Source organism: Pelophylax lessonae, assembly GCF_965119305.1.
Source record: "Pelophylax lessonae genome assembly, chromosome: 7".
NCBI lineage: Eukaryota > Metazoa > Chordata > Amphibia > Anura > Ranidae > Pelophylax > Pelophylax lessonae.
Window position 1 is genome coordinate 73,869,835 of NC_138774.1, and position 72,089 is coordinate 73,941,923.

The 72,089-nt window shown below is 46.3% G+C and overlaps 1 protein-coding gene across 2 annotated transcripts; it reads left to right on the forward strand.

Moving 5' to 3' along the window:
- Nucleotides 1-10,942: 10,942 nt before the first annotated feature.
- On the forward strand, nt 10,943-56,477 carry LOC309560361 (distal membrane-arm assembly complex protein 2-like). 2 transcript variants are annotated; one of them, XM_082263989.1, is made up of 7 exons: nt 10,943-10,978; nt 20,694-20,875; nt 22,740-22,820; nt 25,396-25,532; nt 28,919-29,081; nt 39,612-39,781; nt 55,229-55,364. In XM_082263989.1, exons 1-6 carry the CDS (start codon nt 10,961-10,963, stop codon nt 39,772-39,774), a joined length of 744 nt encoding a protein of 247 aa, XP_082120115.1. In that variant the 5' UTR covers nt 10,943-10,960; the 3' UTR covers nt 39,775-39,781; nt 55,229-55,364. The 2 variants fall into 2 exon arrangements, with proteins under 2 accessions (XP_082120115.1, XP_082120114.1); XM_082263988.1 differs by lacking the exons at nt 10,943-10,978; nt 20,694-20,875; nt 22,740-22,820; nt 25,396-25,532; nt 28,919-29,081 and having other exon boundaries at nt 39,644-39,781; nt 55,229-56,477.
- The last annotated feature ends 15,612 nt before the right edge of the window (nt 56,478-72,089 follow it).

Sequence of the window (72,089 nt, forward strand, 5' to 3'; positions counted from 1 at the left end):
GTTGTCAAGACAGGGCTGTAGGCAAAAAAACTTGACTTGACTTCAGAGCCATGAAGTTCCTCTGGCTAAATTAGGGGTCAACTCCACTGAGCAATGGGGGATCCTCTGGTGCCCAGACAGGTGGAAGCAGGGAGGGGTAGAGTTTGATGGAGATATTATATACCATACGGCCATGTCCCCCCATTAATGGATGTTTTTCTACTGAATTTGGAGCTTGTGCAATAATGCTAGATTTTATCATGGTGTATTTTGTTTTATGTTATTCCAGATTTTCTGATGGGACAACCAAAGAAAATAATTTTTGAATTTGTAAATTTTCAACTGGCATTTCTGAGTTGTTAGTTACTCAAAACATTTTTAACTTGTCTGATGGGATGTCAAGGTGTGGAAGGATAACAGATCCTTGCTTAGCCAAAGACGTCAATAAGACCCATTCATTTCGCTATAATTTAATAACAAACTATAAAAAATAACAAGGTGTTACTTTCAGGCCCCGTTCACACTGGGGCGACGCTACTTCGCCGGGCGACCTCACAGGTCGCGGCACGCTGCTCGCACCGCGACCTCGGAGTGGCTGGCACGGACTTCATAACATTGAAGTCAATGCAGGTCGCCCCAAAGAAGCTCCGGACCCTTTTTCTAAGTTGGAGCGACTTGTGTCGCTCCTATTAGAACGGGTCCACAGCTTCTCTGTGGAAGGCGACCAGGTCGTCTGACAGGTCGCCCTAGTGTGAACGGGGGCTCATTGCTCTATAGATGTTATCTCGTTGGATGATTTTACACTTTTACTCAATAATTATCCCAAATTATGTCATAATTGTTTACACTTTAAATGTGACCGTTGTGCTTGCACAGTTTTTCTTATCTTCTTGACTCAGGTTTTATGATAAAAATGAAACGTTTATAAAAAAAAACTTGTCAATAAACATTTCTAACAAAGTGTCTATGCTGAATAGATTGGTGGTTAAACAGGTTCTGGATTGGGGAAAGGTAAGAGGAGTAGGGGCCTAAATTGACATGATTTTAAGGGGCCAGTAAACGTCCTTTTTTGAATGCCCCTATAGCCTACTATTGATCTTGTGCTGTCATGAGTAGGCACCAGGAAAGGAGACTTATGGTATGAATTGGTAAAGTTTTGCAGTAATTATATTTGTAACCTGTACAGAACTGTGCATAAACTTTGGGGGGAGATTTAGTAAAACTGGTGCACACAGAATCTGGTGCAGATGTGCATAGCAACCAATCAGCTTCTAACTTTAGCTTGTTCAGTAAAGCAATAAAAACATAGAAGCTGATTGGTTACTATGCACTGTTGCACCCAAATCTGTATGCACCTGTTTTAGTAAATCTCCCTCATTATGTAGTCATAGAGGGGGAAATTATTGTGGCCCAGAGTGTAGGGTTTACATCTGATCAGTAAAAATGGGATAACTTTTTAATATGAGAGATTTTATGGCCAGTATTTGTATACAGAAAAGGTAACCTACTTACCACATGGACACCTATTTGAAATCCAGTACTGATTATCATACATTGCCCTATTTGCTTAAAGTACAACATGCGGCTCCAGTATGCCAGTCTAAACAAGTATCAAATCCACTTACAAATGTGATGTACAAGACTCCTAAAGTAAATGTAGCACCCTACAGGTAGGTGCAAGGTAAAAGTATAGTGGGCCTTGGCTGCCTAACAGCTGGGCCATGATTTCAGCTGGGCTGTCATGTCTCCCAGGTGTGGTTACTGAGAGGGGAGTCTCCCCACTGGCTCTGTGAGAGGTTTCTCATTGGGCAGTGGATGAAATCCAATCAGTGGCCCATTCGGGCTTGTATCTACCCCAGGGAGGGGGTAGAAGTCTGAGGGGAGCACATGACGCAGCATCTTTGGCAGGAAGCAGAGTTCCAGGAGGGAGAGTACGGCTGTCTCTCCTCCTGTCAGAAGGATCGGGTGTCTTGGGGGGCTGCCTGAGTATCCAGAAGGGGGAGCTGAGCTGCAGAGAGGATCCGGTGTGACGAGGACCAGTGGAGAAAGAGGGGTTCAGTTCCAGGAAAACCTTCCAAGGTCGTGAGTACTGTGAACTGCCCCTGGGATCTGCCTAGTGTAGAGGGGACCACTCCAGTGAAGGTCCCAGGGATCCTGGAGCCTGCAAGTGTCAAGGGGGTTGCCTACTGAAAGGACCCTGGAAGTGTAGAGGGGGCGCCGGCGGTTGGGCCCTGAAGAGTTAAGTGTGCAGTGTTAAGAGTTGCAGCAGTACAAGCAGTCACAAGGAACTACCTCAGTCAGTGAAGGGCTGGAGGGAGCCATACACAGGACTTTTGAGCAAGACAGAGTGTCAAAAGTCAAGGATCATTACAGTCCTGGATCATCTGAGCTAACCAAGGGTGTTAAAATCGAAGTTCTAGCATAACAGTATTTTTAAGCGCCAGGAAGCGTTGGTCGGCATTCATATCCCACTCATTCCCTTCTCCCATCCCCATTATAAAATAAACAACACAAACCAAAGATGCCGGAATGGTCATTGTCTCAGTTCTCACACTTGGGTTTACAACTCAAATGTGTTGGAAGTGTTTCCGGTAACAATGGCAGACCCACATCAGGCCCAATGCCTGGAAATATTGCTACATAAACAAAAACTCTTCCTTTTACCCTCTATGCCTGAGTCAAAAAACCCTTCATTTGGGTCTCACCCCCCCCCCCCCCCCCCACTGCAGCCTCACAGTGGGAGGATTTTAGCAACAGAGGCAATGCTGTCAATCCAGAAAGCCATGGGCAGTACTAGGTGTGGCCAGGTGCTGATTGACGAGCTTGATAATATACAAAGCTCTCTGTGATTGGCTGAGCAATTGTTCCAGGAACATGATTTTGTTCTGTCCTGTTGGTGGAACACAGCACTGTATACTGTAGTGGATGCTACATACCGTTTTATACAGCCCTGAAAGCAAATGCATCGGTTAGTAAGCCTCAGTTCACACTAGATGCAGTGCGAATTCACTTTAGATTCCGCACTGCATCTAAATCGCAACCCATTCTTGCAAACTGATTGCAGAGTGTATGTTAAGGTAACAACGCCCTGAAATCTGTTTGCAAAACGCAGTGCGATTTGCATAATCGAATCACATCGGTGTGAGCACCTGTGCGATTGATTCTGGTGCGGGAAAAAAAAGGGTCCTGTATGAGTTTGGTGCGATTTGAGCCATACAAATCCATGTCTCAAATTGTCTCTAGAGACACTCATGTAATTCGCACAGGAATGTGCTGTGATTCCTGTGCGAAATATAAGCCGTGGCATCAATGTGAACTTAGGCTGAAGGAAATTGTTAATTTGGGCCGGCTTGGCCCAAACAAACTAAAAGTCACAGTAACCTGGAATTCCGCTTTATTTACAGTCTGTGTTACCACAGAGGAGAATTATTTTCCTGCTCTGACACCCGTCATCGGCACAGGAAGTGATGAGAAATCTCCCTTTTATAGACCGCAGTAAAGTCCTGATACAGATTCTAAACCTTCCTCCCTCTGTTAGGATAGCATAGGTATGCCTGTTCCTGGATGGGCAAGATTGGGGATGGGGTGAGTGCCAGTTGGTATGGTTGCAGCTGCATAGGTGACATTGAGGAAGGGTGGGGTGTAAAGGCATGGTCATTCCAAGTGGTGGGGGTCCGGAGGAGTGGTGAGTGGAATGGTGGCGGAGGCCCCAATAAACAGGCACGTAAGTGCTTTTTTTTTTTTTTTACAGAAGAGACATTCTATGTCTATTCTGCAGTACCGGTCCTGCCTGTTCATGATTTTGTACATTTAGCTCTGGTTTTTTAAATCATAAAATGTTTACATGGAAAAAGTCAGTTCATTGTGAAAATGGTAACAATGTAGTTGCCAAGTGGGTAGTGCGGTTTTCTGTAACACTGCAGTGCGTTTTGCACACTGGGGTAGCTTGTGTTCTGATGTCTGATTAGACCCTTTTTCAGGACAAGGTAGAGGGAGGGAAAAACCTGTAAACTGGGGAGCTGTCCAGAAAAAAAGAGGTTCAATTTGGAAACTATGCAACAAACACTTCCAAAGAGAAATCTTCAGAGCCAGCTGGTGACTGTACCATGTGTGAAGCATATCATCCAACAAGAAAGGGGGACATCTTTAGTATTTAGGAAGAAGACAGAGAACATGACCCCAGTTCTGCAAATTATGAAAGCACAACTCCAGCCAGGGTCCCTATTGGAGCACTTAAGGCCTTGTGTACATTAGGCTCTTCTGAACACCTCTCTCCTGACGAGAAAAGCACCATTAAATTTGCACCTAATGCCACATTATTCAAGTTTAGACGTGTTCGGGCACATCAAGCTTTTGGGCGTTCATTTCATTGCCCAGAATATTAATTTATTGTGACCATTGAAATGAATGAACGCTCAAGTGCAAAACGAGCCTAGTGTTTATACGCGTAACACACATTGGGCATTTTTGCCGAAACGCTCCTCTCCTGAATGTGGTTTTGGTGCGTTCAGATTTCTGCTCCTAAAAACCCCTGCCTCCAAACACCTACACTATATTGTCAAAAGTATTGGGACGCCTGCCTTTACATGTACATGAACTTTAATGGCATCCCAGTCTTAAGCCTAGTACACACGCAACGATTATCGTCCATCTTTTATCCAGAGTTGTGTTTTGTTGGTTGGAATGTGCCTAGACTGCACACGAATTTTCTTGCCCAACAAAATTCTTCACTTCAGAAGTGATGTCATGTGTTGGATTGCTTTCTTTGTGTTCTTTCTTCTCTGAGCATGCCCAGACTTGCTCATAAGATTTTTCCCTGTCGAAATCTGTACTGACTGCACGAAAATCGGATGTGTTTTGACGGCAGACAAAAATTTTATAGCCTGCACACCAGATTTTTTTCGGCCGAAAAGTCGGAGTCGGTTGTCGGAAGCATCATACTAACAAGCCGAAAAACAGCCGATCGGTCGTTGGACGAAAATTCCCTGCCGATTTTCGACGCGTGTGTACGAGGCTTTAGTCCGTAGGGTTCAATATTGAGTTGGCCCATCCTTTGCAGCTATAACAGCTTCAACTGTTCTGGGAAGGCTGTCCACAAGGTTTAGGAGTGTATCTATGGGAATGGTTGACCACTGCTTTATACTGCACCTCATAAAGATGAGAAAAGTGTGGGTGTGTGGGATCACATAAGTAAAATCCCCCCCCCCCCGGGGCATAAATCTCACTGCCAATGACCACCAATGGAGTGGGGGGATTAATTAGTGCAGTTACTGACCACCAAATGCAGGTAGGGGGGTTCACTGCAACTGAGTACCAGTGGAGGGGGTAACTGCACTGCCACTGACCACCAATGCTGGGGGGGGGTTAATGATAATTGCACTGACAACAATGCAGGAGAATACTATTAATATCACTGAGATCAATGCTGATTGGTTACAAATACTGCCACTTGCCACTGACCACCACTAGGGGGAGTTGAATAGCACTGTGCAACTGAGCTCCAGTGTTGAGGGTTATTATTGCAGTCTCTGACAGCAATGCTGGGCAGTATGTTTGCAGTCACTGACTCCAATGCCAGGATTATAATTGCAGTCTCTGACAGCAATGCTGGGCAGTATGTTTGCAGTCACTGACTCCAATGCCAGGATTATAATTACAGTCTCTGACATTGATGATGGGAGGCTATTAATGTGAATACTGACACCAATATTGGAGGTTATTAATATATTCACTGACACCTATGCCGGCGTTATTATTCTAGTCACCGAAACCAATGCTGGGGTTTAATCTTCCAGCCACTGACACCAATACTGAAGGTTATTGCCTCGGTTACTGACATCAACGTTGGGGGTCATTGTTACAGTCATGATGTACATTTGCGCAGCGGACTTCGCATAGCACTGCAAATGATCCGGACCGGCGTTCGCTAGCCACTCAGAGAGCCCGCCGGCTGATACGAGCAGGCGAGTGGTATGCAGTCTCCATTTAATGGAAGGTTTCCACAACTAATGGTCTTTCCTCAATGCCAGTTAAAGCCGTACATAGTGATTACCAGTAAACTGTCACTGGGAGACATAATGGCAATTTAAACACATCCAAAAAAAATGTCCACACTAATCCTAATAACATTTCCACAACAGGGTTTATTATTGCGGTTACTGACACCAATGCTGAAGGTTATTATTGCGGTTACTGATACCAATGATGGGGGTTATTGTTCCGGTCACTGACACCAATGCTGGGGGTTATTGTTCCGGTCACTAAGACCAATGTTGGGGGTTATTATTCTGTTCACTGACATTACCGTTGAGGGTTATTGTTCTGGTCACTGACACCAATGCTGGGGGTTATTGTGCCAGTCACTGACACGAATGCTGGGGGTTATGGTTCCAGTCACTGACACCAATGCTGGGGGTTATTATTCCAGTCACTGACACCAATGCTGGGGGTTATTATTCCAGTCACTGATACCAATGCTGGGGGTTATTAATCTCGGTCACTGATACCAATGCTGGGGGTTTTTATTCTGGTGACTGACACCAACACTGGGGGTTATTATTATGGTGACTGACACCAATGCTGGGGGTTAATACTCCGATCACTGACACCAATAATGGGGGTTGTTATTCTGGTCACTGACACCAATGCTGGGGGGTTATTACTCCGGTCACTGACACCAATAATGGGGGTTATTATTCTGGTCACTGACACCAATGCTGGGGGTTATTATTTTGGTGATTGACACCAATGCTGGGGGGTTATTATTCTGGTGCCTGACACCAATGCTGGGGGGTTATTATTCTGGTGACTGACACCAATGCTGGGGGTTATTACTCCGGTCACTGACACCAATGCTGGGAGTTATTATTTTGTTGATTGACACCAATGCTGGGGGGGGGGGGGTTTATTCTGGTGCCTGACACCAATGCTGGGGATTATTACTGTGGTCACTGACACCAATGCTGGGGGTTATTATTCTGGTCACTGACGCCAATAATGGGGGTTATTATTCTGGAGACTGACACCAATGCTGAGGGTTATTATTTTGGTGATTGATACCAATGCTGGGGGGGTTTTATTCTGGAGACTGACGCCAACGCTGGGGGTTATTACTCCAGTCACTGACACCAATGCTGGGGGTTATTATTCTGGTCACTGACCCCAATGCTGGGGGTTATTACTCTGGTCACTGACACCAATGCTTGGGGTTATTATTCTGGCCACTGACACCAATGCTGGGGGTTGTTATTTTGGTCACTGACACCAATGCTGGGGGTTATTATTCTGGAGACTGACACCAATGCTGAGGGTTATTACTCCAGTCACTGACACCAATGCTGGGGGTTATTATTCTGGTCACTGACACCAATGCTGGGGGGTTATTATTCTGGAGACTGACACCAATGCTGGGGGTTATTATTCTGGTCACTGACGCTAATGCTGGGGGTTATTATTATGGTCACTGACTCCAATAATGGGGGTTATTATTCTAGTCACTGACACCAATAATGGGGGTTATTATTCTGGCCACTGACACCAATGCTGGGGGTTATTATTCTGGTCACTGACACCAATGCTGGGGGGTTATTATTCTGGAGACTGTCTCCAGAATAATAACCCCCAGCATTGGTGTCAGTCTCCAGAATAATAACCCCCCAGCATTGGTGTCAGACACCAATGCTGGGGGTTATTACTCCGGTCACTGACACCAATGCTGGGGGTTATTACTCCGGTCACTGACACCAATGCTGGGGGTTATTATTCCGGTGACTGACACCAATGCTGGGGGTTATTACTCTGTTCACTGACACCAATGCTGGGGGTAATTATTCTGGTCACTGACACCAATGCTGGGGGGTTATTATTCTGGAGACTGACACCAATGCTGGGGGTTATTTTTCTGGAGACTGACACCAATGCTGGAGGTTATTATTCTGGAGACTGACACCAATGCTGGGGGTTATTACTCCGGTCACTGACACCAATGCTGGAGGTTATTATTCTGATCACTGACACCAATAATGGGGGTTATTATTCTAGTCACTGACACCAATAATGGGGGTTATTATTCTGACCACTGACACCAATGCTGGGGGTTATTATTCTGGTCACTGACACCAATGCTGGGGGTTATTATTCTGGAGACTGACACCAATGCTGGGGGTTATTTTTCTGGAGACTGACACCAATGCTGGGGGTTATTATTCTGGAGACTGACACCAATACTGGGGGTTATTACTCCGATCACTGACACCAATGCTGGGGGTTATTACTCTGTTCACTGACACCAATGCTGGGGGTAATTATTCTGGTCACTGACACCAATGCTGGGGGGTTATTATTCTGGAGACTGACACCAATGCTGGGGGTTATTTTTCTGGAGACTGACACCAATGCTGGAGGTTATTATTCTGGAGACTGACACCAATGCTGGGGGTTATTACTCCGGTCACTGACACCAATGCTGGAGGTTATTATTCTGATCACTGACACCAATAATGGGGGTTATTATTCTGGAGACTGACACCAATGCTGGGGGTTATTACTCCGGTCACTGACACCAATGCTGGGGGTTATTACTCCGGACACTGACACCAATGCTGGGGGTTATTATTCTGGAGACTGACACCAATGCTGGGGGTTATTATTCTGGTCACTGACACCAATGCTGGGGGGTTATTATTCTGGAGACTGACACCAATGCTGGGGGTTATTACTCCGGTCACTGACACCAATGCTGGGGGTTATTATTCTGGAGACTGACACCAATGCTGGGGGTAATTATTCTGGTCACTGACACCAATGCTGGGGGTTATTACTCCGGTCACTGACACCAATGCTGGGGGTTATTACTCCGGTCACTGACACCAATGCTGGGGGTTATTATTCTGGAGACTGACACCAATGCTGGGGGTTATTATTCTTGTCACTGACACCAATGCTGGGGGTTATTATTCTGGAGACTGACACCAATGCTGGGGGTTATTACTCCGGTCACTGACACCAATGCTGGGGGTTATTACTCCGGTCACTGACACCAATGCTGGGGGTTATTATTCTGGAGACTGACACCAATGCTGGGGGTTATTATTCTGGTCACTGACACCAATGCTGGGGGGTTATTATTCTGGAGACTGACACCAATGCTGGGGGTTATTACTCCGGTCACTGACACCAATGCTGGGGGTTATTATTCTGGAGACTGACACCAATGCTGGGGGTTATTACCCCGGTCACTGACACCAATGCTGGGGGTTATTATTCTGGTGACTGACACCAATGCTGGGGGTTATTATTCTGGTGACTGACACCAATGCTGGGGGTTATTACTCTGGTCACTGACACCAATGCTGGGGGTTATTATTCTGGTGACTGACACCAATGCTGGGGGTTATTATTCTGGTGACTGACACCAATGCTGGGGGTTATTACTCTGGTCACTGACACCAATGCTGGGGGTTATTACTCCGGTCACTGACACCAATGCTGGGGGTTATTATTCTGGTCACTGACGCCAATAATGGGGGGTATTATTCTGGTCACTGACACCAATAATGGGGGTTATTATTCTGGTCACTGACACCAATGCTGGGGGTAATTATTCTGGTCACTGACACCAATGATGGGGGTTATTATTCTGGTCACTGACACCAATGCTGGGGGGTTATTATTCTGGAGACTGACACCAATGCTGGGGGTTATTACTCCGGTCACTGACACCAATGCTGGGGGTTATTATTCTGGAGACTGACACCAATGCTGGGGGTTATTATTCTGGTCACTGACACCAATGCTGGGGGTTATTATTCTGGAGACTGACACCAATGCTGGGGGTTATTACTCCGGTCACTGACACCAATGCTGGGGGGTTATTATTCTGGAGACTGACACCAATGCTGGGGGTTATTATTCTGGTCACTGACACCAATGCTGGGGGTTATTATTCTGGAGACTGACACTAATGCTGGGGGTTATTACTCCGGTCACTGACACCAATGCTGGGGGGTTATTATTCTGGAGACTGACACCAATGCTGGGGGTTATTACTCCGGTCACTGACACCAATGCTGGGGGGTTATTATTCTGGAGACTGACACCAATGCTGGGGGTTATTATTCTGGAGACTGACACCAATGCTGGGGGTTATTACTCCGGTCACTGACACCCATGCTAGGGGTTATTACTCCGGTCACTGACACCAATGCTGGGGGTTATTATTCTGGAGACTGACACCAATGCTGGGGGTAATTATTCTGGTCACTGACACCAATGCTGGGGGGTTATTATTCTGGAGACTGACACCAATGCTGGGGGTTATTATTCTGGAGACTGACACCAATGCTGGGGGTTATTATTCTGGAGACTGACACCAATGCTGGGGGTTATTATTCTGGAGACTGACACCAATGCTGGGGGTTATTATTCTGGAGACTGACACCAATGCTGGGGGTTATTATTCTGGAGACTAACACCAATGCTGGGGGTTATTACTCCGGTCACTGACACCAATGCTGGGGGTTATTATTCTGATCACTGACGCTAATTTAGGATCGATTTTCCTACTCAGTGTGGGTGTAGAATGCAGCATTACCAAAACATTCGATTACTAAGCTGTGCCCTCCACTCCCCCCTCAATATTGAATGGCCTTTCTCCACACAGTGCACCCCAGGTAGGATAGCACGATGAAGGCATGACGTGTAATAAGCATGGAGAGAAGACCGGGTTGCTATGTTTGCCCCCCACCCCGGGCTCTGGGTGTCCTGGTCCCAGTACTGTTTACAGTGGCTGGCTATGGGGAATGACATATCTCTGTACACAGTCCCTGTAGCATGTGTTCAGAGTCAGACTCTGCTTAGGGAACTACCAAACCTCCTGTGTGTGCGTGTTCTTTTACATGCTTTACGGTACACCTTCTGCGAGCCTTGGACGAATCAGAGGTCGGTATAGAACACCACCACTAATCACGTGATCATAATCAACATGGCGGCGCCCAGGCTGGTAGGTGACTTATAGAGGTTTGTGTCTACCGTGTCGGGTAGAGTGGGTAAAGGTTTGTATGTGTCCCGGTATTCTCACACCTCTACGGATCATGCTAAAGATAATGTAAGACACGAGGCTCCGAGTCTCACTAATGTGCCGGATTTTCTGTGAGGGCCGTACCGGTTCTTTAGAATAGCGGCGCACAGCCATGTTCCAGTACAGTACGGTACTCCATGCTGAGCTGGTTCTAGAATGGGTCAGGGGTTGGAAGGTTCTAGAGTCACACACATTTTAGGGGGGGGGCTCCAGTCATGTGGGTGTAGAGAGTAGACCCCCCCCCCCCCCCCCACAGTCAGGGTTATTTGTTATTGTCAGGCTATTTGTATTCCTCTCACTTTCTGTCCTGTGAACACAACACAGTCCACCCAAACCGCTTCCATACTGCGCCAATTCTGGCGCTCCTACATGTAAAAACCATCATTTAGTTTTACTAGACAATTACTCAGAACCAGAGATGTATAGTAACGAAGTAGAACTACTTAAGTACTGTACTTAAGTACCGAAATGCGGTATCTGTACTTTCCTAGAGTAGAATTTTTTTCTCCTACTTCTACTTTTACTTCACTACATTTTTTCGATGATTTTGATACTTCTACTCAAGTATTTTTTTTTTGTGCTGCATAGTTACTCGTTACTTTTAAAAAAATTACCACTGCCAGAACAGTAGATGACAGGTTGCATAAAGCTCAAAAAAATGTGTATAATGTCATTTGTAAATCAGCACATACGAAAATAAAGGCTGTGTATAATAAAAGCTGCTATACCAAATCTTTCCAATAAAAAGAAAATATGAAACAAACAAATAAATGGTGCTACAGCGCTTAAAGTGCATCAAGAAACTACTAACAAACACAGGTTAATCATTTGAATAAATCATTTGAAATAATAAAAAACAATATGATGTTCAAACTTTTGACTTATTTCTTTAATAACTACATAACACAGTACTTGTACTTCTACTTTCAGTACTTGAGTAGAAATTTTTTTTCAAAACTACTGGTACTTTTTACTTTTAGTACTTAAGTAGCAAATTTTTTGAAAAAACTACTTGCAATACTTAAGTAAAAAAAATGTTGAATACTTTAGTACTTCTACTTAAGTAACTTTTTCTGCGAGCACTTCCACTTCTACTCAAGTAATTTTTTGATCGAGCACTTGTACTTTTACTCAAGTAGAAATTTTGAGTACTTTATACAAGTCTGCTCAGAACCCGCAATTATTATATGTTTTTCTAACAGAGACCCTAGAGAATAAAATGGTGGTGGTTGCAGCTTTTTATGTCACACGATATTTGCACAGCAATTGTCCAAACTTTATTTTTTTTTTTAGAAATAAAAACACTTTCATGAATGGAAAAAAAACACAATGTTTACCCCAATTGTTTTGTATCATGTGAAAGATGCCACGCCAAGTAAATAGATACCAAATTTGTCATGCTTTAAAATTGCGCACACCCGTGGAATGGCGTCAATCTTTGCTACTTATCCACTTCCCACCCGTACATCCTTGGGGTTCAGTGGTTATACTGGGACCTACTGGCACCTACAGGCATCATCCCTTTACCATTATTTTCAGCCGGCAATTCTGTAAAAGGCCCCTTTCACACGGGCGGTCCGATCAGATCCGCCTGTCAGTTTTTTAGGCGCATCTGATCGGATGCCCCATTCAGCCCTATGGAGCAGCGGATGTCAGCGGTGACATGTCCGCTGACACCCGCATCCGATCCTGTCCGTGAAATCCGGAGGGATGGAAACCCTATTTTCCATCTGTCCTGGGGATTGGATCGGATGAGAGCGGACAGGCGGTCCGCTCTCATCCGATTCCCCATAGAGAGCAGCGGGGGCTGTGACAAGCGGAGACGGAGCTGTCATCCGCCGGCTCAGCGGGGATCGCGGATCGATCCCCGCTGAGCAGCACGGATCCGCCTACGGAGGCGGACCGTGTGAAAGAGCCCTAAGGCCGAAGTGATCTGAGTAACTAATTAGCCACTCAATCACTTCTGCGGGTGGCGGAATGGGGTCCCACCCCCCCTTCCGCCGCCACCAATCCTAGCGATGCGGCCAGTGGCAATGGCTGCCTGGGACAGAGAGAGAGGAACTGACGTCATTCCCCTCTCTCTCTGTAACCCCGGAAACCGGGAGCAACGAGTATTCATCACTTCCAGTTCCGCCCCTTTGTTTACCTGGCCACCAGCGGCCAGAGAAGCAGCCGATTGGACCGATCTTAGTCTGATCAGCTGCATGGGGGGCCAGAGGAGAGATTTGGGGTCTAATAGACCCCAAATCTCTCCATATAGAAGACCTGTCATGGCCCATGTTATCACAAGCGATGTTGTTCATCCCTTGTGATGGCAATAAAGTTTGCACACACAAAAAAAAAATGTAGTATAAAATAAAAGAAAAATAAAGCTCCCCCTGTGCCACCATGCTCACACAAATGCGAACGCATATATTACTCCCGCGCGCTTATGTAAATGGTGATCGCACCACACATACAGGGAGTGCAGAATTATTAGGCAAATGAGTATTTTTGAGGATTAATTTTATTATTGAACAACAACCATGTTCTCAATGAACCCAAAAAACTCATTAATATCAAAGCTGACTATTTTTGGAAGTCGTTTTTAGTTTGTTTTTAGTTTTAGCTATTTTAGGGGGATATCTGTGTGTGCAGGTGACTATTACTGTGCATAATTATTAGGCAACTTAACAAAAATCAAATATACAGTATACCCATTTCAATTATTTATTTTTACCAGTGAAACCAATATAACATCTCAACATTCACAAATATACATTTCTGACATTCAAAAACAAATCAGTGACCAATATAGCCACCTTTCTTTGCAAGGACACTCAAAAGCCTGCCATCCATGGATTCTGTCAGTGTTTTGATCTGTTCACCATCAACATTGCGTGCAGCAGCAACCACAGCCTCCCAGACACTGTTCAGAGAGGTGTACTGTTTTCCCTCTTTGTAAATCTCACATTTGATGATGGACCACAGGTTCTCAATGGGGTGCAGATCAGGTGAACAAGGAGGCCATGTCATTAGCTTTTCTTCTTTTATACCCTTTCTTGCCAGCCACGCTGTGGAGTACTTGGACGCGTGTGTTGGAGCATTGTCCTGCATGAAAATCATGTTTTTCTTGAAGGATGCAGACTTCTTTCTTTACCACTGCTTGAAGAAGGTGTCTTCCAGAAACTGGCAGTAGGACTGGGAGTTGAGCTTGACTCCATCCTCAACCCGAAAAGGCCCCACAAGCTCATCTTTGATGATACCAGCCCAAACCAGTACTCCACCTCCACCTTGCTGGTGTCTGAGTCGGACTGGAGCTCTCTGCCCTTTACCAATCCAGCCACGGGCCCATCTATCTGGCCCATCAAGACTCACTCTCATTTCATCAGTCCATAAAACCTTTGAAAAATCAGTCTTGAGATATTTCTTGGCCCAGTCTTGACGTTTCAGCTTGTGTGTCTTGTTCAGTGGTGGTCGTCTTTCAGCCTTTCTTACCTTGGCCATGTCTCTGAGTATTGCACACCTTGTGCTTTTGGGCACTCCAGTGATGTTGCAGCTCTGAAATATGGCCAAACTGGTGGCAAGTGGCATCTTGGCAGCTGCACGCTTGACTTTTCTCAGTTCATGGGCTGTTATTTTGCGCCTTGGTTTTTCCACACGCTTCTTGCGACCCTGTTGACTATTTTGAATGAAATGCTTGATTGTTCGATGATCACGCTTCAGAAGCTTTGCAATTTTAAGAGTGCTGCATCCCTCTGCAAGATATCTCACTATTTTTGACTTTTCTGAGCCTGTCAAGTCCTTCTTTTGACCCATTTTGCCCAAGGAAAGGAAGTTGCCTAATAATTATGCACACCTGATATAGGGTGTTGATGTCATTAGACCACACCCCTTCTCATTACAGAGATGCACATCACCTAATATGCTTAATTGGTAGTAGGCTTTCAAGCCTATACAGCTTGGAGTAAGACAACATGCATAAAGAGGATGATGTGGTCAAAATACTCATTTGCCTAATAATTCTGCACTCCCTGTATGAGGTATTGTTGCAGAACGTCAGAGTAAGAGCAATAATTCTACCACCAGACCTCCTGTGCAACTCTAAACTGATAATCTGTAAAGGCATTTAAAGTGTCGCATATGGAGAATTTTACGCACCCTAGTTTGCCAGCATTCTATGGGGAGACGCAATTTTAAAGCATGACATGTTTGGTATCGCTTTACGCAGCATAACATCATCATTCACATTATACAAAAAAATTGGAATAACTTTACTGTTTTTTTTTTTCTATTCATGAATGTTTTTTTCCAAAATAATTGCATTCGAAAAACCGCTGGGCAAATACAGTGTGACATAAAAAATTGCAACACACACACATATTCTCTAGTGTCTCTGCTAAAAAAAAATATATATCTATAATATTTGGGGGTTCTAAGTAGTTTTCTAGCAAAAAAAAAAGTAGATTTTTACATGTAGGTGCGAAGTGTCAGAACAGACTTGGGAAGGAGGTGGTTAAAAATCTCCATAGGTGGCACTTTATAAATTTTTACAGGTTACCTCGTTAGATTTACAGGGGCAATCTTGTGCTAGAATTATTGCTCTCCAACGATCGCAGCGATACCTTGAACACCGTTTACATATGCAGGTGCGAGCACACGAGGATGGGGGTGCTTTATTATTTTTTTTACACTTTCCTTTTTAAATTTTTATTTTTTTTGGATCACTTTTATTCCAAATACAAGGAATGTAAACATCCCTTGTAATAGGAATAGGGCATGACAGGTCTCTTTTATGGAGAGATTAGGGGTCTATAAGACCTCACATCTCTCCTCTAGGCAGGAAAGACTAAGATCAAAAGAAAAAAAAATGAATACACAGCAGTGTTTACATCTGCCGGGGCTGGACGTGACGTCATAATGTTGCGCCCGGCCTCCGAGAGTCATATTGACGGCCAGGAACCATCTGGGCTTGGGTCAGCTCTATGGTAAACTTCTGCTGCCGGCGGATCCATTCTCTGGCTCACCAATTGCACGAGTGAGCCCGTGGAAGCACCATAGGGCGGCGGGGGGGGGGGGGGGGGGGTCAGACATCCCTTCCCACCACTTGTAAAAACAATCAAGCAGCTGAACAGCTGCTATGATTGTTTTTACTGTGCAGGGTATGGCCGGATGAAAAGAATATCTGAATGTTGCCTACAAGTGCATCCATCATCCAGATATCCCCACTCAAAGTCCAGGATGTCGTATGATGTTCTACAGGCAGGAAGTGGTTAAAGTCACTCTTTTATCACAGGGAGCCTTTTACTTCAAGTACGCATGTAAATAAAAAGTACTTACCTTTCCAGCAGCTCCTGTATTGAAAAGCTGACGTACGGATGAGTTGAATGCTTCCTACCCCCCTCTGCCGCTGTGGTTCCCTCCACCAACTGGTACATCTTGTAGTGCTGTATGAGCCAGCTGGAGAAACCACACTAGCAGGCGGGGGGGGATAACACGCAGGGGGTGGTTGCTGGAGTTACAGTTGCAGCCTCTGACACCAATGCTTATTTTACTCCCACTTTTTGCAGTATGTATTGTTGCACACGGAGAGAAAAAAAAATGCAGGACCAAAATAGTTTTGCTTTGAAGCACAAAACAGCTGATTCATATTGAATGGTCTGCCTAACTTGATGCAATGCACCTCAACCCATGAAAAAATGTATGGCTATTGTCCAATAAGAATTCGACTTACCAATATACTGACCTAAAGTGTTACTAAACCCAGGACCCTGCATGGTCTAAATCTGATCTCCCACAGTACACAGATCATGGAAATGCAATTATTTTAGTAAATATAAACTGCTAAATACCTTTTCTCATCAGCAGTATATAGCAGTCTTTTGTGACTTCTATCAGTGTCTGGTTAAAGCGTGTGGGAGAAGTTTTCATTCCTCTCTGACTTCCTATGAGGCTGCATAACCCCTGACTTTCTGTCTGGACAGCGCTGATTGGCCCTGTGCTGATCACATGCACGCTCCCAGAAAAGAATAAAAAAAAAAACTCTCTAGCAATACACACCAAACTGAGCATGTGCAGAGTGACTCTGAGGCTCTGTATTATGTGGAGATGGATTTGGGACCTTAGAAAAAGGGGAGGATCAGAGAAGACAGGATCAAACATCCTTTTTACACAATGTGGAAGATTAACCCATTAGGTTCCACAGTGAGTATACCAAGCATGCTTTACTGCATATACACACTGATTTTACAGTTGTGGGTTTTGAAACACTTTAAGTTCACCTTTTTGGAAAATAGCCTGTGCTGCCCCAGAAGGTCTTACAAGTCCTCGTAAGATGATATTGTTTTACCTGTAGGCCGTTTGGGTCCCCTCAGAAGCCCGACTAATGAACTCCTATTTTGCATCCTCCACGGCCTGTCTCATTGCTAGGATGCAAAAACAATTGGCTTTTAGTTCTGCAAAGCAGGGAGTGAGCAGCCAATGGTTTTCATGTCCTAGCAAGAAGACAGGACTTGGGTAATGCTCACTAGGAGTTTATTAGACAGGCTTCTGAGGGGACCCAAAGAAGAAAACCCAACATTGGTGTTCAGTTGTAATGCTGTTTCACACCCTCCTCACTTGTGGTCGTTAGCAGTAAAGTTAAAAGTGGTTGTTCACCCTTCCATATACCCAGTGAAGTGATTCTCCTCAGGTGATACACAAAAATAAAACCAATCCTACCTACGTTTTACCTGTTTATCTGCACCACTCTACATCTGTTCAAAAGTCCAGAGATTATACAGCTTGTCTTAGCTTTCAAAAAGCAGGGGGTGGGGAGCTGTAGTTACACTCTGCAGAGCTCAGTGAGAGCTGATTATTATTATCATTTTTATTTATATTATTATACTAGATTTGTATAGCGCCAACAGTTTACACAGCGCTTTACAATCTAAGAGGGTGTAAGAAGTTGTACAGAAGGTTATAACTCTGTGAGATGAGTTGATAGAAGTGATAAAACGTCAGTCGGAGGTATGATAGGCTTCCCTGAAGAGATGAGTTTTCAGGGATCACCTAACTGTGAGTAGGAGATCACCAGACAGATTGAGGTAGAGAGTTGCAGAGGATGGGAGAGGCTCTGGAGAAGTCCTGGAGACGAGCATGAGAGGAGAAGACAAAGGAACTTGAGAGCAGGAGGTCTTGAGTAGCAGAGAGGATGGTTTGGGTGATATTTGGAGACATGATTGGTGATGTAGCTTAGGGCAGAGTTGGAAATGGCTTTGTATGTTATTAGTGTTTTGAATTTTATTCGTTGGGAAATGGGAAGCCAGTGGAGGGATAGCAGGCAGTGAGCGGTCGGTAAGGTATATGAGTCTGGCAGCAGCGTTTATGATAGACTGAAGAGGGGATAGCTTATTAGAGGGAATAGACACCCCCATCCTCTCCTTCCCTCAGCACACAGGAACAGAGCTGAGGCTGTCGATCACAGGCTGTGTGCTGGAGGTCCCTCCTCTGTCACCTTTTTTCTCTTGGTGTCAGGAAAACCTGTCCGAAGTGATTCATGCTCATGACAGAGGCAGCAGAGAGGAATGACACTTAGTACTCTGGATTGAGACACGTGCACACTATAGAGGGATATGCTGTGTTCAAATTATATTTCTGAGGTTTACAACCACTTGAGCTCTATCCCCTCCGTTTCCACCATTGGTGGTCACTTCATACCTGATTCTCTCTCTCTCCCCCTCCCTCTCTCCTCCCCCCCCCCCCCCAGAGGCCAGAACTTTACTTATACTCTGAGGTAGAGATAACTCACAGTACATTCTTTGTCAGTGCTGGAACATTGAGATCATTCACCCCACTGCCACTCTGATGCTCAGAAGCTGGCAGACCCAGCCCAACACATGATGGGCTGCACACAGATCAGTCTGGCAATGTGTTGGACACAGGGATATAAAGGGAGACAGAAAAGTTACATTACAATTTAATACAAGCGTGTTAAGAGGGCCCTGCTCGTTCAAGCTTACAATCTAAAATGGAGGGGCAAGTGATGTAAAGGTAATAGTTTTGGGGGATGTGTTGATGGAGAAAATAAATGTTCTGTCTTTAGGTGAAGGCAGAATTGGCTTACCTAAAGAGATCAGTTTTCAGGAATCGTCTAAAGGTGGAGAAAGAAGGTAGCATTTTCTTCACAGGAAGTGTCAGTTCTTACACTACAGAGAGAGGCCATGTATTAACCCAGTGTTTCTCAACTCCAGTCCTCAGGGCACACTAACAGGCCAGGTTTGCAAGATAACTGAAATACATCACAGGTGAGATCATTTGCTGCTCAGTTATTGCAGTATTCTAGTCTGCATCTCCCCAAGGTAATACTTAAAATCTGGCCTGTTAGTGTGCCCTGAGGACCGGAGTTGAGAAACATTGTATTAACCTGTGCAGAGCCATACTGCGTGTCTCATGTTTGAACACAAGCAGAAAATGTGAAGATTTATATCATTATAGGATGTAATGCACAAGCCAACAAATGACAATGAAGGTTTATAATGCCTTTACTAATTGTGTACCGGCCATTTTTAAAATGGTTTCACATGCAAGTTAATATCTGCATTTTTTTTGCTAGAAAGATTACAGAAAAGTTTTCAGAAAGCAGGGGCCCTGGAGAATAAAATAGTGGCTGTTTAAATTTTTTATGATCATGTGTAAACTTAAAGTGCCACTCAAAGCTGGAGGATAACCGGTGTCCGTACAGAGATATTCAGAGTGGGAGCGATGTCACTCACTAATTCTGAAGTGTGGGCATATGTGGGATAAGGCGCTGCTCAACACCGACCTAATGCTTCAGATGTGGATATGGCTGTGTATGGCCTCAGCCAGTGTTGCTCTAGCCACTCCCCCTGACATTTTTTTTGCCCCGCCTGCTGGGGCTTGGTCACAGAGATCCTCAGCAGTCGGGGCGAAACATGTCTGGCAGCGCTAGCCATACACAGCCATATCCACATCTGAAGCACTGTGTCCGTTTGAGCGGCGTTTTATGCCACATGCCTACAGCTTTCAATTTTTTTATGTCGCCCACTGTTTGTGCAGCCTTCTAGCAAACGCAAATTTTCAGAAAAATTTTAAATTGAAAAAAAAAAATATAAAAGATGATTTCTAGATATATTTTGGTTAGTTGGACTGATAACAGCACGGCAGCACTGCATCTTCATATGAACTAGAAAGATTATTTTATATAAAAATTATTGATTTTTCGGGTGCCGCAGCACCATGTAAACGTTTAAATACACTTTTATTTCATAGAAAATATAAAACCAAGCTTATTAAACATTTAAACCCCCCCCCCCCCCCCCCGGTCACAGACCGGTATGTTCCAGGTAAGAATTATTGCTTTACAATGGTACCCTCTATACATGTAATATATTATGCATTCATTCGATCAGCAATACAAAATGCAAATGTAACTTCAAAACTAGTATTGCTTGCGGGAAATCCAAGTGGAAAGAGTAGACTCTCCACATGATTTGGAGGTGAACCCCACTTTATCAGGAGTGAGGGTAACCTGGAAACTACAAAAGAAACCATAGAAAAAACATATATACGTAGGAAACATGAATACAAATAATCATGTAATAAATGTACACATAGGGAAGTATTGGCTCATTGGCTTCTTTTACATAATCTTCACCAGCTCAAGACTCTTTGTCTTCGGCCATTCTGTGGATATGTCTTTGCCCGTCACAGTTCGTCATCCTCAGTCCCAGACACTAAGAAGAAGGTCATGGATTTTTTGAGACTATATGTCGCTGAAATGGATATCTTTATGCAGTGGAACCACCAATGGAAACAGTGGAGAATTGGAAAGCTGAATGAGTGAGTAGCCCAGCTTGTTTTGCCTATAACTTCAAAGGTTATTGTATTAGGGCCGATTCATTACACAGATTCCTCAGAGCTTAAAGTGGTTGTAAAGGCAGAGGGTTTTTTTTATCTTAATACATTCTGTGCATTGAGATAAAAAATATTCAGTGTGCTGCTGCCCCCCTTATACTTACCTGAACCCATCTCAATCCAGCGTTGTTGCACAAGAGACTTGGCTGTCCGGGACTCTCCCTCCTCATTGGCTAAGACACATAGTAGGCTGTCAATCAAAGTAAGTGAGCCAATGAGGAGAGAGAGGGGGTGGGGCTGAACCACGGCTCTGTGTCTGAATAGACACACGGAGCTGCGGCTCAGCCCGGGTACCCCCATAGCAAGCTGCTTGCTGGGGGGCACTCAGCAGGAGGGAGGGGCCAGGCTGAAGAGGTACCCAAGAGGAGGAGGCCTGGGCTGCTCTGTGCAAAACCACTATACAGAGCAGGTGTGTATAACAAGTTTTTGTTGTTTTTAAATAAAAAAAAAAAAAAACGAGAATTTAGACCCCGTTCACACTGGGGCGACCTGGTCGCCTGACAAGTCGCCGTGGGTCGCCTGCCATAGAGCAGCACAGGACCCGTTCTAATAGGAGCGACACAAGTCGCTCCGACTTAGAAAAAGGGCCCTGAGCTTATTTGGGGCGATCTGGAGCGACCTGCATTGACTTCAATGATATGAAGTCCGTGCCGGCCGCTCCGAGGTCGCGGTGTGAGCTGCGCACTGCGACTTCACAGGTCGCCCCGGCAAGTCGGGTCGCCCCAGTGTGAACGGGGTCTAAGTATCACTTTAAAGTGTTACTAAAGTAGAAAAAAAAATATAACAAACCTGTTATACTCACCTACTCTGTGCAGTTGGTTTTGCATAGAGAAGCCTGGAGCCTCTTCTTCTCAGGTCCCCTGCTGGCGGTCCTGGCTTCTCCTCTTCTTTGTGTGTCCCCATAGCAAGCTGCTTGTTATGGAGGCACACAGTGTCTACGCGCTACTAAGCTGTGTGTCTATGGAGCCGCGCCCAATAGACTTACACAGTGGCACTTAGCCCCACCCCCATTTCCTCCTCACTGCATTTGATGGACAGCAGCAGGAACCAATGGCCTGCTGCTGCTAGAGTGCTGAAGAGGTAAAGAGGAAGAAAAGATGCAACCATGCACAGCACTGGATCTCTTCTCCCTTCTCTTTACCTTCACATGGGGGGAGTGGGAGTGTAGAGAAATAGAAAATATTTTTTACCTTAATGCAAAGAATGCAGTAAAACAATGGTAAAAACGTTTTTAGCTTTAGTATAACTTTAACCCTTCTTCTTAGCAATACAGGTCTAATTAAAAACCGGTTATTACTATCCAGCACATGTAGGAGCTAATTTTCATACCTCCTGGGATATCATGTGATGTCACATGTTGTTTGAGATTTTCGCTGCCCCATACCCCAACATTCCGGTCTTGCAGATTCCTGCCTTGTTTTAGCAGCAGCAGCCTCAAGGACTGATGTACATAAGTCAGATTTTACTTGATCTAACCCCAAATATGTTCTTAGAAAATGAAGATTCATAGTGCATAATCCTGCTAAAACCACTATTAAAAATAATGTACTGATGGGACAATGTTAAAAACTCACATACAACAATCCAGCATGCCACCCTGCTCGGCGTGTGTGCACAATGACGTCATCAATCCATGCCCCAACCTTATGTATTTCATTCCGTAAACATCCTCAATGGATAGGTAACATGTTTTTGGAATTTGGGTTATAAAAGGCCTGTGGGTTGGCGTTAGGTTTTCTATCTACATAAATGATTCACATTCACTGCTTTTTCTTTCTCTTGTTTTCAGGCGGTTCCACAGCATAGAGGCTGTGCATGGTAAATCTATTGGTGCGGCTTACTACACACTGATACATAAAGGAGGAGTAAGGTATGGATAGTAAACCTGTCGCAGCAAAGAAGTACTGTTTTTGTTTTCTTACTTATGCTTTAAACCATATCTATAGTTACTCAATCTCTCTCCTCTCTTCCACTCTCTCTTCCTCTCCCTTTCCCTCTGCATTCCTAATATCTCAACTAAATCTCATACTCCGTATGCTTCTGCCCAGAGAGTGAAGTATAATATCTCCCTGTCTTCTAACCTCCCAACATTTGAACTTCGAAATGAGGGACACTGGAAAAGGGACAATGACAATGCGAGCTGTAGTAAAATGTGGGCGTAGCCAATCGCTTAGCAGTGGGAGGGGCTTAAGGGATGTGGTTAAACAAAACCCAGGCTTCCTTGTACGTATAAATTATGCTTTGATTGCTTTGTCTGAGCCTACCTTTAAAGAACTTCATTAACATAGTCAGGGACTGCATAGCAACCAGCAACTGTTGAGACTTTGGTGAGAAGTATGTAATGTTCAGTATTGTGTATATAGTGCAGGAGTGTGTAATGTACAGAATGCACAGGACAGGAGTATGTAATGTACAGAATGCAGGGGTCAGGAGTGTGTAATATACAGAATGCAGGGGACAGGACTGTGTAATGTACAGAATGCAGGGGACAGGACTGTGTAATGTACAGAATGCAGGGGACAGGACTGTGTAATGTACAGAATGCAGGGGACAGGAGTGTGTAATGTACAGAATGCAGGGGACATGAGTGTGTAATGTACAGAATGCAGGGGGCAGGAGTGTGTAATGTACAGAAGGTAGGGGACAGGAGTGTGTAATGTACAGAAGGCAGGGGGCAGGAGTGTGTAATGTACAGAAGGCAGGGGGCAGGAGTGTGTAATGAACAGAAGGCAGGGGGCAGGAGTGTGTAATTTACAGACTGCAGGGGGCGGATCCATTCATCCCCCCCCCCCCAATCCCATCCTGGCTCCATCCACCACCCCAATCCTATTGCGGCTCCATCCACCATCCTGATCCCATCCTGGCACTATCCCCCCCCCCCCAAATCCCATCCCAAATCTATCCTTTCCCCGATCTCCTCCCGGCTCCAATTAACCCCGATCCCATCACGGCTCCATCCATCCCAACTCTATCTGTTCCCCCATCTCATCCTGGCTCCATCCGTTCCCCGATCTCATCCCGGCTCCATCCGTTCCCCGATCTCATCCCGACTCCATCCGTTCCCCAATGTCATCCCGGCTCCATCCGTTCCCCCAATGTCATCCCGGCTCCATCCGTTCCCCCAATGTCATCCCGGCTCCATCCGTTCCCCGATCTCATCCCGGCTCCATCTGTTCCCGATCTCATCCCGGCACCATCCGTTCCCCGATCTCATCCCGGCACCATCCGTTCCCCGATCTCATCCCGGCTTCATCCGTTCCCCGATCTCATCCCGGCTCCATCCGTTCCCCGATCTCATCCCGGCTCCATCCGTTCCCCGATCTCATCCCGGCTCCATCCGTTCCCCGATCTCATCCCGGCTCCATCCGTTCCCCGATCTCATCCCGGCACCATCCGTTCCCCGATCTCATCCCGGCACCATCCGTTCCCCGATCCCTTTCCGGCTCCATCCGTCCCCCGATCCCTTTCCGGCTCCATCCGTCCCCCGATCCCTTTCCGGCTCCATCCGTCCCCCGATCCCTTTCCGGCTCCATCCATCTCCAGATCCCATTCCGGCTCCACCCGTCCCCCGATCCTATTCCGGCTCTGTCCACCCATGCCCCCCCCCCCCCCGATCCCATCCTGGCTCTGTCCATCGCCCAGATCCCCTGATCCCATACCAGCTCCATCCATCCCCTACACCCATCTCAGCGTCATCCATCCCCCCCCCCACCCCCCCCTGATTCTGTCCCAGCACCATCCACCTCCCACACCCATCCCAGCTCCATTCCTCCCCCACACCCAACGCAAACACCCATCCCAGCACCATCAACCCCCCCCCCCCTCTCCCCATGCTTCCCTCCTCTGCAAGTTAGTGTAGTAGTATAAATCACAGACCTCAGATCATCCGTGTTGTGGCAGAGTGGTGTGCTGCTCCCGCCTCTTACTCTGTGTACAGGAAAACACAGGAAGGAGCAGGGGCGGGTTCAGCGCACTCCACTCTCTGCACTGTGTGTCAGAGGCAACCAGGGGAGGTGCCGCCTGCCATGTGTTGCTCAGGGAGTGTGGGATCCAAGCCACCCTGCAGCCCTGGGGGCATTCCGGAACTCAGCCCTGATTCGCTGGGACAACTGGACACGGACCACTTTTCAGGACGGTCCCGGTGAATCAGGGAGGGTTGGGAGGTATGCCGTCTTGCCTATTGAGTGTTCTGCAAAGTAGTTCTCTTCCCATTATGATGCGATTATAACACATTACCAACTAGGTCAGCTTTTTAATCATCCTTTCCACTAGCCCACATCTTTTGAAATACCTGTACCAGGGGTTTCTCTTTTTAACAATATCTTAATTCTGGTGCATTGTCTTGTGCTTTTGAAGGTTGGCAACATTCCCAATTATGATGTAGATGTTTTACTCCTGCAGCATTGTTCATTTTGTTCTGTGGGAATAACTGGTGTCTTCCTTAGGTTCCATGGTCACCAGGACTGGGTCCGACCTGTTCAGAAACGGATTAGCTTGGATTTTTTGAAATATAAGGATGTGCCAATAGAATGTGTGGACTTGAGTCATAGTAATGTGAACTACGTTGGCCTTGACCCTATACGTAAGAGGACACAAGAAATAACTGTTTATTTGATCAGTCTCCTGTACTGGTTGGTATTGTTCCACAGGCCAACCATATTTTGTATCTACCACACAAGATTTTGTTGAGCTTAGGTGACAGGTGCACTGTTCACATTATTTTGTTCTTTCAGCTTAATCATTCATTTGATTAAGGAGTTCACATTAGTTTAGCGCACCTGCTCTTACACTTCACCACAAGAAATGTCTTACCAAACTAAACAGCATGGCAATTCAACTACATGATATGATTGAAAGTGTGTACACATCCCAGTGTTTCCAGTGATGAGTACTGTTAGTGCTGCAGCATTCAGAGACAAATGTGTGTTTCCAACTTTGTGGTAATCGTTTGAGAAACTCTTTTTTGGTTCCAACATGACTGTGCCTAAATCTAGGTCTATAAAGACATGGTTTGACAAGTTGTGTGCAGAAGAATCCAAATGGCCTGAGCAGAACCCTGGTCACAACCCTACCAGTACCTTTAGAAATGTTACCTGCGAGCTAGGAATTTTCATCCAAAATCATTATCTGACCTCAAAAATGCTCTGTTGACTGAACCCCACACACATGCTCCAAGATCTTGTAAAAAATCTTTCCAGAAGAGTGACGCCTTGCATCTTCACAGCTGGTTCCCTACTGCGCATGCGCAAAGCACGCTGTTCCTTCTGAATGGCCTGGCGGCGGAGGAAGGAGGAGGGGGGACGAACTCCCAAGTGACAGCGGGGACCTGTCAACAACAGGTACTCGCCCCCCCTGAAAGGTGCCAAATTTGGGGGGGGGGGGGGGGGCTAGGAAGCAAACAAGCAGAGCTTCCCCTTCTGGGTGGAGCTCTGCTTTAAACTGATATACGTGTGATATACATTTTTACCCATCTAGTTTACCTTTCTTAGGCCCTATTTACACTGGGACGTATCACTGCATACCCCCATGAAAGGCTGTGTTTACCCGTATGGGAATGCACAGGTGTTCTGTGCATCCTCATGCAGGCAGTCCCATTGATGTCATCTTGAACGCAGCAGTTGCTTCCCCCAATTTAACATCTGCTTAGGTTTGTGTTCCCAAAGGCATGCTGTGTGAATTTGGGTCACACACCCTAAAGGATATCAAATTGGGATCAGTGGCTTGTCCATGCAGTTTTTATGTCCCAATTGACATCAGTGGGACTGCCTGCACAGATATGCATGGAACACCTGTGCATCCCTGTGCAACAACATGTTTAATTACTATTTAAAGAAAAAACTGTGTAGGGATGTGAATTTATTAAAAATATACAAATTATTGCCCGGAGGTCATCATCCCACAATATAATTGCAACCAAAATATACAGTATAACAGAAAAATAACGGGAGTTCAAGGATGACCGCTAGGCATAACGGAGCAGTATCTCATTAAAAACAATGTTTATTACAAATAGCTCATCATTCACAGTATCATAGTCCTAATCATAAAAATTATATGAAGTGACCATTGTGTCCTTGTGTGTTCGTCTATAAGTTTTGCTGGTAATCTTGAGGACTTTAAGCCCCAGTTCACACATATTCGATGTGGAAACCAGCATGATTCCAGTGCCGGTTCCCGCATCGCATCTCCCTCTCAGGCAGTTCACATTGCCCTCTGCAAACCGCTGCAGGTGTCAATATAAAGTTAATGACGCCCCCAGCTCGGTTTGCAGATCGCAATGCAAACTGTGAATTAGGACAGGAATCAGATTGCATTGGGTGTGAACACCCATGCGATCCGATTCCAGTGCTGGGGGGGGGGGGGGGAGTTCCTGCACTCATTTTGTGGGAATCCAATGAGAGTTCGGCCATACAACTGTATTGCACAGACATCACATCGCAAATCCAATACGAGTTCAGCCATGCACAGACATTGCATGTGATCTGCACAGCAATGCTGTGCGAATCACATGCGATGTCTGACATCGCAGTAGTGTGAACCCAGGCTAACAATATCTTAGGCAAGAATATATTTTAGAACAGAATACATCTAAAATGAAAGAAAGATTTACAATCATATAGCCTACAGAATCATATATAACGCACGAAAATAAAGAATTTTACATATTGTTATATATCAGACATAATTCCAACATATACACATTACAATATACAAAGTAATACCAAAAAACCTGTCTGCCAAAAAAAAAAACACACATTAAACATAAACATACTGGCACACAAAATTAACCAGACAAACGATATATGTGATGAACCGACTACATCATCCCAGGCTACGAGGAGGCATCGGGGAACACCACAGAAAAGGATGTAAATAACTACAAAAAGACCCACCAGCAAAAAGATTGACTAAAATCAAATCAAAACATTTTTTAAACACGTATCCAAATTCTTAGCATTGCAGACAAAAAAAAAAAAAAAAAAGGAGGGGTTGGCCCTATACAATGCCTTGAAAAAGTATTCATACCCCTTGAAATTTTCTACATTTTGTCATGTTTCAACCAAAAACATAAATGTATTTTATTGAGATTTTATGTGATAGACCAACGTGGCCAAAGTGGCAATTAATTGTAAAGTGGAAGGAAAATGATAAATGGTTTTCAAATTCTCTACAAATATCTGAAAGTGTGTTCATTTGTATTCAGCCCCACTGAATCAATACTTTGTAGAACCACCTTTCACTGCAATTTTGGGGATGTCTCTACCAGCTTTGCACATCTAGAGAGTGATATTTTTGCTCATTCTTCTTTGCAAAATAGCTCAAGCTCTGTTGGATTGGATGAAGAGCGTCTGAACAGCAATTTTCAAGTCTTGCCACAGATTTTTAATTGGATTTAGGTCTGGACTACGACTGAGCCATTCTAACACATGAATATGCTTTGATCTAAACCATTCCATTGTAGCTCTGGCTGTATATTTAGGGTTGTTGTCCTGCTGGAAGGTGAACCCCAGCCTCAGTCTCAATTCTTTTGCAGACTCCAACAGGTTTTGTTTCAAGATTGCCCTATATTTGGCTCCATCCATCTTCCCCCTCCACTCTGACCAGCTTCCCTGTCCCTGCAGAAGAAAAGCATCCAACAACATGATGCTGCTACCACCATGTTTCACGGTGGGAATAGTGTGTTTAGGGTTATGTGTTTGTTTGTGGCCACACATAGCATTTTGCTTTTAGGCCAAAAAGTTAAATTTTAGTCTCATCTGACCAGAGCACCTTTATGATAAATATTTATGGGATGGAGAATTATTGAAAACTATACAGCATGGTTGTCATACTATGCCTGTCTTCTGCAGTGTTCTATTTCTTTTTGCTTTGACTGTTATTACTTATGTTTGTTTTTACTACTAATTGATGTATTATTTGCATTTTAAACTCTCTCACCCTCATTGTTCTGATCCTTATACTGTACAGTGGAATTAGAAGAGTTACGCTACCTGAACCTCAGCTGCTGTCCGCACATTGATGACTGGTGTTTAAGTCGTCTTCACGTGCTTGGTAATTCGTTGGAAGTTCTCATATTGGAGGGATGTCCTCAAATTACAGAAAGAGGCCTAGCCTGCCTGCATCACCTACAGTGAGTATACACTTAAAATCCTGTACTACTTTCTTTCGGCAATATCCTTTTAAATTAAGTAGTACGAGGTAAAGCGTGATGTCCAAGCAAATCTCAGCTACTGTAGTTAGAAGAGTTACAGGATGGATTATGTGCAGTGCCATTTTTGTGCTGCTTTAAAGAATTTGTTTTGCCTTTTTAAAAAAAAAAAAAAAAATGATAATTTTTATGTAGGTAAAAAAAAATGTGCATGTAATATTTTTATTTTAATCAGCAAATGCGATGTCCAGCTCTTATAGACTGTCATTGTAGCTGTCTGCTTATACCTTCGAAACAGGCAGGCAGTTACTGAATGACAGGAAGCGCAATAGACTACAAGAGCGTCACCACAGAGGCTGACGGAACTTGTAGGCATTCATTCACAGAACTCTGTGAATGAATAACGTGGCTGTGTGGGTGGAGTCTCTTTTCAAATTCTGACAGCGGTTGCGGGGAGACGATCCTTGGCTCGCTGTCATGGGTTGGTGGAAGAGATGCAGGACTGGGAACATGCTACATGTTTCACCCTAAAAACAGGTGGAACATGTAACATGTTCCCAAAGGTGAACTTATCTTATAATAATGGATTGGTTTTACCCATATGACATTTCTGTTCCTAAAATTGCATTCCTGGTCTTTTTGGGTCCTTTTAAAATAAGTCAGCATTTGCATAGGATCTTTGGAAGTTGCAGCAGTAGATAAGGACAGTGGCCATAAATGTTAAAGGTAAGTAGTACAAGATTTTTCACAGCACACAGCAGCACTGAGGTATACTGTAAGCCAGCAATGTAGATCTTCCTGAATAATATATCCAATAGACAAATTATCAACACTGCTCACAATGCAGATCGGGTACTCTGTTAAATATATGAACAACAAAAGATCTCATACGTTTTGTAAAGTATCATTAAACCGAATCTTCACTCTCTCAATCAACGTTGACTATTTTTAATCCTTATGCTTCTAGCATTAGTAAATCGATAGGAAGGTATATTATAGTTCCTTGTTTTAAACCTTTTTTCTCTTACGTCCTCCGACAGTCGCCGCCTCTTCATATTCGTCACATATGGGGTATTAGACTTTGCTCCGAAGGAGTAGCTAGGCAACAGAATATGTTAACATTAAAGGTTTTAACATATCCCACCCACAGGGGGTGGTCCCCTCAGTCAATACCCTCCTACTTCCTGCAACCATATCTCAGTTTTAATGTCTAGCTTGTCAGGAGTGGCTGGCTCTCTCTGTGCTGGGGCTTTCTGCCCCAGACTCTTTCTTCTTTTTAAGATTTTGTTTGAGTTTTCTCTCTACCTTTACTTAGCTGTTATTTTTGTCAGCGTTAGTTAGTTCTTCTGATGAAGAGGATCATGCGGACTGGGTCTCGGGCTGATCCCCCTGGTCGCAGGTCGTGGGTCAGTGGCTTCCCAGTCTGCCATTGAGCGTTCAGCCAGGTAACGCTCCTGGCACAGTGAACGACCCATCCTTGTTCGGTGCAGGGATGCTTGGTGAGGTGGCTACCTCACTGGACACTGTGCGGTTTCTTAACCCCCATTTTGTGCGTCTTGAATGCGACTCTCCCTGCCTCATGTGCAGCGGCTTGTTCGCCTGTGCGGGTTCCCCACGCCATGTGAGGTAAGTGTATTTATGTGGGGACCTGTCTGTCTGGGGGGGTGTCAGTCTGGGACTGTGTAACCTGCCTCTATTCACACTGCTTGTCTCCCTATCTCTCGGCTGCATGCTGTGGGCTGCAGGGGGGGGGGGGGGGGAGCTGTATGACACTGTGTGTGTCAGCCTGGTCAGTGTGAGAAGCTGTGTGCTGTGGGGCATGTGTTTTTTTAGCATGTTTGGGCATATACAGCGATCGCTGCGGCGATCTGACATGTATTCTGATATTGGAATGTAATGTGTGTTTTTAATGCACTGTGGAGCGGCGATTTTGGCGCCAAACGGCGCCATTTTGCCTACACTCGCTCCGGCCGCATGTTTTACATGCATGGCGGCCATTTTCTTGTAGCCTCCATAGGCTTACATAGAGCGCCCTGGCAGCATCACTTCCTCTTTCCTGAAACACCGATCGAGGCAGCAGCAGCGGCGAGGGTCTCCTCAGGTTTTATCCTTCTGTTCTTGCTATCCATTGCCTGTGTTCAGTTTGCATATTCCCTGTGGGGGTCTTATTGTGCTTGAGTGTGGTGCGGTGGGCTGCGCTTGCCGCGCTTGCTTAAAAGGGGCAGTTAACCCTTTGTTGTCTGGCATTACAGGGGCAATGGATTCTCAGGAGGGCAAATTTCCTACAGCCTTGGTGGAAAGCCAGGGGACCGCTGTTTCCCCCCCAGGGGGGGATTTAGCCACTATTGTGGCTGGCCTTGCTGCTCAGGTGCAGATGCTGGTGGCTGCTCAATCTACTAAAAGGCCCAGAGTTGCTCTTTCCTCTGATTCTGAGGGTGAAGGTGATGGGGCTGTTATGGCGGGGGCCTCCTTATCGGGGTCCCGCTCCTCCCTGGATCTTGTGGGGTCCGAGGTGGAGGCTGAAGTTGAAGGGGTTGATAATTCTCCCCCTGGCTCGCCTGAAGAGCTTGCAATCATGGATGAGTTGATTGCTTCCATAAAGCAAACGCTGCGTTTGCAGGACGAAGTGTGTCCCCCCGCCGCCTTGGCGGCTTATGGGACGCAGAGAAAACGCAGGACGCCGCAGGTTTTTCCCTGCAATGATGATTTTCAGCGCGCTGTTAAGGAACAATGGCGCAATCTGCGCAAACCTTTTGCGGTACCAAGTAGATTCAAGCTGCGTTATCCTTTTTCGCCTTCCACTGATGAGAGGTGGTGTGTGCCTCCCCCAGTGGATCACGCAATTGCGGTTTTGAACAAAGCCACTGCGATTCCTGCAGAGGATTCCCCTGTTTTCCGTGATGCCACGGATAGGAGACTGGAGTCTCTTGCCCGTCATACTTATTCTGTTACGGGTTCTATGCTTAAGGCTCTGTTTGCTTCTCTCATGGCGGCCCAGGCGATCGCAAGTTGGACGCAGATGCTTAGGCGCGTCTTGGTGGCCGACTCGGCCTCGCCGGCGACCCTGGATATGGTGGATCAAATCCACCAGGGTGTCATGTATCTGTGTGATGCGGACCTGGACCTGGTTCTGTTGGCTGCACGTGTGCACAGCGTGGCGGTGTTGTCTCGCCGCCTGGTTTGGTTAAAATGTTGGTCGGTGGACCAGTCTTCACGTAAGACCTTGGCCAATCTCCCTTATGATGGGTCTCGCCTTTTTGGGGAGTCCCTGGATGTGTTGATTAAGGGGATCACCGGGGGTAAGAGCACTCTCTTGCCCCATTTTTCCAAGGCTAAGGGAGCTTCTGGGAAGAAGCATGCTAATTTTCGGCCCCCTCAGGGGTCCTTTCGTGCCTTTCGGCCGCACTACAAGGGCAAGCCGTTCAAAGGTCAAGGCTCTCAGAAGAAGCCCTGGTCTGGGAAACAGAAATCCGGCCAATCCGGATCTGCAGCCCATAACAGTTCGGCCTGAAGGGGCGCCCTCACCCAGTTTTGGGGTGGGGGGACGCTTGCTCGGTTTTCTTCAGCCCTGGTTGGCCCGTGTGCGGGACAGATGGGTTCAGGAAATCGTTCGATCTGGTTACAAGATCGAGTTTCTCTCTCGGCCGGAGAGCAGATTTTTTCCCTCAAATCTTCAACTGTCTCCAGAGCGTTTGCGGGACCTGCACCTGGCGGTGCGGGACCTGAGGGCTCAGGGAGTGGTGGTTCCGGTGCCTCATCGGGACAGATTTCGGGGGTTTTATTCCAATCTGTTCACCGTGCCCAGGAAGGAGGGCAAGGTTCGTCCAATTCTGGACTTGAAGGCTCTAAACCGCTCTGTGCGGGTTCGCAGGTTCCGCATGGAATCCCTGCGGTCGGTGGTGGCTGCCCTGGTTCCGGGGGAATTCATGGCCTCCATCGATTTGAAGGATGCGTATCTTCACATCCCCATTTTCGAGGGTCACCAGAGGTACCTTCGATTTGCCATTGCGGAGGATCATTACCAGTTCGTGGCGTTGCCTTTTGGTCTCGCCTCGGCTCCGCGGGTCTTCACCAAGGTGCTTGCACCGGTTCTGGCATTGTTGAGGGCCCAGGGCATTTCTGTCCTGGGGTATCTGGACGACATTCTGGTTCGGTCTGCGACCAGCCAGGGTCTGGAGAAGGACCTGTCTGTCACGATGCAAACTCTGCAGGAGTTTGGTTGGACGATAAATTTTCCAAAATCGACACTGAGTCCGTCGGTTCGTCTTCCCTACCTGGGAATGATTCTGGACTCGGTGCAGGCGAAGGTCTTCCTGCCGGAAGACAAACTCAGGACTCTCCAGGAGGAAGTCAGGTCCCTCAGGGACGTTCCGCACTCGTCTCTGCGGACGTGCATGAGATGTCTGGGATTGATGGTCTCGGCCTTCGAGGCGATTCCCTTCGCCCAGTTTCACACGCGGGGTCTCCAGGCGGAGATCCTGTCCGGGTGGGACGGGCGACCTCAATCTCTGGATCTTCAAATCTCGTTGAGTCATCGCACCAGAAGAAACCTTCTGTGGTGGCTCCAGTCCCCGTTGGTGTCCGGGGGCAAGTCGTTTCGTCCTGTCTCGTGGACGGTGATCACCACGGATGCCAGCCTGTCGGGCTGGGGTGGAGTTCTGGGCGTTCTGTCCGCCCAGGGGACTTGGTCGGTGGGGGAGTCTTCCCTTCCGATCAACATTCTGGAATTGCGTGCGATAAGTCTCTGTCTTCGTCGCTGGACGGACCGGCTGCAGGGCTGCCCGGTTCGGGTGCAGACGGACAATGCCACGGCGGTGGCCTACATCAACCACCAAGGGGGCACCAGGAGTGCCCGAGCGGCTCGAGAAGTGGCCGACATTCTGTCCTGGGCCGAGACTCATGTCCCGGCGATAACGGCGGTTCACATTCCGGGGGTGGAGAACTGGCAGGCGGACTATCTGAGTCGCCAGACCCTGGATCAGGGGGAATGGTCTCTCCACCCGGCTGTCTTCCAGATGTTGTGCGCGAAGTGGGGTCTTCCAGATGTGGACCTGTTCGCGTCTCGTCTCAACAACAAGGTGTGGAGGTTCGTGGCAAGGACGCGCGACCCTCGGGCAGACGCGTCGGACGCGTTAGTGGCCCCGTGGCATCAGTACAGGCTGATGTACGCGTTTCCACCGATTCAGTTGCTGTCCAGGTTCCTTCGCAGGTTACACTCGGAACGCAGCACGGTGATTCTTGTGGCACCGGACTGGCCTCGCCGGTCCTGGTACGCAGACCTCGTGAATCTGGCGGTCGACGCCCCGTGGCGTCTGCCTCTTCGAGACGATCTACTGTCTCAAGGACCGATTTACCATCCTGCTTTACAGTCGCTGCCTTTGACGGCCTGGCTGTTGAGACCGAGGTCCTGAAGGAGAAGGGTCTCTCTCCAGAGGTCGTTCATACTTTGATCAACGCGAGGAAGTCTTCCTCGGGGAAGGTTTATTACCGTACTTGGAAGGCCTATTTTGCCTGGTGTGAGTCCAGGGGATTTTCACCCCGCACGTACTCGGTTTCCCGTGTGCTGTCTTTCCTTCAAACGGGTGTTGATCAGCGTTTGGCGCTGGCTACGATAAAGGGTCAGGTGTCTGCGCTGGCCGTTCTGTTTCAACGTCCCGTGGCTTCCAACTCCTTAGTTGGCACTTTTGTTCAGGGTGTGCGGCATCTGGTTCCTCCTAGGAGGGATCCTCTGCCCCCTTGGGACTTGAATCTCGTTCTGTCTGTGTTGCAACGTGCTCCTTTTGAACAGATCAGGGAGATCTCGTTGTCTATGTTGTCCAAAAAGGTCGCCTTTTTGGTGCCGATCACTTCGGCTCGCAGAGTGTCGGAGCTGGCGGCTTTGTCCTGCAAGTCTCCGTACCTGGTTATTCATTTGGATAAGGTGGTCTTGCGACCTAATCCTTCTTTTCTTCCGAAACGAGTTTCGGAATTCCATCTTAATGAGGATATTGTCTTGCCTTCGCTGTGCGCGAAGCCTAAACATCCAAAGGAGGTGAGATTGCATTCTCTGGATGTTGTTCGGGCGATAAGGGTTTACCTTAAATCGACTGAGTCTTTTCGAAAGACGGACTCCTTGTTTGTTCTTCCAGAGGGTCCTCGGAAGGGCATGGCGGCTTCGGCCTCTACCATCGCCAAATGGATCAGGCAGACCATTGAACAGGCCTATGCTTTGCAGGGGAAGGTTCCTCCTGTACCTGTGAAGGCGCACTCTGCTAGATCTTTGAGTACGTCTTGGGCCTGTCGTCATGGGGCTTCTGTAGCCCAGGTGTGTAAGGCGGCGACTTGGTCGACCGTGCACACTTTCACAAAATTCTACAAAGTAGATGTTCAGGCATCGGCGGATTCTTCCTTTGGCCGCAAGGTTCTTAGTGCGGCTGTTCCCTAGGGTCCCTTGTTGGGGACTCCTGGCTGTTGGGATAAGTTTCGTATCCCCTGGTTTTTTGTCTTTTCCTGGGTTGTTGCTCCTGTTGAGCACTTGTTTTTTTGCTGTTGCCCAGCTGGTTTCCTTCCTTTGGTAAGGTTCCTTTCTTTGATGCGGAGACTGCGTTGCCTTTTCGGCGTGGATGCGTTTCCCACCCCTCATGTTTGCACTGCTTTGGGACGTCCCCATATGTGACGAATATGAAGAGGCGGCGACTGTCGGAGGACGTAAGAGAAAACGGAATTTTTGTAAAATCTTACCTGTAAAATTCCTTTCTCTGAGTCCTCCGACAGTCGCCGCCCCCGCCCCTCTTTTGGGGTTTGGTTGTATACTCTACTGCTATTCCACTAAAACTGAGATATGGTTGCAGGAAGTAGGAGGGTATTGACTGAGGGGACCACCCCCTGTGGGTGGGATATGTTAAAAGCTTTAATGTTAACATATTCTGTTGCCTAGCTACTCCTTCGGAGCAAAGTCTAATACCCCATATGTGACGAATATGAAGAGGCGGCGACTGTCGGAGGACTCAGAGAAAGGAATTTTACAGGTAAGATTTTACAAAAATTCCGTTTTTTCACATTTTCTTCAGTTACTTCCTGGTTTCCATGCCCAGGAAAATTATGTCCTACATCCCAGGAGTCGCCAGGAGGGGTTTTCTCAGCTAAGCACACCCTCCTGTCTGCATGCTTGAGCCAAGGGCAGATGGATTCTAGGAAGTAAATGCAATGCTACATAAATCATTTTCCCTTACACAAGATGGCCACAGACAGAAATGCTAGGGGGTGTTTTTCCAAAGTGATTTCAAAATAAAAGCATGGCGACATGAATGAATGGTTGAGTTTGCTTGGAATATTAAAAAGGAATTAAATAGCACTTTTGGTTTGTGGTGCTCAGATGCAGTGTAGTTCCGTATTAGGTTAAACTGGAAATTTATTAAAGCGATGGTTAAAAACACAAACTAATATTACGCCAAACTGGTCTGCTGCCCATTCAGTAAATCCTTCGCCGTCTCCTCAACAATAAATACACCTCCATGTGCTAACTCCCTGTGGATGTACTACACACTACTGTGTCTGGCTTCCTGCCATGGCTCAGGCATCTCTAGAGTGGAACCCGCTTTATTGAAGCATGTCCAGGTAATGCTGGAGGATTGCTTAAAAAAAGTAGCAGATCAGCTTGGCTTAATCATTTTTAATTAACCACTTCAATACAGGGCACTTTCACCCCCTTCCAGCCCAGGCCAATTTTCCCCTTTTAGCTCTGTTGCATTTTGAATGACAATTGCGCGGTCATGCAACACTGTACCTAAACCAAATTTATGTCATTTTCCCCCCACAAATAGAGCTTTCTTTTGGTGGTATTTGATCACCTCTGGGTTTTTTCCTTTTTGCTAAACAAATAAAAAAATACCGAAAAGTTTGAAAAAAAAAAAAAAAAACGTTTTTTTGTTTGTTATACAATTTTGTAAATAAATATGTTTTTTCCTGCACTGATGAGACTGCACTGACAGGCACTGATGAGGAGGCACTGATGGGGTGGCACTGATGGGGTGGCACTGATAGGCGCTGATATGTGGCACTGATAGGTAGCACAGATATGCAGCATTGGTGGGCACTGATAGGCGGCACTGCTGGGCACTGATAGGCGGCATTGATGGGCACTGATAGGTGGCACTGACGGGCACTGATAGGTGGCACTGATGGGCACTAATGGGCACTGATAGGCGGCACTGGTGGGCACTGATCGGCACTGATGGGCGGCACTGATGGGCACTGATAAGCGGCACTGGTGGGCAATAATGGGCACTGGTGGGCGACACTGAAAGATGGCAATGATGGGCACTGGTGGGCAGCACTGATAGGGAGGGCACTGGCGGCCAGCACTGATGGGGAGGGCAATGGGGGGCTCCCTGAGCCCTGATTGCCATCCCTGGTGGCCATAGTGGGCATCCCTGGGGTCATAGATGGGCATCCCTGGGGTCATGGGTGGGCATCCCTGGTGGTTCTAGTGGCACCCCCCGAGGGTCTGCACTGGTAATCAATGATCTGATTACCAGTGCCGACCCCCCCCCCCCCCCTGTCAGGGGAGCCGCCGATCGGCGCTCCTTTACTCGTGCCTGTCAGGCATGAACTAAGGAAAGCCGATCAACGGCTGTTCCTGTTTACTATGTGACCAGCCGTGATTGGACACGGCTGGTCACATGGTAAAGAGCCTACGTCAGAGGCTCTTTACCGAGATCGGAGATGCAGGGTGTCAGGCTGACACCTCGCATCACCGATCGCCGCTCTGCGCGTCCGGTGACGTCCGGTTAGGATAATACAACCACATTCCCGCCGTCAGTCTGCAATAGGGCGGGCGGGAAGTGGTTAATTTGATGTGCTTACTTCATAAAGCCGATGCACTATTGTTTCCTTTATGCTAAAAGTAAGTTATATAACTGAAGAAGTTATTTTGCTTTGGTGGCACACGCTGTTTACCACTGGTGCCCAACTAAAAATCCCAGTACTAGTTATGGTACACTTGCAACACTTAGTGCCTGAGCTGGCCATTTATCAGGCCTGGTAGTAATTAGGGTGGTGAATGGAACAGGGAGTGGTAAGTGGGATCACCAGTGGTAGCCTACTGCACAGAGTTGGAGGAGGTTGCACACTTAGGGAAGACAAACCAAATCAGTTATTTAGGGGGTTATCTGATCGTCTTTAGTAGTCAGAAAGGATTTTCACAATGGTTTAGGGTTCTTGGGCCCAAAACTAAAAATAAGGTTAAAATGATTGTTCTTGTGTCGTTTGAAATGTATGTAACATATCAATGTAGTCCCTCAAAATACAGTACAGCAGGTCTGAATGCATTGTTTTGCATGTTTTACTGCCTATGTTTCAGCAGCCAGTGATGTCAAAGATCTTTTAATCTGGCCAGACACTGCCTGAATTAGTGCTGGTTCCTGATGAAGCGCCCAAAATTCGCTCAGCGGGTGGCCTTATCCACCGCCTCCCGCCCAACATCCATTAATTAAAAAGGTCTAAAGAGTCTGCTGGAAGTTGGCTAAACAGTGTGTTCGTCTGGTCAGATGCTGCTGCTGTTCAGGTATTTTAACAGCTGGCAGGACTGGCTGTAAAAATACAATAGCCTCCACCTAAACAGTCCCATGTTATATTAGACTGGGAACATGAGGTCGGTCATAACCTCTTGGAGAACTAAATTGCAAAAATTCCTAAACTGACTCCTACATCCCCTGTCTGCTCTAGGGTGCAGGAATCTTGCTTTCATTTTTCAACGAGGTGGTATAGAGTCCCGGGCAAGCTGTCTCGCATCTTTCCTTCAGTGTCTCCACACTTCTGGAGTTAATGTGGACAAAAGGGAACATTCCTACATATTTGGTGGGAATGCCTTCGCATTAAAACTTTTTGGATAAAAGTCCGGAACATTATAGCGGAGGCCATACGACATTAGTTAGATGATGACCCTCTTCCGATATTATTCCATGCTATACAATTGCCAGTTGGGAAATATAAAAGTTCAGTGATACCCCACCTCCTTAACGCTGGTAAGAGTTTGATACCACAATATTGGAAATCTTTTTGTTTTTTTGTAAACGGTTCAATCTTGCCCGAGCGATCTCTCATCAGAGTTGGCTTTACCTTTGTCATTTGAATTATATTGAAGTATGCTGCTCTACAAGATTCCTTATTGTATTTTCTGTATACTCAAAAAAAAAAAAAAGATTAAAAAAATACAGTAACCATATTGAGAGATTCAATAACCATAGTGAGAGATTCATTCATCTGTACTCTATAGTGTGGATTTAAGAATCAATTAGGTGTTTTCCCTTCAGTCTGAATGGAAAACAATCTATAGATATATGGTCAGCTAAAAGGATGGAAAAGCTCACTTTACTTTAAGTCAATTAAATTGCATCATTAAAAATGCATAAAAAAAGAAAATTATACTTGCTATTTGCATTTTCCAATACACAGTGTGAATAGGCCCTCAGAGCAACCTATCACCTATGCTTGCTCTAAGACACTTGTCTTTCTTTTTTCTCTGCACTATAGGAATCTTAAGTATTTGGATTTATCAAACCTCCCCAAAGTTTCCCACAAGGGTTTAACCAGGATCCTTCTGGAGGAGGCGCTACCAGCTTGTGAAGTTGTAGGGATGGACTACTCCGAAGGCCTGCAGGGAGGAGAGATTGTTACCCAGTCAGAGGTCTATTAATGCACAGGTGAGAAGGAAGTCTACTTGTCAAAAGGGGTCTACGGTGTTTATACTGAGTGTGTTGTGGTGTCATTGCCTCCTAATATAGAAGCTGTGATATCAATAGTAAGCCTGTAACATTAGGCTGTGTGCACTTCTTGTTTGTTTTTCTGACTTTAAGCTGTAACAATACATTTACTTGTGCAGGTTGCAGTCAGATCAGTGTGTGGATGAGAAAAGCTTTGTCTGTTTTGGCTAATCTCAGACCTCTTGGCAAACTTGTCCTGTTGGACGCAGCAGACAACCATAGACGGGCGGGAAGCGGAAGGTCAGTTTTAGTTGTGGGATTTCAGTTGCAGTTGTTGGTGATGCATTAGGTTTCAACACCAGGAGCTTGGCAATGATAGTTTTCAGAGTGGAACCCTCATTGCTGAGAGCTATGTTCTACATTAATCACCTTGTGAACCTTACCCGAACGTTAATCTTTTCTGTAATCCTAACACTTATTTGCCCTAATCATAAATTCTTTCCTAAAATCCTAACACGATCCCTCCCTATAATAATCCTGACACTAACCATTCATGTATTCTTAACACTATCCCTACTTGTTTTCATAACACTATCTCTCTCTATAACCCTAACACTATTCTTCCTTGTAATCCTAACACTAGCCCTCTTTGTATTTCTTATACTACCCCTCTCTGTGACCCTAACACCAACTGTCTGTATCCCTAACACTTTTTCTCCCTGTAATGCTAATACTTACCCTCCCTTTAATCATAACACTATTCCCCTTTGTAATCCTAACCATAGCCCTTTCTGTATTTATAATACTAACCCACCCTGTTCTAACACTAAAGCAGGCCATACACAGAGCTAATTTTCTTCCTGTAACCACGGGTTGCACGAAAGGAAATTTCTTAAGTTCCCCCATCAACACAGACTATGACAGGGGAATCCCTCCCCCCGAGCCATTGTATTCCTTCCAGTGGGAGGCGAGAGAAGACAGTGAATATTGCTTGCAGCTATACCAGTTAATCAATCAATCAACTTAGTGCATTCAGCCTGTTCATATATGATTTGAATCTTAGCCATCTATGGCCAGCCTAACTCTCCCTGTAATCCTAACACCAGCCCTCATTAACTAATTTTCCCCAATCATTTTCCAGGACAGCACATGAGAGAGAGAGAGAGAAGCTGTCATAACAACCTGGAGGAGTTGCATGTTTGGCCTTTTCTTAGCTAGGTTTAACTTTTGTTAGTATCCTTGTTGTGGGACCTTAGTTTCCACCCTGTCACCTTCTCAGTTTTCCCCAAGCTCTCTTCTACGCCTGAGCAGAAGAAACTCTCCACTGTGCTCAAAGTGGACCTGAGAACTGAGCGATCGGCTTTGGACCAGGCCTCCTATATGAATGTCAGTATCTGTGACTCTGTATTTGTAATATATCTAATGGTCTGCTTTGTGGCATATGCCTCATTTGCGTACATGGTTCCAGGCATCTAACATTTGAGGGATGGTGACACAAAAACATCTTTCTCAGTAAAGCCTGTAACCAAAAAAAGTAAGTTGTCCCTATTATATTTTATTGTATTTATGTAGTTCTTTCTACAGTGGAGGACTTTTGCATGTAATAGCACAATACTCGAAGCCATGCTGAATAAAACACTAGGCTGTGTAGGTTCAGACTTGTGCCCGGGCACACCTGAGCTCATCCCTACTGCACTGACAGACAGGACCTTTATGTGTTACTCGTCCTGCAGCATATGTTCATGTGTGGCGTTAAGGGTAGTATTGCGGCTTGTAGATGCAGTATAATGACTTGCTATCTCTACCATTATAAATGACATGATCTGTTACAGTAATATTCTTTACAAAAGTCAATACATGTATTTTACATGGCCTTCATGACAGAATATTGTGTCGAAATTCAGTGTGAAAGTTTATTCTGTTGCTGTTACAAGTACAGTCTCCTAAAGTAGCGATTTGCATAACTTAAAGTAGAACTATAAGCAAAACTTTATTGTTCATTTTGGATAGAGTAAGGGAGGGTTATATATTCAGATTTTTTGTGCCATCGGGGGCCCTATACGGAGACTTCCCTTCCCTTCACTTTCTGTCCCATAGCCAAACAGGAAGTGAGAGGAAAAGTCTGCAAATTACGGGAATTCCTTGAGAACCCCCAGGTCACCAGAACTAGTGTCCCCATTGGAATATTTCCCCTTTTCTGGGGACAACCCAAAATTTGGGATTTTGTTTTTACTTTCAATGATAATGGTAAACAGGACAAGAAGAGAGGGTAAATCTCCCCAATGGGGGCACAGATGGCAATAAAAACTGACAGGCATTCTAAGCCCTCTCCACTCTATCCAAAACTAAAAATAAAAAGTTTTGCGTTTAGTTATACTTTAATTTGCATCAGTATCACAATATTCCCCATGGTGCTGGAGTGGAGTCAGACTTCTAAAATCCAGCAGGGCACATGACATTTGTAAAATAGTCATGTTCGTTATTTATCCAGCTTCTTTCTGCTTAGTAGTGCATATCATTGCAGGTGTACTGGGAGCTTTGGATATACAGAGCACTTATATAGCTGCTATATCAGCAGTCATATGTGGGGGAAGTGAAAAGTAAGGGTGTGTGTGTATTTTGGGTATGTATCACATTGGGGGCAGAGATCACCTAGCTAAATACAAGAACCTACTTTTTTGATTGTCTATAGGCATTGCTCTTATGCAGATTATCATGTAGGATGTGGGTTATCACTGTATCTGCCTGGGGGAGAGAGATTATTATTATTATTACTATTAATATTATTACAGGTACTTCTATAGCGTCGTCAATTTACGCAGCGCTAATGCTTCACATATATCATACATTCACGCGAGTCCCTGCCCTCAAGGAGATTACAATCTAAGGTCCGAAACTCGCATTCATAAATACAGGGGCCAATTTAGACAGGAGCCAATTAACCTACCAGCATGTTTTTGGAGTGTGGAAGGAAACCGGAGTACCTGAAGGAAACCCGCACAGATAGAACATGCAAACTCCAGGCAGGTAGTGCCATGGTTTGGATGTGAACCGAACCAGTACTGCTAGACAGAATTGCTAACCATTTAGCCACTGTGCTGCAAATTTATATGCAAATACAAGAATAATAATCTGATTGTCCTTATATATCGCTCTAATGCAGTTTATTATTATTAACATTGGTATACCAAAGCTGCAAATTATTGCTCTGTATGTCCAATAGTTACATTCTTATGCTAACCTGTCTGCTAGGAAAAAACATGAAAGTCCCAAAATTCCTTTCCCTGGAGGAAAAGATGGTAGCCAGCCCCTAGGCACGTTCCAAATTCCTAAACTTTCCTGATATAGGTTTTCTTGCCTTTCCTATTACTTCCTGTAGTGACGCAGTAGTCCACATTAGGGGAGAAAGCAAGGATTAATCTTAAAGTATTACTAAACCTACAACAGTAAAATCAGTCTGTATATGCAGTAAAGTGTGCTTGTTATACTCAATGTGGAACCTAAGGGGTTAATCCTCAACAATGTCTAAAAAGGCTGTTTGATCCTGTCTTCTGTGATTCCCCCCCCCCCTTCTTCCACTGTCCCCAATTAATCTCCTGATAAGAAAGAGGCGTTAGAGTCACTCTGTACATGCTCAGTTTGGTGTGTATTGCTAGATAGGTTTTTTTTTTTTTTTTCTCGGGAGGGTGCATGTGATCAGCACATGAACAATCCACACTGTCCAGACAGTATAGATCTGCCCTATATTTGGTATTGTATTGTGCTGTCATGTTATTCCATTAGTTATTTTTGATTCTTGCCTATAGCAAGCCATACATTAAAGAGGAGCTCCAGGCTCCTGTGTGAAAAAATAAGTTGGCAGCTCCAAAAACTGTAGCTGCTGACTTTTAATAAAAACACTCACCTGTCCCATGATGTGCTCACCCCAGTAATTCTGACATCTCGTCTTCTGTCTTCAGCACCGGCATTATAAGTGTAGGCACCCAGCTTTGACAGCTTGTAGCTTCACAGCCAGATGCCCACATGCGCGAGTCGCGCTGCACATTGTGAATTGTCCCATAGTCTTGTGGGACCTGTCACCTGTCTCAGAAAACTGGGGGGGGGGGGGGCGTTGTTGAAGAACTTACGCTTCCAGTCGCCTAAGCGATCAGAGTGGATGTGGGAGCTGATACCTGTCAAAATCGGGTACCCACTCCCCCTTCCCCAAAAGTGCAATTTCTGAAAGAAGAGGGGGAGGAAGCAATGAAATGGAACTTCCCCTTTTGGGTGGAGCAATTTTTTTTATTTTTCCTGCAACCATGGAAAGAAAGTTGCTTGATTTCCCCATCAACACAGTCAGTATTGATGGGGTAATCCCTCCCTCAGGAACTTCTGTATTTTGAGAGCGGGAGGTTTACCAGCCATCAGAATACAATGATGTATTGTTGAGTACCTGTGTATTGTTGAGTAGTATTGAGTGCCTGTGTATTCTTGAGTAGTATTGAGTAACTGAGTATTGTTGAGTACCTGTGTATTGTTGAATAGTATTGAGTAACTGAGTATTATTGAGTACTGGGTCTTGTTGAGTAACGGAGTAGTGTTGAGTATCTGAGTATTGTTGAAGTATTGTGAGTAATTGAGTATCGTTGATTACGTGTGTATTATTGAGTACCTGTGTATTGTTGAGTACTGTGGCTTAACTGAGTAGTGTTAAGTGTGGAATACTGTTGAGTAACTGTGTGTGACTGAGGAGTAACCGTGTGCTGAGAAATTCAAGTCAGGTAGCTAGTTAACAGTTAATCAGATTTAAATTCCCAATCCTCATTAAATTAGTGGGTACGATGCCCGGCAGGTGTGGAGATGCGACTCGGTGCACATCTTGTGGCATGTATGCGTTTCTCGATCATGGGATTGAGGGCGAATACAGCTGAGCAAAATGTAAGCACATTGCTTCCCTGGAAGCTCAGCTCCTGATCTAGGGAAAACTGTAGAAGAAACACAGGCGCCACTCTAAGTGCAGTATAAGGATTTATTCATATCAAACCATATAAAAAGGTACTCGCAAAGGGAAATGCAAATAGGCATGGGAAAATCCATGGTGGTGTAAAAAGCCCATCATTCCGGTAAAATGTTCAGGATGGCTCGAGCGGTCACAATCTTCAGGACATAGCTCGGTGAAAAACGACACTTCCTGGTTATTGGGGACACACTCGGAGCTCTCCCGCCATCACTTCCGGGTGTGATGTAATGGCGCAGGCGACGCGTTCTCGGAGCATGCACTCCTTCCTAGTATTGGCCTGAGGAAGGAACGCATGCTCCGAGAACGCGTCGCCTGCTAGGGAGGTGGTGGAATCCCTACGGGTAGAGCTTCAAAGGGAAGATACTAAGGGGAAAGTAATATTGGGCGTATGCTATAGGCCCACCCAACCAGAGGGAGGAGGGGGAGGTGGACCTCCTATCACAGCTTGGAATGGCAACAAGGATGGAAAATGTCATTATAATGATAATGGGGGATTTAATTATCCAAATATAGACTGGGCAGAAGGAACCGTACATTAGTCTAAGGCTCGCCATTTCCTAAATGTTTTCCAGGACAACTTCATAGGTCATATGATGAATGCACCAATGAGAAACAATGCGTTACTAGACCTACTAGATGTGACTAATACAGACCTGATTGCGGATGTAGAAATAAAGGGTAACTTTGGAAACAGTGACCATAGGTCAATTAGTTTCAGTATAAATCACAAAAATGGGAAACATAAGGGTAATACACAGACACAGAACTTCAAAAGAGCCAATTTCCCTAAACTGTCCTCTATGCTGGATGGTACAAAGAACACTGGGGAAAAATGGGAGTGCTTTAAGAACATACTTTACAAAACTTTTTGGCCAGTGCATTCTGACAGGGAATACGTTTCACAGAGCTAAAATAAACCCTGGGTGGCTAAATTCCAACGTAAAAAGGCATAAAAAAAGAAAAGGCCTTCAAGAAATACAAAGCAGGGGGGTCATTGGCAGCATTCCAGCACTACAAAAAATGCAATAAGAAATGTAAGAGCGCAATCAAGGCAGCTAAGATAGAACACGAAAGGCATATAGCAGAAGAGAGTAAGAAAAACCCCAAGAAATTCTTTAGGTATATAAATAGTAAGAAAGGGATGCCATAGCATATTGGCCCCAAAAAAGGATTATGAAGGGAATTTGGCTATAAAGGACAGAGTGAAGGCAGATGTTCTAAATAAATTCTCCTCAATATTTACAAAAAAATTGAGGGGATACAGTAACCTAGACTGTTATGTTAAAGTTAATAACACGTCACAGGAAGCACCCTCGTGGTTAACAGAAGACAGACTCAGAACTAGACTTAAAGTTAATATAAATAGGTCACCGGACTAGATGGCTTACACCTGAGGGTCCTTAAGGAACTCAGTCAGGTGATAGCCAGACCATTGTTCCTAATTTTTAAAGACAGTCTACTGACGGAAATGGTACCAGCTGATTGGAGAAAAACCAATGTGGCACCACTATTTTAAAAAAGGGCTGAGATAAATCCTTGGGAACTACAGGCCGGTTAGCCTAACATCAATAGTCTGCAAGCTATTGGAGGGGATGATAAGGGACTATATACAAGATTTTAGTAATAAAAACTGTATCATTAGTAGTAACCAGCATGGATTCATGAATCGTTTTTGCTTGACCAATCTATTAATTTTCTATGAAGAAGTGAGCTTCCATCAAGATAAAGGAAGCCTGTGGATGTGGTTTATCTGGACTTTGCAAAGGCATTTGATACAGTTCCCCACAAATGCTTACTGTACAAACTAAGGTACTTGGGAATGGACTTTAGGGTGAGCACCTAGATTGAAAACTGGCTTCAGGGGAGAGTCTATAGGGTGGTGATAAATGGGGATTGGTTGGGTGTGGAAAGTGGGGTCCCCCAAGGATCTGTCCTGGGACCAATCCTGTTTAATTTATTCATAAACAATCTGGAGGATGGGATGACCAGCACAATCTCAGTATTTGAGGACGATACTAAGTTATGCAGGGCAATATCTTCTTCACAGGATGTGGAAACCTTTAAAGAAGACCTGAACAAAATAATGGGGTGGGCAACTACATGGCAAATGAGGTTTAATGTTGAAAAATGTAAAGTAATGCACTTGGGTGTCAGAAATAAGAATGCAAGTTACTCACTAGGGGGGGGGGGGGAACCTCTGGGTGAGTCTAGGATGGAAAAGGACCTGGGGGTACTGGTAGACAACAGGCTTGGCAGTGGCATGCAATGCCAAGCCGCTGCAAGCAAAGCCAACAGATTACTGGGATGCATAAAAAAGCAGATTCACTCCAGAAATAAAGAGATTATTCTCCCACTATACAAGACTCTGGTCCGGCCACATCTGCAGTATGCTGATGGACTGGTGTCTTTTTTTTCAACCTCACTAACTATGTAACTATTGCCGTCTGCTATAGCCGCCAGCAGTGATCAAATGGAAAAAAAAAACAACAGGCTGGTTGCACTGAAGTCGATCGAGGGATTGACTTCAGTACAACCAGCTTTCCCATTCATGAACCAAAATTCAGATGGTTGCTGCTGAACCAGCTGAATACGATCTGTCTATGGCCAGCCTAATACTGATGTGAATAGGTGACCATGCTTTTTTAATTGATTGTGAATGATGTGCTTCCTGTTTTAAAACTGAACTATACTCCCCTTAAATCCAGTGAAGCGCTTTTCCCGGGAACTCCCTGCCAGCTGCTGACCTCGGACGGACAGCTTCCGGGTCTTGATCACTGGCCGCTGTCATTGGCCTGGTCAAGATTATATCCCTCCTGTGCATGTGCAGGAGTTCCGTCAGATTCAGCATTACTGAGTTTGTGCGGTGAGCTGTACTGTACAAGGGCGGACAGGCAGGTAAGTAGCTTTAATGTAGAAGAGACAAAGCATGTCTCTTCTGCATTAAAAATTCTGCCTGTCCACCCATTTTCATTTTGGAGTCTAAAGATCCAATTTTAAGTAGAAGGAGCCTCTCTCAATGTGCTGTCCTTGAAGATTCCTGGAAGTTATCAGGTAACGAACTCTGTTTTTTAAACCTAATTCACCCCATGATCCCATTCTGCAATAAGATACCAAAATCTACCATCTCAGTACAAGCTACCTTTACGTAGTTCGTGGAGCCCATATTCCACCAGGTCCCTACTGGAGTATTTTACTAAATAAAAGTGCATTAAAGAGGAAGTAAACCCTCCTCTGCAACTTTCTACCTACAGGTAAGCCTATATTAAGGCTTACCTATAGGTACTGTAAATATCTCCTAAACATGTACCGTTTAGGAGATATTTACCTTGCATGCAGCCAATGACATCACTGGGGCATGCGCACGAGTGGCCGTTCCTTCAGAGCCCCATGCCGTTACCGTCGGCTCCGGCGCGCATGCCTCATCGCGGCTCCAGCCAATCAGATGGCCGGATGCCGCAAACCTGGAAGAAGGGCGACACAACATGTCCCCCATGAGAGAGGTTTGCGGTCGGCACTTCGGGGCTTCGTTCTTAGGTAAGTATTTCATAATGAGCTAGTATGTGATACATACTAGCTCATTATGTGTTTTTCTTTCAGGTGTTTATTATTAAAAGAAAAAAAATTCTGAGCTTTACGCTTTAACCAGGAAAGCAGGACAAAGCTTGACATTGATTCCTAATTGTAACCACGTAGACAAAGAGCCGGTCTGCTCTTTAGAATGCTAGGGATCATTATTACATTCTTTTCCTCCCACCATGCAAACCTTTTTTCCTAAAAGTTCCTCCCAATTACCCCCTTCCCACCCATGTGTTTTACAGAGCAGGCACTCCTGATTTCAAACTTCAGCTGGTATGCACTTCTTAATATATGAAGAGATCTCTGGGAATTTGGCTGGCTGAATGAAACAAGTATTTTAGAGCGCAATGAATATTTAAATAAGGGCTTTTTTTTATCAATTAGCCTAGAGTTCTTCTTTAGATGTATTAATGTCAAAAGCCCCTTGCGGTCCTGTAGAGGGATAGACCTGTTAACCCATTAGTGTTTTTTGGAGCACGTGTGGTCCTCAGAAATGCTTTCTACATCAGAGGATGTCATATTCTAGAAGATATCGCTTTATAACCACGGTGCTGAATAATTTAGTGCTGCTGAGACTTCTGGGTTATTTCAGATAATAAAGTTATTCCGGAGAGGAGGGAGGAGAAGAGAAGACAGGAGGGGAATGAGGCCGCTGCATCTGCTTCTGTAATCATGTAAACAGGAGGAGGTAGCCGGCAGGGAGTGGCAAAGGAGCCCAGTCACTGAGTTGATGTTGGAATTATATCTAGACTGTCCCTGTAAGGTAAGCCATGCATGTGAATGACAAAGCGAAAGCATAGGAACGCAATTTGTGTATCCCACTCAGTGTTTGCTGCCTGTCACCCAGAGCAGCCAATCTGTTTCTTATCCCAATGGAATTTACTGCTTCAGTGACTACATTAATGCTAATGAACAAATTAAACTAATAAGGGCTGTAAGGCATGCAATCCTTTTTTTTTTTTTTTTTGTTACTGCATTTAAATGTGTTGTACTGCAGTCCGTTTTATTGGTGCATCTGCGATGGAGCTTGCCCGTTACTTGCTTTTCCCAGGAGATGTGCCAGGATGCTGTGATGAACGAGGCGGCTAATTGCCACAAGACAGCATTCAAACCATCCTTTTGATGTCACCCTAAATTGTTTAGCATGACAAGAGACATTGATTGTACTAAAGCTGACTTGCAGTAGGGAAGCAGATAGATTTCATTGCATCGTTTTTTTACTTTAACAAACTTTTCTATAGATTTAAAAGGCTAGAATGTGTCAGTTGAGGGCTGATCTTTTTGAAGATGCTCAGGGAATGCTATTCATACAACTGACTCATGGGGGGGGGGGGGTCACCGATTTGGGAGATTTCTAACAATTGTCAGCCAGGTGGGTATCAGGATTGGTTTTCTGGCTTCTTTTTGAAAGTGGAAAATCTCTTTGGATTATTAGATCACTCAGAACTGAGACTCCAGTTTTTGTTAGATGCAGGTAAGTTCATTCATCCAATAGAGCAAACACTTCACTACTCTGATCGAACCTCCACTAATGCAAAGAGTCACTCTAAGCAAGCTCATTTTAACCTGCCAAATGTAAAGAGAACCTGTCAACAGACCATTAATTTCAACAACCGTTTTCGCAAAGAATTATTTGTGCATTTAATGTATTTTATGCGGGTTATTTACCTGTAAATTTATCCTGAGGCTGCTGCTGGGTGCTGTCATCTTAGATTTGATGTCAGTGGACTCTGGACTCAGCTCTCACTCAAGTATTCCCCTTCATCCCTCCCCAGCTGCTACTTAAAAGGTCAAGCTAGCCATAGATCGTTAGTTTCAGCCAGCTGACTGAACAAAAACAAAAACCAAACAAACAGATTCATTTTTTATTTCCTTTAATCAGTGGGTTGACTGAAAAAAGACCAGATTCCCCCATCCACACTTTTGAGATGGATGGAGGAATCCGCCGCTTAGTTAATGTATTTTGACAGATGGGAGACTTCCACACTGTTAGAATACACTGATCGATTGGGAAAAATCAGACAGGCTGGTTGTGCAGAAGTCGATCTACCAATTGACTTCTGTACAACCAGCCTGTCCATGCATGGATCGAAATTCAGCTGTTCCCTGCTGAACTGGCCGATATTCGATCCGTATAATGCCTCCTTAACCACTTGCCACCCAAGCCAATTCTGGCATTTCTCTCCTATATGTCAAAATCATTTTCTCTTTCGTTCACTGACAGACACAGCTCCATGTCTTCTAGACCATTTTTATGCTGCTCTCTCTAGGAGTAGGACTAGGCGGAATCCTTTTTTGGTTACGCCCCAGAGACAGTCCCAGAGGGTATACCATCACTTCCTGCTATAGGACTTCAGTTTTTTCAGTCTAACCAGGAGTACGGACCTGACTCTGCTGGGATCTTGGCACGTTTTTCCCTTTTAACTACGGTGAACTACAATCAAGAGCCGGACTGGATATTCTAGATCCTTATGGTCTTCCCAGTCTGGCATGCGAGCGCGACCCAACTATTAGCTCCACGCTAGGTTGGCCATGACATAGTTCTGGCCGGCGAGTGAAACGCCTAGCGGGGTCACATAGCCTTGTTCATGATTAGAGTCGCAGCGTACCTCAGGCCGCAGCACCCCCATTCCAAGATGGTGCAGTGGACTGCTGGGAGCAGCCCCCGCCTGGTGCCCTGGTGTAGTGATTAGTGTCCCCACTCCTTTCTTACGGAATTGCTGGGGTGGTCGCAGGCCCTCCCTGGGGATAGCAGGCCCCCCTTTTGTGTCCTCCCTCCCCCTCATATTTTTTCCCCCATCTCCACAGCGGGGTTCCCCCTGTGTAGGTTGCTCTCACCTGCCCCCTGTATTGGGCCGGAGAGTGGTGGGTTGGTGCCGCTGTCAGCCCCCCTTTTTTGGGGGTGCCTGTACCTAGGTGCTGCGAGGGGGGTGGGTCCCCTCCTGGTGTATGACCTTTTCCCTGGGGTCCCGTGCAGCACCGCCATTTTGCTGTGGATTCTGTATTCCCGGCTTTGGCGGCCATGTTTGTGTAATCCAGCGGACTTGTTTTTGGTTTCCCCATGAAGAAAAACGTCGGCCATTTTCTTGTAGTCTGAGTGCGGTGATGTGCTGCGGGGGCCTCTAGTGTCTGTGTCGGCTCTTCCTCTTCCTTTTTTTTATTGCACATGGCAGGCTGTTTGGCACTCTCCAGCTCTGGGTGGTGGATCTCTGGGGGTATACGATCCTTCCTCTGCTTTATACAGCGCCGCGGGGGTGCTGATCCTTGTAGTGCTCCAGCGGGGGGGTGTCGTTTTTTTTTTTTTTTTTTTTTTGCAAAAAAACAACTTTTTTTCTCGTTTGTGCACGGCGTGGCTCCGATTAACCCTCTGTGTACAATGGGGCCTCTGGAGCATGTATCACCACCTGACCCACTCCTGGAAGCTGCGGGACCCTCTGTCTCAGTCTACCCTGGCAGCCCTGCAGTCACTTGTATCCAAAGGAGATATGGCCCTGCAAACGAGGCCTAACAAGAAGCGCCCCCAGCCTTCACCTGTATCCTCTGCCTCCTCAGAGTCGTGGATTTGGCCGCCACAGATGAGATTTAGCCCACTGGGTATGTGTCCACGCACTCTGAGTGTTCTAATATAGCTGAGTTATTGTGCCGGTTCCAGAGTCAGAACGTTTTCAAGAATTTTATTTAAATCGGTTTACAGTTTCCAGGAAGGAAGGCAAGGTTCATCCGATCTTGGATCTCAAATCTCTGAACCACTTTGTGCGGGTTCAGAAATTTCGGATAGAGTCCATCCACACTGTATTAGCTTTCCTTCATCAAGGGGATCTTCTGGCTTATATCGATCTCAAGGACGCTGACCTTCATATTCCAATATATGTCGGGCATCAGCATTTTCTTTGTTTTGCCTTGGACGAGGAGCACTCTCAATTAGTGGCGTTACCTTTTGGTCTCGCCTCAGCTCCTCGGGTGTTCACAAAGGTTTTGGCCCCAGTTCTGGCCTTGCTAAAACAGAAGGGAATCATGGTACTGGGTTTCCTGGACGATCTGCTTCTGCGTGCAGAGTCTTCCTCAGCTCTAGAAGCCGTCTTGGACATTACTGTGCGAACTCTACAGGAGTTCGGATGGACACTAAATTTTCTGACGCTAGATTTAGCATTAGCCCGGGTGTTTCTTCCTCAGGCAAAACTTCTGAAGATACAGGATGCGGTTCTGCTCCTGTGGTCCAACCCTCGGTCATAGCTCAGGACTTGCATGCAAGTGCTGGGTCTAAAGGTTTCCACCTTTTGAGGCGGGTGCCATTTGCGCAGTTCCATACCAGACCCCTACAAAGGGAGATCCTGTTCAAATTGAACAAGGATCCGCTGTCTTTGGACAATTTGATCCTGTTGAGTCTGGGTTCAAGGTCTCTGCCATGGTGGCTCTGCCCCCGGCACTTGGAAAATCCTTTCTTCCCCTGTATTGGACTGTGATCACCACAGATGCCAGTCTGTCCTGTTGGGGAGGTCTCTTGGGAGTGTACTCGGCCCAAGGTGTTTGGACTCGAAGAGTCTAGGCTGCCGATCAACATCCTGGAGATTCGGGCGATCAGAATTTGTCTGTCTATCTCAATGGACGGATTGCTTGCAGGGACACCTTGTGCGGATACAATCGGACAATGGTATAGATGTGGCATATGTCAATAATCAAAGAGTGCCTTGGCAGCCTGGGAAGTGGCCGGTATCTAGAGGTGGGCAGAACTATATGTTCCGGCCCTCTCTGCTGTGCACAATCTGGGAGTAGAGAATGGGCAAGCGGACTATCTTAGTCAGTAGATGTTGGATCCGGGAGAATGGTCTTCCCCCGGAGGTGTTTCATCAACTGTGCCTTCGGTGGGGGACCTCCAATGTGGACCTGCCGGCCTCCCGTCTCAACAGGAAGGTGTAGAGGTTCATGTCAAGGTCTCGGGATCCTCTGGCTGACTGGCTGGTGGTGCACTTTTGGAGTTGCTGCATGTCCATGCCAGAAAACCTGGTGCTGAAGGCCAGAGGGCTGTTGGAGTCGGTGAAAGCTAGGAAATCTCATTCCAGGAAGGTTTATCATCGAGTTTGGAAGGCGTACATCACTTGGTGTGAGTCTCGCAGGGGTTTCTCCCCATTCCTTTTCTGTGTCCCGCCTGTTGGAGTTTTTACAACTAGGTGTAGAACAACGTTTGGCTCTGGGCACCATCAAGGACCAGATTTCCGCTTTGGCCATATTTTTCCAAAGGCTGTTGGTGGCCAAGTCCTTGGTTCACACTTTTTGTGCAGGGAGTTCGCCATCTAGCTCCGCCGGTGAGATCCCTGGTGCCTCCGTGGTACCTCAATTTGGTACTGTTGGTGCTTCAAGAACTTCCTCTGCTCACTCTGTCGCAGAAGGTGGCCTTCTTAGTTGCTATTACTTCCGCGTGTAGGGTGTCTGATTTGGCTGCATTGTCCTGTCGGTCACCATACCTGGTGATTCATAGGGACAAAGTGGTGTTATAACCCTGTCAGGCATTCCTTACTAAGGTTGTCTCGGTGTTTCAGTTGAATGAAGATATTGTGTTACCATCCTTATGTCCTAAGCCAAAACATCCTAAGGAAACTGAACAGATTCGAAGATCAGATTCTTTGTTTGTTCTTACGGATGGACCTTGTAAGGGGCAGGCTGCATCTTCTGCCACCATTTTCAAGTGGATCAGGCAGACGGTGGTGCAGGCCTATTCCATTAAGGGTCAGGTTCCTGCTTTTCCTGTTAAAGCGCATTCTATGAGGGCGCTTAGTTCCTCCTGGGCCTTCGGTCATCAGACGTTAGTGGTTCAGGTGTGCAAGGCGGCTATGTGAACGTCTGTACACACATTCACAAAGTTTTATAAGGTGGATGTACTTGCATCTTCGGATGCACCTTTTGGCAGCAAAGTTTGCCAGGCTGCGGTTGTGGAGGCTTCCGCTTCTTGTGGGTGTAATTTTCTTTTTTTTCCTGGCGGTGAGCTCCAGTTGTTACTAGTTGAGCTCCTGTTTTTACCTGGATGGCTGTGTTTTAGCCTTGTTGGGGCTGTGTTTTTCCCACCCCTCATATTAATATTGCTTTGGGACATCCCAATGGTCTAGAAAACATGGAGCTGTGTCTGTCAGTGAACAAAAGAGAAAACTGGATTTTTGTCTTACCGTAAAATCCTTTTTGCTGAGGACACAGCACCCACCCCTCTGTTGGGTTGAGTTATGTGTTCTGACACTGTTTGTTACAAACTGAAGTCCTATAGCAGGAAGTGATGGTATACCCTCTGGGACTGGATGGATGGATGGATGGATGGATAGATTTAAAAAAAAAAACTATTGAAAATCAGTGTTTGAGTTAGTATTCTGGTAAAGATCAGGGTCAGTATATTTTTTATACCACGGGCACATATGTGATATTGCTGCAATCATCAGGAGCAGGAGAATTCATGGATTGTTTTTTGGTGGTAAGTTATGGTAATAGTAAGAAGTATACAGGTAAATGTTTTTAAAAAAAAATGATATATATAATTTTTTTTTTATTATTTTTGGACAGTTTTCTTTTAATAATAGAAAAAAAAGAAAGAATATATCTGTTACCAATTACTACTAAAAGAAAGCCCACTTTGTCCTAAAAAAAATCAAGGTATAATACACTTGGAAGTAGTTGTGATATGTACGGTTTTACTAACAAAGTTGCAAAATTGTGTTCAGGCAGTAATGTTAATTTTACCCTTCGTCAGGAAGGGGTTAATATGCTGAATTTAAGAAGTTGTTCTGGGAAACACTTTTCCTATTCTGTATGTCCTGAGATGACACTGTGAAGGTAGAATTGCCATTTGATTTTTTCTAAACCTATATATGTGTTGTTTCCATTTCATCCAGCCACCAACTATGGTGAGATTCCGGAAGTTCAGCATCTCACTCATCGCTCTTTTCATGTTGGTTGCCCTCAAGATCTACATAGACTTGACTTTTAATCCTCCCCATCTCCCTGAGACACCGTCTGTTTCTCCAGAACCCTTCAGAAGTCCTGTGGTTCAGCTGGACTCTTTACAAGGTGATGAAGAGCTGTCCATGGCGACCCTTCATAACCTAGCACAGAAACTGCGGAAAGCTGTAATACGATCAGAAGCTTATTGGAATGCTGAGCAATTGCAGCTGCTGGACTTAAAAAGCCCAATGGCATGGACATGCAGCAACTCCACAAGTGCACCACAAGCCAAAGTAACGGAACTGTATCCAGATCTCTTACAGAGCTTTCTAGCTCACAGTCGATGCCGAGATCACAGAATGATTATTAACCAGCCAAAAAAATGTTCACTCAACAATACTTTTCTTCTTTTGGCCATCAAGTCTTCTCCACAGAATTTTGCTCAACGACAAGCAGTAAGGAACAGCTGGGGAGGAGAGCGGGATTATGGGGGAAAGAATGTTAAGTTAGTGTTTCTCTTGGGCACGATACAGGTGCCTGACCTCTCTCCTCTGCTGGCGTATGAGAACAGTCGTTCCTTTGACCTTCTCCAGTGGGATTTTGTGGACACTTTTTTCAACCTGACTTTGAAAGATCAGCTTTTTTTAGGATGGGCAAATAAACATTGTGCTAGAGCTAAATATATCCTTAAGGGGGATGATGACGTGTTTGCTCGAATTCCCAATATTGTGCGAGTCTTGTCACTATTAGATGGCCAGCGGCATCACTCACTCTATATGGGACATGTGGTCAAGGCAGCAAGGCCTTACAGAGACACTCATAGCAAGTACTATATCCCTCCATCTTTCTATGCTGGATTTTACCCACCCTATGCTGGGGGAGGAGGGTATGTTTTTTCGGGTAGGTTAATCCCATGGCTTTACCTGGTGTCACGTTTTGTTGCACCTTTCCCAATCGATGATGTATACACTGGAATGTGTTTCATGGCACTGGGGGTACATCCCGTTGGGCATCCTGGATTTAAGACCTTCAACATACCAAAGGAGGAAAAGACCAGCTGCTCTGAAAAGAACCTCCTCCTTGTACATCGAAAGAGCCCCCAGGAGATGCTAAAGATGTGGGGTCAACAAAATGAAAAGACGCAGCAGTGTTAATAATGATGTTTGAATGTATTGTGAACATAAATTATCTTTATTCCTAGACCTTTTATTTGGCAACTTCTGTTAACAAAGCCGTCTGCTTCTTAGTGTTTTTTTCAGTGGGAGGATACAACTTACCCCTTTGAAAGAAACCCGTACAAAGAGATATGTAGCTTCCATTGCTGTCCTGCTTCTAAAACTGTTCATAACCTGGTTCTCTTTGGCTTGAATTCTTTAAATTAGAACTATAGGCAAAACCTTTCTTTTTTTTCATTTTGGATAGAGTAAAGAAGGGAGATATCCCCTGTAAGGTTTATTTTGGCCCCCTTTTGTCCCAATGGAGAGATTTACCCTAACTTCCTGTTCCATAACCAAAACAGGAAGTGACAGGAAATTCCTGCAAATTAAGGGAATCTCTTGGGGACCCCCAGGTCACCAGAACTAGTTTTCCCATTGAAAGATTTCCCCTCTATTACTTTCCTGGACAACCCAACATGTGGGATTTACTTTCAATGATAATGGTAAACAGGACAAATAGAGAGGGTGAATCTCCCCAATGGGGGACACAGACAGCAATAAAAACTGACAGGTGTTCTAATCCCTCTCCCCTCTATCCAATACTAAAAAAAAAAGTTTTGCCTTGAGCCCCTTTTCACACCGGGTTTGACTTGACATGACAAGTCGCATCCTATTTGCCACTAATGAACCATTCACTTTTAAAAAGGTTCCTGTGCTATATTTGTGCAATTTCATGTGCGACTTGCATTGACATGTGTATGACATCACACAGATGTCAGCAAACCACACATGAAGTTGCACTGATCAACAGCTTTGAAATTGTGTTTAAGTAGCGTGACTTCAAAGCTGCACCCAGTGTGAACCAGGGCAGAGTTATACTTTTAAGTCACTGCCCTGCAACAATGAAGCAAGACTGGTCACAATAAAGGATTGCCTTTTGTAACATGTTACACCCATATTTAGCGTGTAACATGTTACAGATGCACCGACCCCGTTCTGACAGCTGGCGGGGGATCTTCTCCCCCATGTTAGCTGTCACAATCTGCATCAACTGTTGTGTGAATGGGAAAACTTCAAGGTTCGACAGCCTTTGTGGCTGTCTGTTTGTAGTTCTCAATGGATTCTTGAAGTTCACGAAGTCTTCCTGCCACAATGTAACTGCCTGGACGTATCTGTGGTACAGGCAGACAGTCTGCAGGACCGTAGCATTACACCCATGATCTGCTGATTGTGGATGCAATGCTTTACAGATCCATTACAAAAAAAAAAGCATGTTTATTTACCTGCAAAAAAATGTGCATTATTATTTTCTTTGTGAAGGCAAACATCCTTTAGAGTGGTGGTAAACTTAGGGGGTCTTTTCCCTTGCAAGGCAAAGTTATAATGTGCTAGTATGCACCACTAATAGGGCTTCTATCTTCACACAGTCTTCCTTCCAGGTCCACGGCTCCAGTCCTTTAAATGGCCAAGCCGCAATGACATCACTCCCAAGCACATGCAGCACAACATCAATGTTTACGGCACAGGGCTCTAAAGGAACAGCCACAGGTATGCCGTTAGAGCGCATGTATCGGTGACGTCACGGGCACAAGTGAATATCTCCTAAACAGTGCACGTTTAGGAGATATTTACAGTACCTACAGGTAAGCTTCGTTATAGGCTTTCCTCTAGGTAAAACATAATCAAAGGCCTTTACTACCACTTTAGGGTTGGATATGCATGTGTTATTTGTTCCAGGTCAATGGCTTGGAATGGATTAAAGCCGCTAGATCTGGACGATGATCAGGTAAGGAGCATTTTCAGAAGTCAGAAATGATCGCCTATTCTCAGCACAGGATTCTTTTAACACGTGGACTATTTTTTTTTTTTTTTTTTAAAGGCACCCTTTATTCAAATTAAGTAAGAGTTTTTGTTGTCAATAGTGAGCAACAAATCTGCTGTTGGCCAAATGCAAATTTCCTTCATCCACTTGGAAATAAAACTAGCCAAAGACATTTGATTTTGCTTGGCTGACTGCTAAGCAACCTTTTCACCTCCAAACGTCCTATGTACATCCATGCTTATATCACACAATTGTGTGCTAATTTCCGTGGAGGCAACAGGCGAATAGAGGTCAGACCAACCAATACTAGCCTTTTCTCAAGGGAAGCAATAGGGACGGACCTCGAAAACCCTAACCAAGCTAATCATTTGTTCTCTTTAAAGCAATCCATAGGAGGCATTTGCTGAAACCAAAAGGGGTGTGTATCACCCAGAATTTTTACATTTTCTAATTGGATTCAGTCAGAAAATTGTGTGAATCCTTGGTGATAGTTGCGTGAAAATAAATGAACCCCAACATATATCTCTGGCAAAACCCGTTTTCTGTAGTGTAGAATGGCTAGAAGTAAAGAGGGGAGGTAAAGATGGCGCTGCCTTATATAATGTACAAAGTGCAAATGGCCAAGACAACCGCGGGTCATTAGGTAGAGGAGCTGGAACCAGTACACCCAAGTGAGCCAGTAAGCAGATCAGAGGAGGAGGAGGAGGATATAGAGGGCTCAAGGTACCGGTAGTTTATATTTAAGGCTCCCTACCCCTGCAGGTTTTGCAGCTTTGCGATGAGTGTGGATCTGAGGGGGGAGCACGAGTGGAATTTACCCACCTTTCACTTATGATTATCAAAGCATCAGTCACTTTGGATTGAAGATATATGTTTATGTTTATGTTTATGAACTTTTTCTTTATATATTGTTGAAGTTTTGGCTCTTTGGAGTTTGTTTCACATTAAGCACTTTAAAAGCACTTATCAAAGTTAGTGAGGTTGAAAAAAGACATCAGTCCATCCAGTTCAACCTATGATTTATGTGTGTTTGCTGTTAACCGTACATCGTATACCCCTGTATGTTGCGGTCTTTAAGGTGCCCATCTAATAGTTTTTTGAAACTATCGATGCTCCCCGCTGATACCACTGCTTGTTGAAGAGAATTCCACATCCTTACCGCTCTGACTCTTTACGCAGTTTAAGGTTAAACCGCTTTTCTTCTAGTTTTAGTGAGTGGCCCCGTCATACATCATATATTTGGATTGTGGACTATATAATATTTTTAAACGATTGCTGTGGACTGATTAATTACAATTTTATAGCACTTTTTTATGCACAAATTTGCACTGATTGATTGTTCATATAAAGGTGTAGTTTTCAGTTATTGATATTTGTTTATAGGGACACCACAACTTGTCTGTATATTTACACAGATAGCACATTCATGTACATTTATAATTTTGGGTTTACCAGCACATTTATATTTTTATATAGTATTTAAAAGGACAGTACACGGTACTTGCACTCATTTTCACAATGCACATTAAAAGGTAGCGCCATCTTTACCTCCCCCTCTTTGCTTCTACTTCTGATATCCCACCTAGGTGGGATTTTGAGGTACGCAGCAGCCTTTCACCTACTAGCACAGAGTGGAATCCCAGAGTACTTATTTTAGAAGGGGTAGAAACCAAGTTTTGGTTTTATTCACCCTCCTTATCTGCCATTGTGACTATTTTCAACAGGACAGAAAGTGATGGGAAAAGCAAAATTTTTATAGTTGTCACCAGAATAGGAGATAAGAAGGAATATTTCAATGGCCACACATCTTCTGCTGACAGCTGTCTAAGGGCTTGTACATACGGGCTGGTAAAAGCAGGCGGCTGTGCCACAATTTTATCCCCCAGCCCCCCACCCAGAGAAGGGCTTACAGCTGCTTATGACTGTACACATTCCGCAGCAGAAATGATGCAATATTTACAGGGTTAAAACAGGTGGTGAGGAGGTGACCTATCACTTTCTCACAGCCTAATAAATGCCTCTGAAAAGTGATCCACCATAGATCCTTTGCAGTGGGTTGGTAAGGGCTGCTGCACATATAAACGAGCCCTTAGAGGAGGTTTTGCTTTACCTAGAAGAGATATCTACTCACATCTTGTTATGTATCTAAGTGAAGGGAAAAACTTAACAGGTTTTTACTATTCCCTACTTTTTTTTTTTCAAATGTGAATTAAACTTTTGGCTAGAGATAACTTACAAAGAATCTCATGTCTATGACTGCATCAAGACCTACTCTCCCACAAACATGGACCTTCGCAAGCGTTCCAGTCTTTGCTATCGATTACCTCTTAGCACTCCCTGTATTCTGATGAGGCCAGTAGGAGAGGAGAATAGGGTTCTGTGAGAACCTTTCAAGAACACACTGAGCAGCATGTAGGGGGGAAATTTGAAACAAAAGGAGAGAGAGAGCGTGCACCAACCTCTTGAGAAAATGAACAAATTGATTATATAAAGAGTAATTAAATGCACTCACAAACATCCTTTGCAGCGCCACTGAAAAGTGCTTCATTCCAGCTCCGCTTGTGAGTGCATTTTATTACTATTGCATAATAAATGTTTTTGTTTTATCACACAAGGTTGGCTCTCTTTCTCTCCTTTTATTTTATATCTATTGAAATGTGGGTTTTCCCCGTCTGAACGCTTTAAAAAAAAAAAAGTGGTCAGGAAAGAAAGCATCCATAGTTTGTTTTTTTTTTCGGTACAAGCTTACTCCAAAGTAAATTAATTTAAACCTGGTTAATTTAAAACTTTGTATATGATCAAAATAGGCACAATAGATGTCACAAAGGTTAGCAGATCCAGAGATAGAGGTGACTGAAGTTACAGCCAAATCTTGACATTTCTTGTAAAAGCTGTGTTTGGACACATCTATTCTGCCACTCTATTGGTCAGAGGCGTAACTAGAGCCTTCAGGGCCCCGATGCAAGAAACCATGAAGGGCCCCCCCAGATCCCTGGCCGGGGCCCTTCCCTTCAAGCCCAGGGCTCTTCCCACTAATCCTGGGGCTCTTTATTCTCGTTGCATGGCCTTTTATTACGGTCCCGCAGCAGGATCCTTTCACAAGTTCTGCAGTGGGCTCCCTTCCTGCAATCTTGGGGCCTCCCCACGGTGGTGCAATGCCAGGGCCCGGTCGCAAGTGTGACTTTTGCAATCCTGGAAGTTCACCCACTGGTTTGCTACTGGGCCCCCTGGAGCATGGGGCCCGGTAGCAATCGCAACCCCTGCAACCCCTGTAGTTACGCCCCTGCTATTGGTGCTTTTAATGTGTAGGGCAAGCGCTTCCCCAATAGGAGAGTTTGAGGCGAGGCAAAGCTAAGTTTGATATTTACAGAAGTCAAATTTCACATATAACTTCAGCAGCCTATTTCTGTTGGAATTCTATTTATTAATAAAGACAATATGTCTGTATCAGTTCATTTAGTAAGACCATTAGGGTAAATTTAGATGTGCATCTTAATCTCCCTTTCCTCTGAACTGTGATTTTGCTGCAGAGGCTATAGATAGGCCGTGAGGATTCGATGTGACACCTCCTCATCACCTGTTTTAACCCTGTTTTCTCTTACGTCCTCCGACAGTCGCCGCCCCTTCATAATCTTCACCAATGGGTAATTGACCTTTTCTCCGTAGGAGTAGCTAGGCAACAAGATTTGTTAATATCAAAGCTTTTAGCATATCACACCCCTAGGGGGCGGTCCCCCCAGTCAATACCTCCCTGCTTCCAGCATTCATAACCCAGTTTTCAATTGCCTAGCTTAGGAGTAGCTGGCTGTTCCTGTGCTGGGGCTTTCAGTCTCAGCCTTCTATCCTATTTTTGATTTTATTTCAAGTATTTATCTCTTTCTTTTACTTAGCTGTTTTTTTCTCAGCATTAGTTAGTTTTCTTCGGATGAAGATGATCATGCGGAGCTGGGTCTCGGACTGGCCACCCTGGATCCCAGGGCTGAGAGCCAGGGGTTTCCCCAGCCTGCCATCGAGCGTTCAGCTCAGGTTTCCCTGGCATATTGAACGACCCATCCCTGTTCGCTGCAGGGATGCTGCCTGTGAGGTGGCTACCTCACCAGACGCCATTTGCGGTTTCGCACCGCAGTCCACTGCGTCCTGGCTGCGACACTCCCTGTCCTCAGTACAGCAGTTTGGTCGCTAGAGAAGGCTCCCCACGCCATCCGGAATGGTAAGTGTTTTTTCTATGTGGGGACCTGTCTGTTTGGGTGTCAGTCTGTGACTGTGTGACCCGCATGTCTGTGTAAGTGCTGAGCTCCCTGTCAGATTCCTGTGATAGCTGCCTTTCTGTGGGCTGCGGGGGGGGGGGGGGCTCTCCCGCTCTGCTGTGTGAGATGTATGGGGCAGACTGGGCTCAGACATGCTGTGCGGCGACTGCTGATGCGGCCCGCCATTTTTTTCGGCAAACTGTGGTGACCGGCCCTGTGTGGTACAGCGCAGTGTTTTGGCGCCAAACGCTGCCATTTTGGCGGCGATCGCTCATACAAGCACATGTCGGCGCCATTTTCTTATTGCCTACATTCCCTCAGCCGAGCGGCCATGTTTGTGTAGCCTTCATAGGCTATATAGGGCGGTCAGTCATTGCATCACTTCCTTTTTCACTGGAACAGCGATCGGTGGCAGCAGCTGTGTGGTCTCTCCAGGTTTTTACCTTCCTCATCCTGTATTTCCTTGCTCAGTGCCCCTTATCCCTGCGGGGGTCGGTACATACAGTAGTGTGCGGTGGGCTGAGCTCCTTTTATTTCAGTTGATACTGGGGCATGGATTCTCAGGATTGCAAGTTTCCTCCCACCCTGGTGGGGGGCCAAGGGGCTGCTGCATCCCCCGAGGGGGCTGATCTGGCTGCTGTTGTAGCGAACTTGGCTTCTCAGGTGCAGATGCTAATGGCTGATCGATCCGCAAAACGGCCCAGGTTATCTATTGCCTCTGATTCAGAGGGCGATGGGGCTGCTATGGCTGGAGTGCCCTTATCAGGGTCTCGTTCATCTCTGGACCTTGTGGGGTCTGAGGGGGAGGCTGAGGTAGAAGGAGTTGATACTTCTCCCCCTGGCTCGCCTGAAGAGCTTGCACTCATGGATGAGTTGATTACTTCTATCAAGGAAACACTGCGTCTGCAGGATGAACCAAGTCCTCCTGCTTTGATGTCCTCTTATGGGACGCAAAGGAAACGCAAAGCAGCGCAGGCTTTTCCCTGCCCTGCGGAATTTCAGCGCGCTGTTGATGAGCAATGGCGCAATTTAAAGAAGCCCTTTACTGTGCCAAGTAAGTTCAAGCTGCGTTATCCATTTACACCCACCACTGATGAGCGTTGGTGTGTGCCGCCTCAGGTGGATCACGCGGTGGCGGTTTTGAATAAATCTACTGCGATTCCTGCTGAGGATACCCCGGTGTTCCGGGACCCTACAGACAGGAGATTGGAGTCTCTGGCCCGTCATGCTTATACGGTTGCTGGTTCTATGCTGAAGCCTATTTTTGCTTCCATTATGGCAGCCCAAGCTATTGCGGATTGGACGCAGGTGCTCAGGCGCACCCTGGTGGCTGACTCTGCTCCGCCGACAACATTGGCTATGGTGGATCAAATTCATCAGGGTGTCATGTATTTGTGCGATGCGGACTTGGATTTGGTCCCTTTGGCTGCACGCCTCCCCAGTGTAGCGGTGTTGAACCGTCGCCTGATATGGCTGAAATGTTGGTCGGTTGACCAATCCTCTCGCAAGACTCTAGCTAATCTTCCCTACGCGGGATCTCGCCTTTTTGGCGAGTCTTTGGATACTCTGATTAAGGGAATTTCCGGGGGTAAGAGCACTCTCTTACCCCAATCTCACAAGAATAAGTCGGTTCGCGGTAAGAAGAATACCTCGTTTAGGCCCTCTCAGGGGTCCTTTCGATCGCAATACAAGGGCAAGTCCTTCAAGGGCCAAGGCTCCCAGAAGAAGCCGTGGGCAGGTAAGCAGAAGTCCGGCCAGTCCGGGTCCGCTGCCCATGCCAATTCGGCCTGAAGGGGCGCCCTCACCCGGTTCTGGGGTGGGGGGACGTTTGCTCGGTTTTCTTCAACCCTGGCTGGCCCGCATTCGGGACAGGTGGGTTCAGGAAATCGTTCGATCTGGATACAAGATCGAGTTTCTCTCTCGGCCGGCGGGCAGATTTTTCCCCTCAAATCTTCAGCTGTCTCCGGAGCGTTTGCAGGATCCACACCTGGCGGTGTGGGACCTGCGGGCCCAGGAAGTGGTAGTTCCGGTGCCTCATCGGGACAGATTTCGGGGGTTCTACTCCAATCTGTTCACTGTGCCCAGAAAGGAGGGCAAGGTACGTCCGATTCTGGACTTGAAAGCTCTGAACCGCTTTGTTGGGGTTCGCAAGTTCCGCATGGAATCCCTGCGATCGGTGGTGGCTGCCCTGGTTCCGGGGGAATTCATGGCCTCCATCGACTTGAAGGATGCGTACCTTCACATCCCCATTTTCGAGGGTCACCAGAGGTACCTTTGTTTCGCCATTGCGGAGGATCATTACCAATTCGTGGCTTTACCCTTCGGTCTCGCTTCGGCTCCGCGGTTTTTCACCAAGGTGCTTGCGCCGGTCCTGGCTTTATTGAGAGCCCAGGGCATCTCTGTCTTGGGGTATCTGGACAATATCTTGCTTCGGTCTGCGACCAGTCAGGGCCTGGTGAACGACCTGTCCACCACGATGCAGACTCTGCAGGAGTTCGGTTGGACGATAAATTTTCCAAAATCAACGTTGTGTCCGTTGGTTCGTCTTCCCTACCTGGGGATGATCCTGGAATCTGTTCAAGCGAAGGTCTTCCTGCCGGAAGACAAGCTCCAGACGCTTCAGGACGAGGTCAGGTCCCTCAGGGACACTCAGTGCTCGTCCCTCCGGACATGTATGAGGTGTCTGGGATTGATGGTCTCGGCTTTCGAGGCGATTCCCTTCGCCCAGTTTCACACGCGGGGTCTTCAGGCGGAGATCCTGGCCAGGTGGGACGGGCGTCCGCAAACTCTGGATCTGCGGATTTCGTTGAGCCGCCACACCCGAAGGGGTCTTTTGTGGTGGCTCCAGTCCCCGGCGGTGTCGGGGGGCAAGTCCTTTCGTCCTTTGTCGTGGACGGTGATCACCACGGATGCCAGCCTGTCGGGCTGGGGCGGTGTTCTGGGCGTTCTGTCCGCCCAGGGAACTTGGTCGGAGGAGGAATCCTCCCTTCCGATCAACATTCTGGAATTGCGAGCGATAAAACTTTGCCTTCTGCATTGGTCAGAACGGCTTCAGGGCCGTCCGATTCGGGTTCAGACGGACAATGCCACCGCGGTGGCCTACATCAACCATCAAGGGGGCACCAGGAGTGCCCGTGCGGCTCGGGAAGTAAACGACATTCTGTCGTGGGCCGAGACGCACGTCCCAACGATAACGGCTGTGCACATTCCGGGAGTGGAGAACTGGCAGGCGGACTATCTGAGCCGCCAGACCCTGGACCAGGGAGAGTGGTCCCTTGAACCGGATGTCTTCCAGAAGTTGTGCGCGAAGTGGGGTCTTCCGGATGTGGACCTGTTCGTGTCTCGTCTGAACAACAAGGTGGAAAGGTTCGTGGCAAGGACGCGCGATCCGCGGGCGGACGCCCCGGACGCGTTGGTGGCGCCCTGGCATCAGTATCGTCTGATGTATGCCTTCCCTCCGATTCAACTGTTGTCCAGGTTCCTTCGCAGGTTAACCTCGGAACCGCATACGGTGATTCTGGTGGCACCGGACTGGCCTCGCCGGTCTTGGTACGCAGACCTCGTAAATCTGGCAGTCGACGCTCCGTGGCGTCTGCCGCTTCGGGAAGACCTTCTGTCGCAGGGACCGATATTCCATCCTGCTTTACAGTCGCTGGCTTTGACGGCATGGCTGTTGAGAGCCAGGTCCTGAGGGATAGGGGTCTCTCCCCTGAGGTCGTCCCTACATTGATTAAGGCTAGAAAAGCTTCTTCCGGTAAGATATACTACCGTACTTGGAAAGCGTACTTCGCTTTGTGTGAGTCCAGGGGGTATTCCCCTCGCTCATGCTCGGTGTCGAGAGTGTTGGCTTTCCTCCAAACTGGAGTGGACCAGCGTTTGGCGCTGGCCACGATTAAGGGTCAGATTTCTGCGCTGGCCGTTCTTTTTCAGCGCCCAGTGGCGTCTAATTCGTTGATTCGCACTTTTGTTCAGGGGGTGCGACACTTGGCCCCTCCTAGGAGGGAGCCTTTGCCTCCATGGGACTTGAACCTTGTTCTGTCCGTGTTGCAACATGCTCCTTTTGAAAAGATCAGGGAGATCTCGTTGTCTCTGTTGTCCAAAAAGGTTGCCTTTTTGGTGGCTATAACTTCGGCTCGTAGGGTGTCGGAGCTGGCGGCTTTGTCCTGCAGCTCTCCCTACTTGGTGATTCACTTGGATAAGGTGGTCTTGCGACCTAACCCTTCCTTTCTTCCGAAGAGGATCTCGGAATTTCACCTGAATGAGGACATTGTCTTGCCTTCGCTTTGCGCGAAGCCTAAGCATCCGAAGGAGGTGGCTTTGCATGCCTTGGATGTTGTTCGGACGATCAGGGTTTACCTGTCATCGACTAAGTCCTTTCGCAAGTCGGATTCCCTATTCGTCCTTCCAGAGGGTCCTCGGAAGGGCATGGCGGCATCGGCTGCTACCATCGCCAAATGGATCAGACAGACAATTGTGCAAGCCTATGCTTTGAGGGGGAAGGTTCCTCCTTTCCCTGTGAAGGCGCACTCTACCAGGTCTCTGAGTACGTCTTGGGCCTATCGTCATCAGGCTTCTGTGGCCCAGGTGTGTAAGGCGGCGACTTGGTCGTCCGTTCACACCTTCTCAAAATTTTACAAGGTGGATGTTCAGGCATCGGCAGATGCTTCCTTTGGCCGTAAAGTTCTTAGTGCGGCAGTGCCTTAGGGTCCCTTGTTTGGGCCCTTGGCTGTTGGGGTGTTTTTACCCCTGGGTTACTTGTTCTTCCTGGGTTGTTGCTCCTGTTGAGCACGTTTTTCCTGTTGCCAGGTTGGTTCTCTTCCCTTTGTAAGGTTCCTTTCTCTGATGTGGAGACGGCGTTGCCTTAGGCGCGACTGCGTTTCCCACCCCTCATGTTTGCACTGCTTTGGGACGTCCCCATTGTGACGAATATGAAGAGGCGGCGACTGTCGGAGGACGTAAGAGAAAACTGAATTTTTGTAAAATCTTACCTGTAAAATTCCTTTCTCTGAGTCCTCCGACAGTCGCCGCCCCCGCCCCTCTTTTGGGGTTTGGTTGTATACTCTACTGCTATTCCACTGAAACTGAGGTATGGATACAGAAAGTAGGAGGGTATTGACTGAGGGGACCACCCCCTGGGGGTGGGATATGTTAAAAGCCTTAATATTGACATATTCTGTTGCCTAGCTACTCCTACGGAGCAAAGGTCATAAGCCCCATTGTGACGAATATGAAGAGGCGGCGACTGTCGGAGGACTCAGAGAAAGGTATTTTACAGGTAAGATTTTACAAAAATTCAGTTTTTTGTAAAATCTTACCGTAAAATTCCTTTCTCTGAGTCCTCCGACAGTCGCCGCCCCCGCCCCTCTTTTGGGGTTTGTTTATGTACTCTACTGCTATGCTACCAAAACTGAGTTGAGAATGCTGGAAGCAGGGAGGTATTGACTGAGGGGACCGCCCCCTAGGGGTGTGATATGCTAAAAGCTTTGATATTAACAAATCTTGTTGCCTAGCTACTCCTACGGAGTAAAGGTCAATTACCCATTGGTGAAGATTATGAAGGGGCGGCGACTGTCGGAGGACTCAGAGAAAGGAATTTTACGGTAAGATTTTACAAAAATTCAGTTTTTGCTGACCAAAATGTTTTTACTGCAAAAGGTACCCATTTTAATGTGTCAGTATCTGAGCTACCTGTCTCACAAAAGAACAGTTATTCTTTAATTGTACCAATGTATTTGTAAAGCCTAGTACACCGCAATTGTATTGAATCGGCCAATGACCCCCGTTATGAGGCCTGTGTGTTTTAGGCTTAATGCGGTAGTATACTCGAAAAAAAAAAAAAAAAAAAAAAACCCTGCAAGACAAAGGCATAATGAGCTAGTATGCATCGCATACTAGCTCATTATGAAAATACTTACCTTAGAACGAAGCCCCGACACGGACCACCGGACACTGCTGTGGGAGCAGACATGATCCCAGCGTCTCCTCCGGGTTCGGCGGCTCCGGCGCTGTGAGCTGCGATGACGTCACTCCCGCGCATGCGCGCGGGAGTTTCACTTTCCGGCAACTTCCCGGCAAGGAACTCTGAAGGTCCGCCGGACCTTCAGAGCGCATGCGCCGCTAGCGTCAGCGGCTGCATGCAGTGCAAATATCTCCTAAACCGTGCAGGTTTAGGAGATATTAATTGTACCTACAGGTAAGCCTTATTATAGGCTTACCTGTAGGTAAAAGTCACAAAAATCGGTATACTACCGCTTTAAGTGTCTGTTATTTAGTAACAGTAAGTACACTTCAGTACACCCCTCCCCCCACCTTAAGCTGCAATAGGCAGTAGGCAGCAGACAGGGGTGTGTACATGCCACGGTCACGTTGCTTTGCACCTGTGCAAAAGTTTACCCTACATGTAGCAATTGGCGGATGGCAAGCCTGCTGAACATGACACACATGGTAAAAGGGGAAGCGCCCCGTAACTACCTGTGTGTCGCATTACATGTTGGGCATACTTTGCCACAAGTGCAAAGCATCGTGACCGCTGCATGTAAACATCCTCCTTCGCTGCCTATTGCAGCTTAAAGGGGGGGTCAATTGGCTCAACCACGCATTTCTGCTGTCCCCCAACTACACGCTTAAATGAAGCCTTAGGCGTACTGAGGTATGCTTACTGTTGCTAAATGACAGACAGTTAAAAATACATTGGTATAATTAAAGGATAATTGTTGTTTTGTGATACAGGTAGCTCATATACTAACTAGTGATCAACCAAAATCGTTTTTTTATTGCCGATACCGATATTTTGGTCATCGCATATCGGTATTGGCCGATATATTTTCGGACATTTAAACATTTTTTTTTCACAGGTACTCTGGTGGAAGGATCTGGGGTTATAAAAGACCACAAACCCCTTCTCTGCACTTAAAAGTATTCAGCTATTTTATATGCTCGCATTGTTTTGAATTTGCCGCCGAGTACCCGGAAGTGATGTCATGACATCACTTCCGGGTTTTTTTCCTTCTGGCCGACAGCCCCCCATTTAGATGAAGAAGGGTTCTGTCTGGAGCGGTGCCCACCTGGTTCCTGGTATGGTGAGTAGTTGCCCCCCCTCTCCCCCTGGAGGGTTTTGGGGTGGACGTGGGCCCCTCCTTTGGACGGTCGGACCCCTGGATTCCCCTCCTTCCCGCAGGCACACCCACCCCTTGCCGAATCCCTCACCTGCCCATCCTCCACATATGTTGGGACTATTTTTGGGTGGTCTGGCCACTGTTCCTGGGGTGGGGGCAGGGCGCTTACTTGCAATGGGGACCAGGGGATGCATCTGTGCAGGGGGGGTTGTACCTGGTGGGGGGCTCCTGCCAGGGCCCCCCATCCTGCATGGATCTGTCCTTGGGGTCTGGTCTCACTCCTGGGTCCTAATATGCCGCACAAGGCCGCCATTATATTGTAGCCTGTGTATGCCTATACACGGTGGCCATGTTTGTGTAGTTGATGGCCATTTTGCTGTGGTTTGCCATTGATAGCGGTGGCCATGACAGTGGAGCCCTGTGGGCGGCAATTTCGCCGGTGGGAGCCCCTCCTCATCCCCTGGTGCTGACTCCTGGATGATTTTATTTCCTGATCACCACATGTGTAGTGCATTATCCTGGTGGCTGCAGGCGCTTGTTTCTGCAGGTGGCGAGTCTGATGGGGCCCTCTCCCTCTCTGCTGAGGATCGCTTGGTGCCTTGTGCCTGGCGACCAGGTGGGGCTGCCAGCGCAGTGGGGGTTGTACCTTAGCAGTGTTTTTACACCTCTTGTGGGACTCATGGAGTCATTGAAGCACATTTCCCCACCTGATACCCTCTCTGAGGCTGCGGGTCCCTCCGGGGCCCAACCATTCATCCATCCTTGCACTGACGGCGGTCCTGGAGTCCCTTGTGTCCCAGGTGGAGGTGGCTTTCGGGCGACAGGCTAGCAAAAAGCTCCCCCTGCCTCCTCTGTGTCATCAGATCCTGAATTTGATTCAGCCGCCGCGGACGTGGGTCACCCTGCTGGGCCTGCAACCACGCGCCTGGAATCCTTTGTCAGGGAAGATAAGTTCTCTACGGCTGGGCGCGCCCAAGAAAAGGCGCTGGTGGATGCACTGATTGTATGTGCGTGAGACCCTAAAGATGAAGGACACAGCTGAAGCTGTGACAGAGGCGCAGGTACCCTTTGGCACTCACAAGCAATTTAGAGCGGAAAGGTTTTCCCTCTCCCTGCCTATTTTGACAGAATTATTGCTAAAGAGTGAGAATGACCAAAGCTTCCCTGTGGGGTTCCTGCACGCTTTATTAGGCGTTACCCCTATGAGGAGTCCCTTCTTAAGAAGTGCACTGTGCCACCAGTGGTGGACCCTCCGGTTTCCAGATTGAACAAGGCAGCCATGATTCTGGTTGAAGAGTTCCCGGCTTTTAAGGATCCGGCTGACCGGAAGTCGAAGGCTGTGGCCAGCAATATTTACACTTTGGCTGGTTCAGTAATGAGGCCGGTATTCACCATTGCCCTAGTGTTGCAAACTCTGACCAAGTGGGCTTATCTCTTACGCCGTGACCTGGAGGGGGAACAGCTCCCCTCTGCCTTTCTGAGCTGTCGAGCCCAGCTGGTCCAGGGGCTGCACTTTATTCGTGATGCGGCTCCCCTGATGGCTCGCCTCTCTGTTTTGATGGTGGTCTTTTGTCGTGACTCTTGGCTCAAGTGTTGGTCTGCGGTTCAGACTTCAAAAAAGCCCTTGACTGATCTTCCTTTCCAAGGAGACCGCCTGTTTGGAGCTACCCTGGATGACATCATTAAAGGTCTCACAGTGGGGAAGAGTACTTTTCTTCCGCAGGCTACTAAGGGCAAGGAACCTGGTCGTAGACGTGGGCCTTCCTTATCAGCACAAAAAAAGTTTTTTTTGTCCCTCAGGGTCGACTGACAAGGGCTCAAAGCCTTTCAGGGCCTCTGCAGGGGGATCTAAACTAGCCTGGTCTGGCAAGCCAAGATCGGGCTTCTCCAGACCTGTGGATAATGCTCCTTAACAATGAGGATACCCCCTTATCCATATCAGGAATGGGGGGGGGTCTCCGCTGGTTTCCAGACCCATGGACTTCCCGGGTGCAAGACAAGTGGGTCCACAAAGTTATTCGGTCCCGCTATAAGATCGAGTTTAACTCTTTTCCCCCGGCAAGGTTTTTTCCTTCTAACTTACTCCTGTCCCCAGACCGCTAACAGGGCCTGTTTGGGGTGGTACAAGACCTGTTTTTCAAGGGGTGATTGTCCTGGTTCTGACTTTGGAACATTTTCAGGGTTTTTATTTAAACCTATTCACAGTCCCCAGGAAGGAAGGCAAAGTGTGTCCAATCTTGGACCCCAAGGCGCTCAACTGCTTTGTGCGGATGAAGAAGTTTAGAATAGAATCCATTCAAACGGTGGTGGCATTCCTGCGTCAGGGAGATTTCCCCGCCTCTATTGATATCAACGATGCCTACCTTCACATTCCAATATGTGCCAGTCACCAGCGTTTTCTCTGCTTTTCTGTGGGAAAGGTACATTATCAGTTTGTGGCGTTACCCTTTGGTCTCGCCTCTGCTACTCAG

Excerpts from the sequence above, each read along its gene's own strand:
- LOC309560361 (XM_082263988.1), top strand. The coding sequence starts at position 55,238 with ATGGTGAGATTCCGGAAGTTCAGCATCTCACTCATCGCTCTTTTCATG.